The sequence below is a fragment of the Loxodonta africana genome, chromosome 12, assembly GCF_030014295.1.
Source record: "Loxodonta africana isolate mLoxAfr1 chromosome 12, mLoxAfr1.hap2, whole genome shotgun sequence".
In the NCBI taxonomy this organism is placed as follows: domain Eukaryota; kingdom Metazoa; phylum Chordata; class Mammalia; order Proboscidea; family Elephantidae; genus Loxodonta; species Loxodonta africana.
The window spans coordinates 56544477-56616565 of NC_087353.1; the positions used below are offsets into that span (position 1 = coordinate 56544477).

Here is a 72089-nt window from a genome sequence, read left to right on the forward strand (position 1 = left end):
TGGCATAAACAGTATACAAAACATTACTAAAAATGTACAAACACCAGAAGAGAAACTAGATAACTGGGAGCTCCTAAAAATCAAACACCTATGCTCATCCAAAGATGTCACCAAAAGGGTAAAAAGATTACCTACAGACTGGGGAAAAGTTTTTAGCTATGACATTTCCAATCAGTGTCTAATCTCTGAAATCTACATGATGCTGCAAAAACTCAATGACGAAAAGACAAATAACCCAATTAAAAAATGGGCAAAGGATATGAACAGGCACTTCCCTAAAGAACACATTCAGGTAGCCAACAGATACATGAGGAAATGCTCATGATCATTAGCCATCAGAGAAATGCAAATCAAAACTACAGTGAATTCCACCTCACTCCAACAAAAACAAGGCTGACATTAATCCAAAAAACACAAAATAATCAGTGTTGGAGAGGTTGTGGAGAGATTGGAACACTTATACACTGCTGGTGGGAATATAAAATGGTACAACCACTTTGGAAATCAATTTATCTCTTCTTAGAAAGCTAGAAATAGAACTGCCAAAAGATCCAGGAATCCCACTCCTTGGAATATATCCCAGAGAAATAAGAGCCTTTACACGAACACATATATGCACACCCATGTTCATTGCAGGACTGTTTACAATAGCAAAAAGATGGAAGCAACCAAGGTGGCCATTATTGCATGAATGGATAAATAAATTATGCTATATTAACACAATGGGATAATCCTCATCGTTAAAAAACAATGATGAATCTGTGAAACATTTCATAACATGGAGGAATCTGGAAGGCATTATGCTGAGTGTAATTAGTCAGTTGCAAAAGGACGAATATTGTATGAGACCACTATTATAAGAACTCAAGAATAGTTAAAATGGAGAAGAAAATATTCTTTGATAGATACAAGAGTGGGGAGGGGTATTCACTAATTAGATAGTAGACAAGAACTATTTTAGGTGAAGGGAAAGACAACACACAATACAGGAGGGATCAGCACAACTAGACTAAAACCAAAAGCAAAGAAGTTTCTTCAATAAACTGAACACTTCGAAGGCCAGTGTAGCAGGGGCGGGGGTTTGGGGACCATGGTTTCAGGGGACATCTAGGTCAACTGGCATAAAAAAATCTATTAAGAAAACATTCTGCATCCCACTTTGGAGAGTGGTGTCTGGGGTCTTAAATGCTAGCACGCGCCCATTTAAGATGCATCAATTGGTCTCAACCCACCTGGAGCAAAGGAGAATGAAGAACACCAAAAATACAAGGTAATTATGAGCCCAAGAGACAGAAAGGGCCACATAAACCAGAGACTACATCAGCCTGCGACCAGAAGAACTAAATGGTGCCCGGCTACAACCGATGACTGCCCTGACAGGGAACACAACAGAGAACCCCTGAGGGAGCAGGAGAGCAGTGGGATTCAGACCTCAAATTCTTGTAAATAGACCAGACTTAACGATCTGAGACTAGAAGGACCCCAGAGGTCATGGTCCCCAGACCTTCCGTTAGCCCAAGACAGGGACCATTCTCTTCAGACAGGGATTGGACTGGTCTATGGGATAGAAAATGATACTGTTGAGGAGTGAGCTTCTTGGATCAAGCAGACACATGAGACTCTGTGTGCAGCTCCTGTCTGGAGGGGAGATGAGAGGGCAGAGGGGGTCAGAGCCTGGCTGAATGGACATGAAAATAGAGAGTGGAGAGAAGAAGTGTACTGTCTCATTAAGCGGAGAACAACTAGGATTATATAGCAAGGTGTATATAAATTTTTGCATGAGAGACTGACTTGATTTGTAAACTTTCACTTAAAACATAATAAAAATAAAAACAAAAAATTTAGCCCAACAATGTTGGGGTTAATTGGAATTTGACTGGGATCTTACCTAAAGATAAGGCCATCAAATGCAGTGTTTCCTAAGGTCTATGAATTAGCTGTGTTAAATGTATTTTTACCCTTATTCACAATAAAAACTTTTGTATTTCAAAAATTGTGGAATTGGTGTATTTTTTTTTAAAGAGGTCTTTTGCAGTGTATTTGCCCAATGCAATACCTTTATTGATTTACCTTTTTTTTTTAATTGTGCTTCAAATGAAGGTTTACAGAGTAAATTAGTTTCTCATTAAACAATTAATACACCATTGTTTTGTGACTTTGGTTGCCAATAAGAGGAACTGTCAATACTCTCACCTTCTCGACCTTGGGTTCCTCATTTCCATTTGTTCAGTTTTCCTGTCTCCTCCTGCCTTTTCATCCTTGCTCCAGGGCTGATGTCCCATTTAGTTTCATATTATGGTTGAATTATGTGTTTTATTGTTTGTTTTATAGGCCTGTCTAATCTTGGGTGAAGGGTGAACCTCAGGAATTGGTGCATGTTTTGGTGTATATATTTTCAACAACAATAAAAATTGGAGATGAGAGGTTAAAAAAAAAAGTCATTAGCATACAATGAAATAATAAAAGCTTCCAACAACCAAAAATATAAAACAAAGAAAAATTAAAAAAAAAACCTTGTACATAAAAGTTCATAGTGACATTATTCATAACAGACAAAAATAAAAAATACTTGTACATGACACAGCCCAAGTGTCCTTCAGGCAGACACACACCACTGCCACATGCTCTTGCAATGTGTAGGTGGTGGTCTTGGGTCTAGGGACCCACCTTCATGGTCTTGCAAGTTCCGCTATATTCCAAACCAAGAAGGCCGAGTGAAAACCTCTCTGGACTTTTAGCTGAATGTAGCTCCATGTAAGGTGCCCGGTTACCCTTAAACTGTACATTGACCTCTACCTGGCTGCCTTCCCTCTCCTCACCTTCTTTCCCAACTCTGGACTTTCTCTTAGCCCCTTCCCTCTGTCAGAGATGGGGGAGGGGGTTGGGGGAAGCAGCTTCTTCCTGGCAGCTCAGATACAGGAGAGGCCGAAGTCAGTTACCAAGATTTTAAGAGAAGTGTCCTCACTCTTCATACGCCCCCTCAGGCCTCTGTCTTTCTTTCTCCTTCTCGCTGTCTCTCACACACAGTCACAAACACATAGCCACACATACTCACACAATCAGCTCTGCCCCCTGCTTTGAGGAGGCTCCACCCTCACCAGCCTCTCCCTCCACTATGCTTAAATCAGCTAGCCTCATTTTGGGAGCAGAAGCCTCAGCTGGGTTTTCTGCAGATTGGACAGGGAGGAGACACAGAAGGTGTCTGTCTGGTGGAGGAGAAGGTGACTGTTCCAGTGGAGGTCTGGACTCCTCCAGAGGCAAGATCCGGCTTGGTTGTGGGGACATCACAGGGAGGGAGCTGAGAGCACTGAGGCCAGAGGTACGCCCCAGCGGGAGCAGAAGAGGAAGAGTTGTCAATCACTTTTCCTCACGCCTGTCCCTCCTCACTAGGCATTGGCTTCTGGAACTCTGAGCCACCATGCAGTCTCCCCAGGTAAGTGAGCAAGTGATGGGACAATGGTTGGGTGCTAGAATCCCATTTCTCCAGATTGCACCCCTGACCAGCCCTGCTGATCCCTCCATATAGATCCCCCAGGGCCATGGCGGGTACCTGGGGAGTTGGGGTCGTAGGCAGGGCTGGTTTCTGCACAGGGCTAGCGCTCAGAAAGGTCCCATGTTTGGTTGATCTAATGCTCTGCTGTCACCATCTTAAATTTTGGGTAACTTTTGACAAGGCACTTGCATTTCATTTTGCTCTGGGTCCCGCAAACGTTGTGTGCAGCCCTGGTTATGGGGTCAGAACATTGGTCTTGGAGGTAAATTATGGGGGGCAGCTCCTTTTGTGTGTGTGTGTGTGTGTGTAGACATGTGGTTTGTTCATTTCGGGGGGGGGTGTGTGCAACGGCATGTGCTGTAGATATTTCCAGGTGTGTGTGTGTCATGGATAGTCATGGGAGCTGAGTAACAACGAGTGCTTATGGGATAAGGGAGTTATTTTAGAAATTAGGTCTACATGGTTGTGGGGGAGCTGGGGAATGGAAGGTCTAGAAGGGAGTTAGATTTTGGAAGAATCACCAATCCCAGAAGGCTCCTTAGACCTGGGCAAGCCCTGGGGGGTGAGTGTTAGCCATGCTTTGGAGTGCTTTCCTTGAAACTTTTTAAGCTCCCCTCCAGTGCTGGGGTCTGGCTGGGGTGGCCCAGGACTGACTCAGGAGCTGTGTGTCTATCTCTCCTGTTGGAGTGTCCTCTGATTCTCTATCTCCTCCCTGCCTTCTGCACACACATGGGATCAACCAGATGCTCCAGGGAGCTATGGGACTTGTGCCAATGTGGCCCTCCAGGGCCTAACGACTGCCCTGTTTCCAAGAAGGTGGCCTGGAAATTGCTGCCCCCTGGCCGGTGTGGTACTTCCTTTGTCTTATACCCTGGGCTAAAAGTATAGTGCTATTGCTTATTTGGGGTGACTTAAATTGTTTCTATAGTCAGGGCCAGGCAGATTCTGGGGGTGGCCTGACCACCCAGGCTATCCAGGAGCCAATTGCTTTTGGCCACCAGATAGGAGCCAAGGCATGGAATCTGTGGGGTACCTCCCACCTCTGAGGGTCAATTCGAGTGTTGGGGGTAAAGTTATGGCCCTGTGGGCCTGCAGGATCAGCAAAGTAGAACAGCAGCAGGATGCAGCATGGACTGCACTGGGCACCCCTACTTCTGTGTCACCACCACAGAGAGGAATGGCTACAGAAATGACGTCTGCCTCCCAGCCTCCACAAGTTCCTCTCTAAGCCAACTCTCACTGGGACCATAGAGGGTAGGGTATCTGGGAACCAGAGTTCTTGGTTTAACCAGCTGACCCAGCATGCCCACCAAGATGTGCATATGTCTGTGTGTGCACGGTGAGGGTCCACCTGTATTAAGTGAGTGTGCAGGTGTGCATATAACTCATCTCTGGGAAGGGGGAACATATAATGGCCTGAGTGTCATTGTTACTGCCACAGATAAACATTGTTGACGTGTCTCTGGGGACCAGAATGATAAGAAGGTCTTCCCCCTGTTTGTCAGCTCTGGGCTGTGAAGGGGGGTGTGGGGCCTGGGTTCTACTGCATGATGCTGAGGACATCTGGGACCACTTGGGACTGAAGGATCAGGTTGTCCCAACTTTTGCCTTTCTTCACAGGATGACAATTTAGATGGACGTCTTGGTACAATCGAAAGTGAACTCTCAGCACATGGACAGGTGAGTCACTGTGCCCTCTTTTCTGGCTCCAGGTCAGATGTCCCCACCCCCATGCTCCCCACAATTTGGGGGGAGTGGGTGGCTTCATGGTAATGGTGCTATCTGAGGTTTCTCATCCCTTACACTGGACACATCCTCACATACCCGCTACCTCCTCAAGACACACCTGTACAGAGATGAGTGCACCGGTGAGGGATACTGAGGCCCAGGGAGGCTGAGGGGTGTCCAATCCCACAGCATGTGGACACAGAAGAGGGGCTGCCAGGTGTCTGGTCCCAGGCACCTGGGTCTGGACCCCACTTGGGTGGGGAGGAGGGACAAGGAGCTGAGAATGGGCTGGGGCTTGATTATAAGGTTCAACAGCAGGGAGGCCGGGGTGAATTTTTTGTTATTGTTGTAGGTTGCCTGTCTTGTCCATTCCCCTCATGGCCACCCTCCACTTCCCCCTGCTTTACCATCACCCCAACTCCCTCTAGTTTAGGAGTGGGCTTGTGTGTGGCACAGTTACCCTGATGGAAAGGGGGATTTCCTGAGAGCTCAGAGGTGGGCACTCGAGGGGTTGCCACAGCCTCCTGCCCTCAACTCAAGATATCAGTGGAGTCCGAGTTTGCCTGGCGCCAGGCCCAGAAACCCTCCTGGAACAGTCAGATACAGCCATGGCGGGTGGGAGCCTCAGGGCCAGTTCCCTCCCATCTACAGAGCTGTTGGAGGGAAATGGAGGGCGTTCCCATGAGGTGCTTCTGCAAATGGGTCTTCTGTTTTCCCAGAGTCCCACAAGTCTGGGGAGCCTCAGCCAGATCAGGGCATGGGGTCACACCTACACAGCCCAAACCCTGACCCTGACCCTATCCTCAACCCCCACAGGACGCAGCTCACTCACCTACCAAACCGCAGCAGGCGTTACCTGAAAGTGAAACGTGGCAGGAGTTACCTGCAATGCTAAAGGAGTTACATGCAGTGCGGCAGGAGTTACACGAAATGTTGCAGGAGTTACGTTCCAGATCCCCAAGTGCTGCTGACCACTCTGAGTCCAAAAAAGTTTGTGGATGCTGCACCTCATAGAGAGCGTCCTTGCCAATTTGCATAGAATAATGCAGGAGGTGCTACAGCCACAGCCAAAGCAGTTGTACTACATGCCGACCATTTGTTGAAGGTCCTGCCCATAGTACTGAAGGAATTAACAGCAATGTGAACACTGCCTGCAGCTCTCCTGGCCCTGGGCAGCTAGGGCCAGTCAGGAGCCTGCAGCCACAGGCCTCTGATTCCCACAGCACTGGCCTTTACTCCCTGCTAACCCTCGCTGACCCACCCTGGACAGCCCTGCTCAGTCCCTCCCTGTGCTGCCCTTACTACCCGCTTGCAAAACCCTTTTGCCTGCCTGGCTTTCCTTCCCCAGGTCTCACGGGTTGCTCTGGTCCCAACACCCAACTCACAGTAGGTCTTAATAAAAGTTGGCTGAAGCCAAGGAATGGCTGCTGGATCCTTCTCTGGCAGAAGGAGAGGTGGGCAGGGCAGAGGGCTGGTGGGGCAGCAGAGTCCAGTTGTTACAGGCAGAGGCTACGGGTCAACTGGACCCACACTGGGATCTGGGCACTGTGTGAGAGGGCACCCCCACCTGACCCCCCTCTAGTCTGTAAATGGGGACACTAGTCACAGCATGTTGATGGGTTTGTGGTGAGCCATCAGGGCCATTGGGGCTGTGTGCTGCTTAGCAGGTGCCTGGAGCAGCGTGGTAACTGCCGCCGAGTCGTCTCTGACTCATGGGCCCTTATTTATAACAGAAGGAAACGTTGCCCCATCCTGTGTCACGCTTGGGCCAGGTGCCTGAAGTGTCACTTCGGCCCACTCAAACCACCCACTGCCGTCAAGTCGATTCTGACTCATAGCGACCTTATAGGACAAAGTAGAACTGCCCCCAAGAAACAGGGGTCGCCTAGTGGGCCACTTGGCCCACTAGGCGACCCCTATTTCTTCAAGGGCAGTGTTCTGGTATATCCCGACTCCCTCGACCCCATGGGGCTCAAGTGACTGGACTGCCTCACTCCCAGCCGTGGACACCCCCCACCCCCCACAAAAAGACTGGAGTCTGCAGTCGTCAGTGTGAGATCAATCAGGCCTCGGGGCCCACGCCCTGCCCCTCCTGCCCCTGCTGGTAGGGGGCGTCGCCTCTCGCTGAGGGGAAAACAACCTGAGCAGAGGAATCTCCCACCGCTGGACCTGGTCAGGGGTTGCAAGTCACTCGGTACTCCATCTTCTGTTTCCAGGGTTGGGGTACGGGTGGCTCCGCACGTCTGGAGCTGGGCCGACTCGCCGCGGAGGGGCGCCGCCAGGACTGTGCCCCCGCGCGGCCCCTGCCAGCACTCCAACGTGCGGCTTCCCCTGCTGCTGCCGCGCTGACTCCAGAGCCTCCGCCAGGGGGCGCCCCGGCTCAGCGAACGCGGGGCCTCAGGTGTCTGTCTGGTGGCGGTCGGGCACCCGGTGGCGCTGCGGCCCACGAGGAGGCCGGCCTCAAGCCCCTCCTCCCGAGCGGTCTGGGCAGAAGGCAGGACAGGGTTGGGGGTGGGGGCAAGGGTGGGAGTGGGGGTGGGGTGGGGTGGAGTGGGGTGTGGGTGGGGTGGGTGGCTCGCCTGGTAGTGCGGGTAGCCCTCTGGGGTCGGGGGCAGGACCAAGGGCTGGCCCTTTACTGGGAACGGGGACCTTGCCCTGGGCAGGGCAGACCCCAGCAGCACCTTCTTTTTCCTGGAACAGCTAGCCTTACCCCCAGCACAGCCGGCGCTCCTCTCCGCCCCCGCCCAGCCTGGCACCATTAGCTGGCTGCCATTTAGGTCAAGAGTGAGGACACGCAAGACAGGAAAATGCCCAACTCCATCACCTCTCCCCATCCGCTCCTCCGAGCTTCCAGAAGCTTCTCACTCTGTCCAGCTCCCAGTCCATTCGACCCCCATTAGTGGGACCCCTGAGACCAATGCCCCGTGTCCTAGGTGGTGACAAGGGCCACACGGAAGACCCTCTAAGCCCCGGCCCTGCTGACTTCCTCAATATCAGTGAAATTCTGGCCTTACCCCTCCCTATGAAGTCTGGACCACACCCAGGCCCAGAACTGTCCTTCCACCTCTGCCTTCAATTGGGCACCCCCTATTTCTAAAAACTTCCCACCACAATCCACAATGGCTTCTGCAACATCCCTCAACTACTACTCAGCTCCCAGCTGCTAAATACTGATTGAAAGTTGCAAACTGATTTAGAAGGTGATATTGGAGCCATTATTCCGTCCCTGAGTGTAAAGAATGTGACCCAGCTGGATTTGGACTCACAAGGACGCATCAACTGGGCCCTGAAGTATAAAGACAATAACTAGGACAAGCTTGGAAAACATCTTTAAGGGAGCCTTTCTCATAAACTTATTAGACAACATAAAAGACCCACATACTTTCCACCCTTATCTTTTTCTGTTAGCATTTAGTGAGTAAAAGATTTGTTGGACCAAGGAAGATCTTCTGTACTATCTTTGCTGAAACCTGTAGCAGTGATTATTAAGAAAGATAATTCAAAATGTAGAATCGCAGTTGTTTGGCATTATTTAGCCAATCTGTGGAAAGGTGAAGCTTTCAATGGTTTTACACATTTTGTAATATTAACTGATGAATCTGTAACAGTTTCTGGGACTTCGAGCAGACATGGCTCTGGCAGCATGCTTGTCCACTTGCTACTTTTGTCTCTAGGAACATATGCCAAGTAAAACCTTTCTTTTTGCTTTAGTATGTACCTTTGTGGTGATTTTACACTAAAACAAACTCAACCCCAGATCACTGCCTCCCCAGCGCTCTGGGTGGCCCTGATTCTCTGTGAGGGGTGGGTGGGACCTGGCTGTCCCAATTCTGTGCTCTCCTGGGCACCTCATTCATCCCTCACCCACCCCACACATCTCAGACTGAGCTCAGTTCTGATGATGGAATCCAGAACCTTAGTGCCTCTGGAACTCTGCTTCTGGAATATTCCTCTTCAGAATCACCTGCAGAATTAAAAATGCAGATCCCATAACCTCACCACAGACTGCTGGAATCCTCACTCTGGGGGCAGGACCAGGAATCTGCATTTCAACAAGCTGCAAGGGGGGCGATGGACATGATGGGCAAGGGAACTGACCCATGGAATTTCTTTATCTCAGCCATTCTCTCCTTCCCAGGGACCAATCCTCTTCATAAATTCTCTGCAGAGCTAGCTGATGGCCTTGAATGATAGGTGTCCACCCCTTTGGGTGCAGTCCACCATAATGGCCACTTCCAGGCTCAGTACAGCCCCATGCTGCTTCCTGGAGCTGAGGCTGTGGGTGGCAGTCCCAGTGAATAGGCGAAGTGCCCACAGCCATCACCACCACCAGACCAGGACAAGGACAAAAGCCAGGCACTTTCCACGAGGCCATGGCCTGAAAATTCTTAAACATCCAAAAAAGCACCTGTTCTCTGACAGGTTTCTTTCCAAGCATGAGGAGGATGAAACTTGTGTTTTACGTGTATTGAGGGGGCTGTAAAAATGAGTAGAGCAAAAGCCTTTCATTTCTTCTGAGTTTCTGTGGGGTTGGGCAGGGTTCAAGTTTGGTGGCAAAACTGGACAGAGCTGAATTGCTCTGCTCTGCAGAAGTTGGAACCCAGGGTCGATGGAGGACAGCAGGAGAGGGAGTACAGGAGAATGGATGGGATGAAAAAGCAGAAAGGAACCCAAAAGCTGGTTGGGGGGCTGTAGAGGAGGGTGTCCAATGTGAAAGTTGAGACTGTTTTTATTGCTGCATATAATCTTCTCCAGCCCTTAAGAATGTATTAAGTCTGCTCCATAAAAATGCTGTGTCAAATTAGTTATTTTATTTTAAAAATGGTACAGTCCCATCAGCAAAATTAAAAACATCTGTGCTTCAAAGGATACCATCAAGAAAGTGAAGACAAACCACACAATGTGAAAACATTTTTTTTGCAAATTATATATCTGATAGAGACTTGTATCCAGAATATATAAAGAGCTCCTTCAGCTCAATAATTAAAAATAACCCAACTTAAAAACTGGATCTGAATAGATGTTTCTCCAAAAAAGATATTTAAATGATTAATAAGCATATGAAAAATATTTGCAACATTATTAGCCAACCATCAAGGAAATGCAAATCAAGACCACAATGAGATACTACTTCATACCCACTAACCAGTTGCCCTAGAGTATACTCTGAGTCATGATGACCCACGTGTGCAGAGTAGAACTGTACTCCATAAAGATTTTAAAGCCGTGACCTTTCAGAAGCAGATCTCCAGGCCTTTCTTCTGAGATGCCCCTAGGTGGGTTCAAACTGCCAACTAGGATGACTCTTCAAAAAGAGGGACAATAACAACTATTGATGAGGATATGAAGAAATTGGAACCCTCATACACTGCTGGTGGGAATGTAAATTGATGCAGCCACTTTGGAAAACAGTCTGGCAGTTCCTCAAAAGGTTAAACATAGAGTTACTGTATGACTCAGAAATTTCACTCCTAGGCGCATATACAAGAGAAATGAAAACATCCACATAAAAACTTGTACATGAAAATGAAAAAGAAGAGTAGCTGCTGAGGCTTATGTGCAACCAAACACCTCATGGGATAAGGCTTCTTGATTTGTAGGTTTGGGGTGGTGGTTTCATGGATAGTCTCAGTGAATTGACCTAATATTGTTTTTAGTGCTTCTGTTCTACCACCTCCTAGTTCTTGGCGTAGTGCCTGGAGTCTCAAAACTTGCAAGTGGGCATCCAAGATACAACAACTGGTCTCTATTTGCCTGGAACAACAGAGGAAGAAGGAGAGTCAGGAATTGGAGGAGGAAATGGAATGTGAGGCTAATTGCCTCCATGAACAACTGCCTCTTCTGCCATGAAAGCAAAAGAACTGGATGGTGCCTGACTACCATTACTGAAGATTTTGATCAAAGATTCTATAGAAGAATCCTGATCAAAAAGGGAGGCGGGAGGAGTGAGATTCATAACATATATGCAAGGATGGTTCAACATTAGAAAATCAATCAACATAATCCACCACATAAACAGAACAAAGGAATCACATTATCATCTTAATTCAGGAAAGGCATTTGATAAAGTCTAAAACCCATTCCTGATTAAAAAAAAAACTCTCAATAAAATAGAAATAGAAGGAAAATTCCTCAAGGAAATTAAGGGTACCTATACAAAACCAAGAGGCAACATCATTCTCAATGGAGAGAGGCTGAAAGCATTCCCTCAAAGGACAAGACAAGGATGCCCTTTATCACCATTCCTATTGAATCCACTGTCATTCTCCAAGATTTATGTTTTTTTGCACAGGCCAAATAGGCGAGTTGAATGGGGATATGGCAGGAATCACCACCCTTGCATCCTTCAAGTCCTTCATGGTGGCTCTAATCTCTGCAGTCCCTCCAGGAATGGGGTATTGCTTTTGGTTTACTATTTTCCTAGGAGAGGCAGTTCTAATGGCTTCCACTTGGCTTTTCCTACCATAATAGTCCCTACTCTACTTGTCAAGAATCCTATATGGAGGTTCTGCCAGTTGCTGAGTATATTTTTTCCAATTATGCATTCCTGAATTGGGGAAAGCACCACAGGTTGGGTTCAGGGACCCACTGTACCTACTGTGAGATGGACATGAGCTAAGACTTCATTAATAACCTGACCGCCACATGCCCCCACTCTGACCGGTGGGCCACAGTGATGTTTTGGGTCTTCTGGAATTAGTGTCAGTTCAGAGCCAATATTCAGTAATCCCTGAAAATTCTCGTTATTTCCTTTTCCCTGTTGAATAGTCACTCTCATAAAGGCCATAGACTTCTTTGGGGAAGGCTGAGAGAAAGATTAACAGTATAAATTTTTGGCAGTATAGTGGGGTCCTTTCTCAAGGGCACTAGGCCTCCCCTTCATTCAAGGGGTTGTAGGTTTTTAAACTTGCTCAAGTCTGGGAATTGGTTGAGGGGCCATGACTCTCTATTCTGGAGATTCATGTTAGACTGCTGTTCACTTGACCTAGAATTCTTCTGCTTATACAGATTAAGTAAATATTTAATAGATTTTCTATTTCACTCCTAGGGTAACCATGAATAACTAGCAGAAGTCCATATGATTCAGTCTATTCTGATTACTGCTTTGACTCCGCTGTTCATTGTGGTAACCACTCCCACCTTGTCTTTGTCAATTGAGTGCCACCACTTGGCCCCTACAACCACAAGGTCTAATCAGCCCCATTGCAGTTAGTTGTCTTAATTCAGTTAGGACAGTTCTCACTGTCAAATCTGACTTACATAAAATAGCAACCACAGCAGTCTTCAAGGATGCTGGGGCTCTCTTCACAAATTTATTCCTTAGAGTTTTGGTAGAAGGTGTGTCCTCTGGGCAATCCATGTGTGGATCTTTGGGTCTAACCCGATAAATCCACTCTAGCATGTCAATTTCCCTAAGCTTTTGGATACCTTTTTTTACAGTATACCAAGGTAGGTGTATACTTTAACTTGATTTAGTGCAGGCAGCCGCTTCAGTGACCCAAACAAATAAATTATTAGATCCAGTCCTAACCTCTTGAGTTGAAATATTGAATGAAGAATCTGTGCCTTCTTCTGTTAGCCCAAGAAAGGAACCATTCCCAAACCCAACTCTTTCCACAGGGATTGGGCTGAACTATGGGATAGAAAATAATACTGGTGAGGAGTGAGCTTCTTGGCTCAAGTAGACAAATGAAACTATGTGGGAAGCTCCTGTCTGGATGGGAGATGAGAGGGTAGAGGGGGCCAGAAGCTGGCCCAATGGACATGAAAATAGAGAGTGGAAAGAAAGAGTGTGCTGTCTCATTAGGGGTAGAACAACTGGGAGTATATAGCAAGGTGTATATAAATTTTTGTATGAGAGATTGACTTGATTTGTAAGCTTTCACTTCAAGCACAATAAAAAAAAAAAAAGAATCTGTGCCTTAGTGGGCCCATATCAATAAACTCAGACTGGCCCATCTTTATGTTCCTTGCACCATTATCCCACACCTTACTAGCCATTCCCACACCGGTTCCCCAGTTTTCTGTTTGTATGTATTAGAAAAGTCAAGCAGTTCTTTTGAAGCATAGCATACCCCCTCCTGAGTCACATTTTGTACTTCCCCTTTTGGGGATTTCTGGGACTTACGTCTAGTTATAGGGCTAAAGAACCCAAAATTTGTGATAGGGATATGTTTTGAGAACTTTCAGCGCTGTCTTGTAAAGCATCTGTCTCAGGCAATGTCTCAGGCAATGACCCAAAGGCTCTTTAGGCACAACTGGTTAATTTCATCAAATGGTGGTAAAGGGGCTAATGGTTTTACTGGGGAGGGTGGCTTAGGAGACAAAGATAGAGTAATCTCTTCAGATGGGAGTGAAAGGGTTGGTTTTGTTGGCAGGAGTGATTCAACAGTTTTTTGGGGACTCAATGTCCCCAGCTTCCTGGTTACCTGCCATATGTCCCATCCCAAGTGTCAGGATCCCATTTCTTCTCAATCAATGCCCTCATTTTAACTTCACACACCATTTTAGATTGGGAATTCAGTTGATGTTGTAATTTAGCCATTCTTATGATAAGACTCTGGGTTTTGTTTTTGGCAATATCAGCTCTGTTACTATAAGAAATAAGGCTTTTGTCTTAGGCTGGGTTCTCTAGTGAATCAAAACCAGTAAAGCATATAAATATACACACAGAGAGGAATTTATATCAAGGAGATGGTTCACACGGTTGTAAAGGCTGGAAGCATCTCCCAACTCAAATAGCTGCAGGGGGCTGGCGAACCCAAAATCAGCAGGTCAAACAGCAGGACTCTGACTCATAGGCTGCAGAGACTGACAAATCCCAAGATTGGCAGGCAAGACAGTAGATAAGCTGCTAGCTTAAGTCCCATGAACCGGGGTTCAGATGAACAGGAGCTAGCTGCAGGAGCCAGAGCAAGCAAAAGCTCAGGATCCTTGCCAGAAAGTCCACCTATATTGGATGCAGATCCCATTATGGAGGTGATCATATCATTATAAGACTGCCAACCTACATCATAACTGCCAAACCATTGAGAATCCTGGCCCAGCCAAGTCAACACACAATTTTAAAGATCACAGTCCACCCTTTGTCAACTTGGCACCTGTACACATCTCCTTAAACCATATACATAAACTCTGAATAAAGACAATTACAAAGTCATACTTGCACCTAACGTAATACAAAGAACACACATATAACTGAAAATGCACTAGCCCTGTTTATGTCTCCAACAGGGATCACAATAGAGAGAGTTTCGACAGAGTGGGAGAAAATGTACAACAAAATTCAAATTCACAAAAAGAAAAGGCCAGACTTACTGGTCTGACAGAGACTGGAGGAACGCCTGAGACTACGGCCCCTGGATCTCTGCTAACTTAGAACTGAAGCCACTGCTGAAGTCCAATTTTCAGACAAAGATTATACAGCCCCATAAAATAGGACTTGGAAGAAGTACAACCAGAATGCTCCTTAAAAGCAAGAAAGGTGAGACAATGTCTTACATACTTTGGACATGTTGTCAGGTGGGATCAGTCCCCAGAGAAGGACATTATGCTTGGTAAAGTAAGGGGTCAGTGAAAAAGGAGGAGACCTTTAATGAGATGGATTGACACAGTGGCTGCAACAATGGGGTCAAACATAACAACGATTGTGGGCATGGAGCAGGACCGGGCGGTATTTCATTCTGTTGTACGTAGTGTCACGAGTCAGAACAGACTTGATGGCACCTAACAACAACAACATAAAATAAACAATGGTATTACCAATCTCCAATCTGACACAAAGGATCCTTGTCTTTTCCCAAGTAAGAATACACACGAAAGACAAACTTTATGTTCGGCAAGCTTTATTTTGCTTGAGTCAAGCAAAAGGAGTCAGCGAGGGACTAAGCCTCTTCAAAAGACTGACTCAAAAAGGGAAGCAAGGCTAGGGTTTATACTAGTTAGGTGGAGACAACAGAGTAACAGATATTTAGTGGGCTTAAAAAAAAATTTTTTTTTTCTTTCAAGGGGCGAGTACTTCTCAGAATGGCGATGCATACTAATTAGGTTCTGTGCGCATCTGGAATCCAAGAAGGAAACCACTGATCTTCAAGATTGAGTCTTCTCGGCAGCCCTTGGCATCACTTATTATGGGATATAGCACAAGTGCACTGATCTTCAGCACTACATCGCCATCTTCGGAGGGCTAAGGAAGGTTAAACAGTGGTCACACTTTGTTCTGAGAATGTGAAGCCTGTAAAGGGGGAAGGGACTAGAAAAACACTAAGAAGGAGATAGTAATTCACAGGTTGTTTCAACCTTATCTCATGTTGACAGGCTGTGGTTCTTGTTTACCGAACTTCTAGATGGTAATCTTTTAAGAGCTCTTTTGTTCCACCAGCACGGTTAACCCTAGCTGTCTCAATAACATATCTGAGGAGCATGCTTCTTAGCTCACTCAAGTATACAACACCAAATGGGCAACACCTGCCCAGAAGCAAAGATGACAAGACAGGAAGGGACAGGAAAACTGGCAAATGGACATGGGAAAATCCAGGGTGTAAAGGGAAAGTTTGCTAACACATTGCAGGGATTGCAACCAATGTCACAAAACAAATGTGTATAAATTTTTGAATGAGAAACTAATTTGCGCAATAAATTTTCACCTAATGCATTGTTTTAGTCATCTAGTGCTGCTGTCTTGGCGGTATGAGGTCCCCACTCTCTGCTAGCTTCTCTTTCCTTTTATCTCTTATAAAAGGTGGTGCAGGCCACACCCCAGGGAAACTCCCTTTACATTGGATCAGAGATGTGACCTGGCAAGGGTGTTACAATCTCACCCTAATCCTAATCCTTTTACCCTAATCCTCTTTAACATAAAATTACAATCACAAAATGGAGGACAACCACAGAATACTGGGAATCATTGCCTAACCAAGTTAATACACACATTTTTTAGGGAACATAATTCAATCCATGACATGCACAATAAAATAATAATAATAATAAAAAACTAGGGGGTGGATTTTGAACAGAGTTTCAAATTCAAACTGTTGACTTTGAGATAATCTTTAAGTCTTAAATCAAAACTATCCCCAGAAGGCTTCTTTAAACCAAACAGTAGTTTATCTTAATCAGTGAAGAACCCATTCCTTGAGCATTGTGCTCTTTTATGGAACCATCCACATGAGATCAAATTGACAGTTTAGGAGGTTAGATAGGCAGTTTGAGGGGCAGTGAGTTTATGTTAATAGAGGAGGAACAAATCAGAAAAGGAGGTTGAGAAAGGTTGCGCAACTTGCAGAATGTAATCAATGTTACTAAATCATACATGCAGAAATTGTTGAATTGGTTTGTGTTTTGCTGTGTATATTTTCAACAACAATAAAAATTAAAGGTGAGAAATTGGGAAAAAATCACAAGAATACAATGAAATAATGAAAGCTTCAAAGTACTCGCTGAAAAACAAAACAACTGAAAACCAAAAAACTTGTCCACAGATGTTTATAGCAGCCTTATTCATAACAGGCAAAAGGTGGAAACAACCTGTAATGGATTGAATCATGTCCCCCAAAATATGGGTCAACTTGGTGTGGGTGTCCTCTATTTTGTGATTTTCCTATGTGTAATAAATCATAATCTCTGCCTGTGGTTAAAGAGGATTAGGATGGGATGTAACACCCTTGCTCAGGCCACATCTCTGATCCAACATAAAGGGAGTTTCCCTGGGATTTGGCCTGGAACACTTACAAGAGATAAAAGGAAAGGGAAGCAAGCAGAGAGTTGTAAACCTCATACCACCAAGAAAGTATTGCTGGGAGCAGACCATGTCCTTTGGACCAAGGGTCTCTGTGTCTGAGAAGCTCCTCGACCAGGGGAAGATTGAGGACAAGGACTTTCCTCCAGAGCAGAGACAGAGAGAGAGGAAGGCTTCCCTTCTGGAGCTGACACCCTGAATTTGGACTTTTATCCCTACTTTACTGTGAAGAAGTAAATTTCTCTTTGTTAAAGCCATCCGCTTGTGGTATTTCTGTTATAGCAGCACTAGATGACTAAGACACAACCCAAGTGTCCACATCACTGCCAGCCACTTCTTCAGTGTGCAGGTGGTGGTCTTGGGTATGGAGGACCCACCTTCATGGTCTTGCAGGTCCTGCCACATCCCAAACCAAGAAGCTACAGTGGAAGCTTCTCTGGACATTGGAGCTTGGATGCAGCTCTGTGCAAGGGACCCAGTCAGCCTTAACCTGTATATTGATCTTCACCTGGCTGCCTTCCCTCCCCTCACCTCCTTTCCCAACTCTGGAATTTCCCTTTGCTCCCCCTCCCCAGACAGGGGAGGTTGGGGGAAGTAGCCCCTTCCTGGCAGCTCAGAGACTGGAGGGACCAAGGCCAGAGTCCAAGATTGTAAGAGAAGTGTCCTAACCCTTCAGACGCCCCTCAGACCTCTTTCTGTTTCTCCCTTTCTCTCTCTCTCTGTCTCTCTCTCTCTCTCTCTCACACACACACACACACACACACACACTCACCTCTGCCTCCTGCATAGAGGCTCCACCCTCACCAGCCCCTTGCTCCATTGCACTTAAATCAGCTAGCCTTTCTTTGGGAGCAGAAGACTCAGCTGTGTTTTCTGCAGACTGGACGGGGAGGTGACTCAGACAGTGTCTGTCTGGTGGAAGAGACCCTGACTGCCCCAGCAGAGGTCTGGACTCCTCCAGGGGCAAGATCAGGCTTGGTTGTGGGGACAACATAGGGAGGTAGCTGAGGGCACTGAGGCCAGAGGAACTCTCCAACAGGAGGGGAAGAGGAAGAGTTGTTGCTCACTTTTCCTCAGGCCTGTCCCTCCTCACCAGGCATTGGCTTCTGGAACTCTGATCTACCACGGAGTCCCCCCCAGGTGAAGAGCAAGTGATGAGGGAATGGTGGGGTTCTAGAATCCCTTTTTCCCAGATTTCACCCCTCACCAACGCTGCTAATTCCTCCCTATAGATCCCCCAAGGCCATGGGTGTCTCCTGGGGGACTGCGGTCAGAGGCAGGGCTGGCTGTTTTTGCACAGGGCCCCACAATCAGAAAGCCCTCCTCTTGGTTGGTCTAATGCTCTGCTGTCACCATCTTGAAATTCTGAATAACTTTCAATAAGTTATTTCATTTTGCTCCTACAAATGATGAAGTCAGTCTTGGTTATGGGGTCAGAATTTTGGTCTTGGAGGTAAATTATGAAAGGCAGCTCCTATTGTGTGTGTGTGCAAGGAGGCATGTCGTGTGTGTGTGTGTGTGCGCACGCATGCACAAAGGCATGTGCTTTAGGTGTTTCTGGGTGTGTGTGTGTCATGGATAGGCAGAGGAGCAGAGTAACAATGAGTGCTTATGGGATAAGGGAGTCAGTTTAGAAATCAGATCTGATATGGCTGTGGGGGAGAAGGGAACTCAGTTTTGGAAGAATCTCCACTCCCAGAAGCTCCCTTAGAACTGGGCGAGCCCAGGGGCTGGGGGTGGGCAATGTTTTTGTGACCCTAATACTCCACAAAATGTTTTCTCCTTTCGAAGGGGGCAGTTGAAAGCTTGATATAACTAATGCCATGTTGAACCTGTTTTTTTTTCTGCCTGCCTTCTCCTTTCCACATACTTTTGTTAATGACTTCGTTTTGTTCTCTTGCACTACCTGTGACTTAAGACCCCCCCACATAAAGATTAGAGCCCAGATGTCCAGTCTGTAAATCTTGAACCTGATAAGGAGATGTCCAGCATGTATCTCTTTATTCTGATAAGGAGGCTCTTGTAATTATCTTGTAATGTGTAACTTATCTGGCCATCTGTGGGCTAGGTGCCTAAAAGACACTATGTCCCCCTTATGACAAAGATATATATATAACCTGTAATGTAAAATTGCCTTTGGGGACTCCATAAAGACAGCCTTCATTGCTGTTGGACTCCACGTTTGTGCCACCTCCTAAACTTTCTCGCTTTCTGACTTGGGGTATGTTCCATTGGCTTGACTGCTCTAGGGCACGGACCCTAATTGGACAACACTTTGGAGTGCTTTCCTTGAAACATTTTAAGCTCCTCTCCAGTGCTTGGGTCTGGCTGAGGCAGCCTTGGACTGACCCAGGAGCTGCGTCTCTCTCTCTCCCTTTTGGAGTGCTCTCAGATCCTTTGTCTCCTCCCTGCCTTCTGCACACACATGGGATCAACCAGATGCCCCAGGGGGCTCTTGGAGTTGTGCCAATGTGGTTGTCCAGGGCCTAATGACTGCGCTGGTTCCAGGAGGCTGGCCTGAAGAGGAAATAGCTCTCACTGGCCTGTGTGGCACTTCCTTTGCCCTATACCCTGGGATGACAATATAGTGCTGTTGCAGATTTAGGGTGATTCAAATCGTGTAGGCAGAGCTGGGCATATTCTGGGGATGATCTTGACCAGGAGCCAAGTGCTTGCAGCCGCCCAATAGGGACCATGGCAGGGGATCCATGGGGAATCTGTGGGGTGCCTTTGCACCTGCAGGTCAATACCAGAGTGTTGGGGTGGAGCTGGGGCCCCACAGGCCTGCAGGATTGGCAGTAAGGTACGACAGCTGGATGCAGTGTGGACCCAGCCAGGCGCCCCTACTTCTCTGTCACCACCACAGAGAGGAGTGGCTGCAGAAATATCTTCTGCCTCCTAGTCCCCACATGGTTCTCTCTAGGCAAACTTTCACCAGGATCATTCACTGGCTAATTCTTTTCAGAAGTAGATTTCCAGGTCCTTCTTCCTAGTGTCTTAGTGTGGAAGCTCAGCTGAAACCTGTCCACCATGGGTGACCCTGCTGGTATTTGAATACTGGTGGCATAGCTTCCAGCATCACAGCAACATGCAAGCCCCCACAGTACGACAAACTGACAGATGGGCTGGTGCATCAGGATCCTAAAAACAAAAAACCAAACCCATTGCCATCAAGTCCATTTCAACTCATAGTGACCGTATAGGACAGAGCAAAACTGATCCCATAGGTTCCCAAGGAGCAGCTGGTAGATTTGAACTTCCGATCTTTGGTTAGCAGCTCGAGTTCTTAACAACTACACAACCAGGGTTTCAATAGAGGGTAGGGTATCTGGGAAGTCAAGTTCCCAGGTTAACCAGCTGCCCCGGCACACCCACCATGATGTGCATATGCATGTGTCAGTGTGTGCCCACCTGTGTGTAAGTGTGTAGGTGTGCATATAACTTGTCTCTGGGGAGGGGAACATATAAATGCCTGAGTGTCACTATTACCTCCACAGAGAAACCATGTCGGGATGCTGAAGACCAGAATGGTAAGAAGTTCTTCCCCATGTCTGTCGGCTCTGGGCTGTGAAGGGGGCAGGGGGCTGTGTTCTACTGTGTGACACTGAGGACACTCAGGGCCACCTGGGACCCAGGAGGAAGGATCAGGCTGTTGGTCCCAAATTCTGCCTCTCTTCACAGCATGAAGATTTAGACAGATTCTTTGATACAACTGAAAGTCAACCTTGGGGACATGGTACAGGTGGGTCATTTTGTCCCCACCCCTACGCTCCCCACAATTTAGGTGGAGTGGGTGGCTTCATGATGATGGTGCTGAGGTTTCTCATCCCTTACTCTGAACACATCCTCACATACCAATAACTCCTCAAGACATACCTGTGTGGTAAATGTGTGCACAGGTGAGGGATACTGAGGCCCAGGGAGGCTGGCTGAGGGGTGTCCAATCCCACAGCATGTGGATGTAGAGCAGGGGCTGCCAGGTGTCTGGTCCCAGGCACCTGGGTCTGGACCCCGATGGGGTGGGGAGGAGGGACAAGGAGCTGAGAATGGGCTGGAGCTTGATTTTAAGGTTCAACAGCAGGGAGGCCGGGGTGAATTTTTTGTTATATTGTAGATTGCCTCTCTAGTTCATTCCCCATGTGTGGGAGGTAGAACCACTCCATAGGATTTTCCACGGTTGATTTTTCAGAAGCAGATCACCAGGTTTGTCTTCTGAGGTGCCTCTGGGTGGGTTCGAACTGCCAAACTTTTGGCTGTTAGTCCAGCTTTTTTTGTTTGTTTTTTATTTTTATTGTGCTTTAAGTGAAAGTTTACAAATCAAGTCAGTCTCTCACACAAAAACCCATATACACCTTGCTACATACTCCCAATTGCTCTCCCCCAATGAGACAACTCGCTCCCTCCCTCCACTCTCTCTTTTCCTGTCCATTACGCCAGCTTCTAACCCCCTCTACCCTCTCATCTCCCCTCTAGGCAGGAGATTCCAACATAGTCTCAAGTGTGCACCTGATCCAAGAAGCTCACTCCTCACCAGCATCCCTATCCAACCCATTGTCCAGTCCAATCCCTGTCTGAAGAGTTAGCTTCGGGAATGGTTCCTGTCCTGGGGCAACAGAAGGTCTGGGTGCAATGACCACCGGGGTCCTTCCAGCCTCAGTCAGACCATTAAGTCTGGTCTTATGAGAATTTGGGATCTGCATCCCACTGCTCCCCTGCTCTCTCAGCGGTTCTCTGTTGTGTTCCCTGTCAGGGTAGTCATCGGTTGTAGCCAGGCACCATCTAGTTCTTCTGGTCTCAGGATGATGTAGTCTCTGGTTCATGTGGCCTTTTCTGTCTCTTGGGCTCGTAATCACCTTGTGTCCTTGGTGTTCTTCACTCTCCTTTGATCCAGGTGGGTTGAGACCAACTGATGCATCTTAGATGGCTGCTTGCTAGCGTTTAAGACCCCAGACGCCACTCTTCAAAGTGGGATGCAGAATGTCGCCTCTCGCTGAGTGGGGGAACATCCGGAGCAGATGATCTCCCACCACTGAATCTGGTGAGAGGTTGCAAGTCACTTTGCATCCCATCCTCTGTTTACAGGTTTTCGGTCTGGTGGACCCTGAGGGACCAAACTGGTCAGACTCCTCACCGAGGTGTGCCCTCCAGGACTGCACCCCCGCGCAGACCCTGCACACACCGATACCTCCAGCCCTCCAAAGTGCAGCTTCCCCTGCTGCAGCCACACCAAATCTGGCGACCCCGCTAGGGGGCCCCGCGGCTCTGCTAACATGGGTCCACAGGTATCCAGCCGAGGCCAGCCGACAAGGGGCACTGCGGTCCACACGGGGGCCCTGACTCCAGTCCCTCCCTCCGGAGCCATCTGGGGAGAAGGCAGGACGGGGTGGGGGGTCTCTCATAAGGTAGGGCGGGCTAGCCCTATGGGGGCGGGGTCAGGATGAAGGGCTGGTCCTTTGCTGGGAGGGGGGAACTCACCCTGGGCCGAGCTGACAGCATGAGCACTTTCCTTTTCCCGGAATAGCTAGCATTTCCTGCACAGCCGTGGGCGCTCCTTTCAGCCCAACCTAAAGGGCAGAGTACAACTGTTCCACAGGGTTTTGAAGGAGCATCTGGAAGATTCGAACTGCCAACTTTTTGGTTAGCAACTGAAGGCTTATCCACTGTGCCACAAAGGCATATATATATATATAACCCACTCGTCTGTTTGTTAGTAGTACTGTGGCGGTTAATGTGTTGCTGTGATACTGGAAGCTATGCCTCCAGGATTTCAAATATCACCAGGGTCACCCGTGGTGGACAGGTTTCAGCAGAGCTTCCAGACTAAGACAGACTAGGAAGAAGGGCCTGGGGGACTACTTTTTAAAAAATTAGCTGGTGAAATCCTGATGAATAACATCAGAAAATTCTTTGATGTAGTGCTGGAAAATGAGCCCCTCGGGTTGGAAGGCATTCAAAATATGACTGGGGAAGAGCTGCCTCCTCAAAGTAGAGTCGACCTTAAGGACTTGGATGCAGTTGAGCTTTGGCGAATTTCATTTGCTGATGTGGCACAACTCAAAATGAGAAGAAACACCTGCAAACATCCATTAATAATTTGGAATGTGGAATGTGCAAACTATGAATCTAGGAAAATTGGAACTCATCAGAAATGAAATGGAAGGCATAAACATCCATATCGACACATTAGTGAGCTGAAATAGACCGGCATTGGCTATTTTGAATCAGACAATCATATGGTTTACGGTGCCGGGAATAGCAAATTGAAGAGGAATGGCGTTGCATTCGTTGTCAAAAAGAACATTTCAAGATCTATCCTGAAATACAATGCTGTCAGTGATAGGAAAATGTCCATATGCCTACAAGGAAGACCAGTTATTACGACTATTATTCAAATTTACACACCAACCACTGAGGCCAAAAACGAAGAAATTGAAGATTTTTACCAACTTCTGCAGTCTGAAATTGATCAAACATGCAATCAAGATGCATTAATAGAAGGTAGAGTCAAGATGGCAGATACGCAGATGCTTCTGGAAAAAAACAGATGAAACAAGTATATTTGTGACAAGCTAGGAGCCCTGAGCATCAAAGGCAAGCTTAGAAAATGAACTGAGGGGCAGGGGGAGGAAGAGATGGTTCAGAAGCGTAGAGGAGTTACCGGACCTGAATTGCAGGGAGCCCTCAGGCACCAATCCTGGAGTGGCGGTGGCAGGCTTGCACTAGTGTTCAGCCACAGTTTCCTCAGGGAGAAGCAGCCAGCCACACAGCCTACTCATATCTCCAGACCCAGAGAAGAACAGTGCTCTTGGCAAAAGCTAACTTTTGTATATTTTACTGTGCCCTACCACCCCCAGCCAGCTTCAGCGGCTGAATTCCCTGGGCCTGAGATAAGCACTGTTGAGCACCTAGAGCCATCCTCCCAGCCTTGGAGAAGGAAAAAATTTGCAACCGGGGGAAAAGATAATTTGCCAGCTCCACTAACCGGGGTTGCTCAGGACAGAAGTGGCTCCTGTCCAGGCATAAATGGTCCGTGGAACTTGAGCACCTTTCCCCTCTGCATGGGCCTGTGTGGGCCTATTTCAGGAGAATAGGCACTTGTTGGCAGACTCCAACCGTGTCAGCTGTGCAGTGGAGAAGTAGGTGTTTGATGTTTGACATTGCTTTGCCTATTAAACAGGGTCCTCACCCACCCACATTAGGAGCCTAAGGACTGGTAGCTCTACTCAGGTAACCCAGGTACCCACAAGAGGGGTCCAAGGATAACTGGTACCTCCCAGTTTTTACAACCAAAATCATTGGATGCCCATGGTCCATCTGCAGAGCCCACCCACCTGCATGCTAGGGAAGAGGGATGCACTTTCCTCAGAGACACTTGGGAGTCGGTTGTCAGCCCTCTGCCTTGTTCAGAGCATGATGACTTGCTGCGATCAGATACTGGTACATACACCAATCACCCCTACCCCTCTAAGACTGTAGGACAAAGCCTGTACCACACACTTGCTGATCAGCTACCTGGACACCTGAGCTGAATTCATGCAAGAAAAGTGAATGGACTCCTAGACTGATATACCTGATAACAGCTCTAGCCATCTGGGGACAGGACATCAGAGCTCCAAAGCCAAAAATAATCAAGCTAGCAACTCAAGCAACCCATTTGGGCATATCAAAACAAAACAAAGCAAGAAGCTATGACACAGTAAGCAAGCATAAACTAATACAATAACTTATAGATGGCTTGGAGACAACAGTCAATATCAAGTCACATTAAGAAACAGACCATGATCATCTCAACAAGCTCTCAAAACAAAGAATCCAGGGGTCTTCTAGATGAAAGGGCATTCCTAGAATTACCAGAGGCAGAATACAAAAGATTAATATACAGAACCCTTCAAGACATCAGGAAGGAAATGAGGAAAGGAACAGAGAAATAAAGCAATAGAAGAAATTAGAAAGATTATTCAGGAACATAATTAAAAATTTAATAAGCTGGAAAAATCCACAGACGGACAGAAATCAGAAACTCAGAAGATTAACAATAAAATTACAGAAGTAAACAACTCAATAGAAAGTCAGAGGAGCAGAATTGAGCAGGTAGAAGCCAGAATTTCTGAACTTTAAGATAAATCACTTGGCACTAATATATTTGAAGAAAAATCAGAAAAAAGAATTTTAAAAAATGAAGAAAACTTAAGAATCATGTGGGACTCTATTAAGATAAATAACCTATGAGTGATTGGAGTACCAGAACAGGGAGGGATAACAGAAAATACAGAGAGAATTGTTAAAGATTTGTTGGCAGGAAACCTCCCTGATATTGTAAAAGATGAGAAGATATCTATCCAAGATGCTCATAAAACTCCACATAAGGTAGACATTAAAAGAAAGTCACCAAGACATATTATAATCAAACTTGCCAAAACCAAAGATAAAGAGAGAATTTTAAGAATAGCTAGGGATAAATGAAAAGCCACCTACAAAGGAGAGCCAACAAGAATAAGCTCGGACTACTCGGCAGAAACCATGCAGGCAAGAAGGCGATGGGATGACATATTTTAAAAATTGAAGGAAAAAAACTGCCAGCCAAGAATCATATATCCAGCAAAACTGTCTCTTAAATATGAAGGTGAAAATAGGACATTTCCAGATAAACAGAAGCTTAGGGGATTCATAAAAAACAAACCAAAACTACAAGAAATACTAAAGGGACTTCTTTGGTTAGAAAATCAATAATATCAGGTATCAACCCAAGACTAGAACACTGGGCAGAAAAATCAGAAATCAACCCAGACAGGGAAATAAAAAAAAAAAAAAAAAAAAAGCTTAAAAACAATGTAATCCATCACATAAATAAAACAAAAGACAAGAATTACACGATTTTATCAATTGATTCAGAAAAGGCATTTGACAAAGTTCAACACCCATTCATGAGAAAAACTCTCAGCAAAATAGGAATAGAAGGAAAATTCCTCAACATAATAAAGGGAATTATACAAAGCCAACAGCCAACATCATCCTAAATGGAGAGAGCCTGAAAGCATGTCCCTTGAGAACGGGAGCCAGACAAGCATGACCTTTATCACTGCTCTTATTCAACATTGTGCTGGAGATCCTTGCCAGACCAATTAGGCTAGATAAAAAAATAATGGGCATCCAGATTGGTAAGGAAGAAGTAAAATTGTCTGTATTTTTAGACGCCATCATCTTATACACAGAAAACCCTAAGGAATCCTCAAGAAAACTACTGAAACTAATAGAAGAGGTCAGCAGAGTATTGGGATACAAGATAAACATACAAAAATCAGTTGGATTCCTCTACACCAACAAAAAGAACATCGAAGAGGAAATCACCAAATCATTACCATTTACAGTAGCCCCAAGAAGATAAAATACTTAGGAATAAATCTTACCAGAGATGTAAAAGAATTATACAAAGAAAACTACAGTACACTTCTGCAAGAAACCAAGAGACCTACATAAGTGGAAAAACATACCTTGCTCATGGATAGGAAGTCTTAACATTAAAAAAATATCTTTTCTACCAAAAACAATCTATACATTTAAAGTAATTCTGATCCAGATTGCAATGACATTCTTTAATGAGATGGAGAAACAAATCACCAACTTCATATGGAAGGGAAAGAGGCCCTGAAGAAGTAAAGCATTACTGAAAAAGAAGAACAACGTGGAAGGCATTACTCTACCTGATTTTAGAACCTATTATACCACCACAGTAGTCAAAACAGCCTGGTACTGGTACAACAACAGATAGATAGACCAATGGAACAGAATTGAGAATCCAGACATAAATCCATCCACATATGAGCAGTTGATATTTGACAAAGGCCCCTAATCAGTTAAATGGGGCAAAGACAGTCTGTTTTACAAATGGTGCTGGCATAACTGGATATCCATCTGCAAAAAAATGAAACAAGACCCATACCTCACTCCATGCACAAAAACTAACTCAAAATGGATCAAAGACCTAAATAGAAAATCTAAAACGATAAAGATCATGGAAGAAAAAATAGGGACAACGTTAAGAGCCCTAATACATGGCATAAACAGTATACAAAACATTGTAAAGAATGTAGAAGAAAAACTAGATAACTGGGAGCTCCTAAAAAATCAAACACTTATGCTCATCCAAAGACTTCACTAAAAGAGTAAAAGACTACCTACAGACTGGGAAAAAGTTTTTAGCTATGACATTTCTGATCAGTGCCTGATCTCTAAAATCTACATGATGCTGCAAAAACTCAACAGCAAAAAGACAATTAAAAAATGGGCAAAAGATATGAATAGACACTTCACTAAAGAAGACATCCAGGTAGCTAACAGATATATGAGGAAATGTTCACGATCATTAGCCATTAAAGAAATGCAGATCAAAACTACAGTGAGATTTCATCTCACTCCAACAAGGCTGGCATTAATCCAAAAAACACAAAATAATCAATGTTGGAGAGGCTGTGGAGAGATTGGAACTCTTATACACTGCTGGTGGGAATGTCAGATGGTACAAGCACTTTGGAAATCGATTTGGCGCTTGCTTAAAAAGTAAGAAATAGAACTACCATACCATCCAGCAATCCCACTCCTTGGAACATATCCTAGAGAAATAAGAGCATTTACATGAACAGATATATGCACACCCACATTTAATCCAGCACTGTTTACAATAGTAAAAATATGGAAGCAACCAAGGTGTCCATCAACAGATGAATGGATAAATAAATTATGGTATATTCACACAATGGAATACTATGCATTGATAAAGAACAGTGATGAATCTGTGAAACATTTCATAACATGGAGGAACCTGGAAGGCATTATGCTGAGTGAAATTAGTCAGTTGCGAAACGCCAAGTATTTTATAAGACCACTATTATAAGAACTTGAGAAATAGTTTAAACTGAGAGGAAAACATTCTTTTGTGGTTACGACAAGGGGGAGGGAGGGAGGATGGGAAAGGGGTATTCACTAATTAGGTAGTTGATAAGAACTACTTTAGGTGAAGGGAAAGACAGCACACAATACAGGGGAGGTCAGCACAATTGGACTAAACCAAAAGCAAAGAAGTTTCCAGAATAAAATGAATGCTTCGAAGGCCAGTGTAGCAGAGGCACGGGTCTGGGGACCATGGTTTCAGGGGACATCTAAGTCAATTGGCATAATAAAATCTATTAACAAAACATTCTGCATCCCACTTTGTAGAGTGGTATCTGGGGTCTTAAACGCTAGCAAGCAGCCACCTAAGATGCATCAATTGGTCTCAACCCACCTGGATCAAAGGAGAATGAAGAACACCAAGGACACAAGGTGATTACGAGCCCAAGGGACAGAAAGGGCCACAAGAACCAGAGACTACATCATCCTGAGACCAGAAGAACTAGATGGTGCCCGGCTACAACTGATGACTGCCCTGACAGGGAACACAACAGAGAACCCCTGAGGGAGCAGGAGAGCAGTGGTATGCAGACCCCAAATTCTCATAAGACCAGACATAATCGTCTGACTGAGACTGGAAGGATCCCGGTGGTCATGGCTCCCAGACCTTCTGTTGCCCCAGGACAGGAACCATTCCTGAAGCCAACCCTTCAGACAGGGATTGGACTGGACAACGGGTTGGAGAGGGATGCTGGTGAGGAGTGAGCTTTTTGGATCAGGTGGACACTTGAGACTATGTTGGCATCTCCTGCCTGGAGGCAAAATGAGAGGGTGTAGGGTGTTAGAAGCTGGCGTAATGGACACGAAAAGAGAGAGTGGAGGGAGAGAGTAGGCTGTCTCATTAGGGGGAGAGTAATTGGGAGTGTGTAGCAAGGTGTATATGGGTTTTTGTGTGAGAGACTGACTTGATTTGTAAACTTTCACTTAAAGCACAATAAAAATTATTTAAAAAAAAAAAAAAAGAGGAGGCGGGCCCAAGATGGCTGACTAGGTAGAGGTTACCTCAGATCCCTCTTGCAACAAAGGCTCGGAAAAACAAGTGAATCGATCACATACATCACAATCTACGAACCCTGACCATCAAACACAAATCTAAAGAGTTGACCTGAGTGACAGAGACTGAGAGTGAACAGCCACAGGGAAGCAGCGACTGTTTTCGGAGCCTGGAGCCAGAGTCCCAGTCAGGAAACCTTGGCGCCGGGCTTTGGACTGGGCGCAGGGGAGCTGAGCATGACATCCTGTGACGGCGCAAACACAGGGTGCAACTGAACTGACCTCCGGGGAAGCCCAGCCAGTGCCTGCAGGCAGCGCATCCATGCGGCTGACAGGAGGAGAAGTCACCGGGAGGCAGCAACTGGTTTTGGAGCTGGGAGTGCGGCATCCCAGCCGGGGAACCTTGGCGCTGGGCTTTGGACTGGGAGCGGAGGAACTAACCGTGGCTTCTGAGACAGCGCATGCACGGGACGTGGGTCTGACCCTCAGGGGCAATCTCTACCCAGCCAGCGCACACAGCGGACGCGCCCCTCGGGAATCTCAGATAAAACAGTCATCCTAAGCAAGATAAGTAAATTTGTCTATATTCCAGGGTGCTACTCTCTCCTATTTATCTGAACCCTCCACTCCCCTTCCCAGGTGGCTTCATTAACATTGGAATTTCCTGAGCCAGAGAGTGAACGGCGCTGTGGTTTTTCTTTCTTTTCTTTTTTTTTTTTTTTTTGGTCTTTTCCTAACCCATTCTCCTGGCCTGAGAGAAGCAGCTACAAAAAACCCAGGGACCAAAAATCCTTCCCTAAATGGACGAAAAACACAGAACCAGCTCAAGCCAAGCATATGTGATTCACAGTCTTGGGCTTTCATCCCTACAGGGAACAAGGTGGCTATTATAATGCAAAGGCATTTCTGATAGGGATCTGACTGTAATTGTTTTAGCGGATTACTGGAAAGACAAGTTTCCCAGGTATGATATCTCTGCATATTCAATAGACCCCTCACTGACCCACAACAGGGAACTGAGGGCTGAAGCTCCCCCCAGACCACCTAGCCTCCTGCCTTAGGGGTCTAAGGAGGGTGACACTTACCAATCTGTACAGGTACTTGCATTGGGGGCCTAAGGTACAGCTGCAGAGCCCATCCACCAAAGTGCTTTAGGAATAGAGACACACCTACCTCACTGGCACTTGGGGGAAGCCTGTCACCATCCTGCCCCCCTAGAGTGTGAACCCCAGCTGCTACTAGAATCTGGTGCACACAACTATCACAACTACTTCTCTAGGTGGATAGGTGACAGTCTGCACCACACACTTGATGACCCAAAATCAGATTCTACTCAAGAATAGTGAATGGACTCTTAGGCTTATATATCTGGTAACAGCCCACACCAGCTGGTAATAGGACATAAGTGAGCCAAGGGCCACAACAATCAAGACAGCACAATCTAGGAGCCCATCTATGTATATTGAAAGAAAACAAAACAAGACTCAGTGAGCAAATATAGAATAAATCACTACAATATCTTAGTGATGGTTTGGAGACAGCAGTCGATACCAAACCACATAAAGAAGCAGACCATGATTGCTTCTACAACTTCCCAAACTAAAGAATCAAAATCTTTCCCAAATGAAGATACAATCCTGGAATTGCCAGATGCAAAATATAAAAAACTAATTTACAGAATGCTTCAAGACATCAGGGATGACCTCAGAAATGAATTAAGGCAAGCTACAGAAAAAGCTAAGGAACACACTGATAAAGCAGTTGAAGAACTCACAAAAGATTATTCAAGAACATAGTGGAAAAATTAATAAGTTGCAAGAATCCATAGAGAGACAGCATTCAGAAACCCAAAAGATTAACAATAAAATTACAGAATTAGACAACAAAATAGGAAGTCAGAGGCACAGACTCAAGCAATTGGAATGCAGAGTGGGAGATCTGGAGGACCAGGGAATTAACACCAATAGAGCTGGAAAAAAATCAGATAAAAGATTTAAAAAAAATGAAGAAACCCTAAGAATCATGTGGGACTCTATCAAGAAGAATAACTTCCGTGTAATTGGAGTCCCAGAACAAGGAGGGATAACAGAAAACACAGAGAGAATAGTTGAAGATCTGTTGGCAGAAAACATCCCTGACATCATGAAAGATGAAAGGATATCTATCCAAGATGCTCATCGAACCCCATTTAAGATTGATCCAAAGGGAAAATCACCAAAACATTATTATCATCAAACTTGCCAAAACCAAAGATAAAAAGAAAATTTTAAAAGCAGCCAGGAATAAAAGAAAGGTCTCCTACAAAGGAGAATCAATAAGTTCAGACTACTCAGCAGAAACCATGCAGTCAAGAAGGCAATGGGATGACATATATAGAGCACTGAAGGAGAAAAACTGCCAGCCAAGGGTCATATATCCAGCAAAACTCTCTCTAAAACATGAAGGCAAAATTAAAGCATTTACAGATAAACACAAACTTAGAGAATTTGCAAAAACCAAAACTATGAGAAATACTAAAGGAAATTGTTTGGTCAGAAAACCAATAATATCAGATACCAGCACAACGAAAGGTCACAGAACAGAACATCCTAATATCAACTCAAATAGGGAAATCACAAAAACAAATTAAGATTAATTTTAAAAAGAAAAAAAACGCTCAAAACAGGGAATCATTGAAGTCAATATGTAAAAGATCACAATAATCAAAAAGAGGGACTAAATACAGGTGGCATAGAACTGCCATATGGAGAGGATACAAGGTAATATAGGACAATACAAGTTAGGTTTTTACTTAGAAAAATAGAGGTAAATATTAAGGTAACCACAAAAAGGTATAACAACTCCATAACTCAAAATAAAAACCAAGAAAAACATAACGACTCAGCAAACATAAAGTCAAATACTATGAAAATGAGGAACACACAATTTACAAAGAAAAATGTCTCAGCACAAAAAAGTAAGTGGAAAAACGAAATTGTCAACAACACACATAAAAAGGCATCAAAATGACAGCACTAAAAAAAAAAACAAAAAAAAACCACATACTTACCTATAATTACCCTGAATGTAAATGGACTAAACGCACCAATAAAGAGCCAGAGAGTCTCAGACTGGATAAAGAAACACGATCCGTCTATATGCTGCCTACAAGAGACACACCTTAGAGACAAAAACAAACTAAAACTCAAAGGATGGGAAAAAATATATCAAGCAAACAATAAGCAAAAAAGAGCAGGAGTAGCAATATTAATTTCTGACAAAATAGACTTTAAAGTTAAATCCACCACAAAGGATAAAGAAGGACACTACAAAATGATTAAAGGGACAATTGACCAGGAAGATATAACCATATTAACTATTTATGCACCCAATGACAGGGCTGCAAGATACATAAAACAAACTTTAACAGAACTGAAAAGTGAGATAGACACCTCCACAATTATAGTAGGAGACTTCAACACACCACTTTCGGAGAAGGACAGGACATCCAGTAAGAAGCTCAATAGAGACACGGAAGACCTAATTACAACAATCAACGAACTTGACCTCATTGACTTATACAGAACACTCCACCCAACTGCTGCAAAGTATACTTTTTTTTTCCAGCACACATGGAACATTCTCCAGAATAGACCACATATTAGGTCATAAAACAAACCTTTGCAGAATCTAAAACATTGAAATATTACAAAGCATCTTCTCAGATCCCAAGGCCATAAAAGTGGAAATCAATAACAGAAAAATTAGGGAAAAGAAATCAAATACTTGGAAACTGAACAATACCTTTCTGAAAAAAGACTAGGTTATAGAAGACATTAAGGAGGGAATAAAGAAATTCGTAGAATGCAACGAGAATGAAAACACTTCCTATCAAAAACTCCGGGACACAGCAAAAGCAGTGCTCAGAGGTTAATTTATATCGATAAATGCACACATACAAAAAGAAGAAAGAGCCAAAAGCAGAGAACTGTCCCTACAACTTGAACAAATAGAAAGTGAGCAACAAAAGAATCCATCAGGCACCAGAAGAAAACAAATAAAAATTAGAGCTGAACTAAATGAATTAGAGAACAGAAAAACAATTGAAAGAATTAACAAAGCCAAAAGCTGGTTCTTTGAAAAAATTGACAAAATTGATAAACCATTGGCCAGACTGACTAAAGAAATACAGGAAAGGAAACAAATAACACAAATAAGAAAAGAGATGGGCCACATCACAAAAGACCCAACTGAAACTAAAAGAATCATGTCAGATTATTATGAAAAATTGTACTCTAACAAATTTGCAAACCTTGAAGAAATGGATGAATTCCTAGAAAAACACTACCCACCTAAACTAACACAATCAGAAGTAGAACAACTAAGTAGATCCATAACAAAAAAAGAGATTGAAACGGTAATCCAAAAACTCCCAACAAAAAAAAGCCCTGGCTCTACGGCTTTACTGCAGAGTTCTACCAAACATTCAGAAAAGAGTTAACATCATTACTACTAAAGGTATTTCAAAGCATAGAAAATGAAGGAATACTACCTAACTCATTCTATGAAGCCACCATATCCCTGATACCAAAACCAGGTAAAGACATCACAAAAAAAGAAAATTACAGACCTATATCCCTCATGAACTTAGATGCAAAAATCCTCAATAAAATTCTAGCCAATAGATTTCAACAACATATCAAAAAAATAATCCACCACAACCAAGTGGGATTTCTACCAGGTATGCAAGGCTGGTTTAATAGTAGAAAAACCATTAATGTAATCCACCATATAAATAAGACAAAAACCACATGATCTTATCAATTGGTGCAGAAAAGGCATTTGACAAAGTCCAACACCCATTTATGATAAAAACTCTCAGCAAAATAAGAACTGAAGGAAAATTCCTCAACATAATAAAGGGCATCTATACAAAGACAACAGCCAACATCACTCTAAATGGAGATAGCCTGAAAGCATTTCCCTTGAGAACGGGAACCAGACAAGGATGCCCTTTATCACCACTCTTATTCAACATTGTGCTAGAGGTCCTAGTCAGAGCAATTAGGCTAGACAAAGAAATAAAGGGCATCCGGATTGGCAAGGAGGAAGTAAAATTATCTCTATTTGCAGATGACATGATCTTATATACAGAAAACCCTAAGGAATCCTCCAGAAAACTATTGAAACTAATAGAAGAGTTTGGCAGAGTTTCAGGTTATAAGATAAACCTACAAAAATCACTTGGATTCCTCTACATCAACAAAAAGAACATCGAAGAGGAAATCACCAAATCAATACCATTCACAGTAGCCCCCAAGAAGATAAAATACTTAGGAATAAATCTTACCAAAGATGTAAAAGACCTATACAAAGAAAACTACAAAGTACTACTGCAAGAAACTAAAAAGGACCTACTTAAATGGAAAAACATACCTTGCTCATGGATAGGAAGACTTAACATAGTAAAAATGTCTATTCTACCAAAAGCCATCTATACATACAATGCACTTCCGATCCAAATTCCAATGACATTTTTAAATGTGATGGAGAAACAAATCACCAACTTCATATGGAAGGGAAAGAACCCTCGGATAAGTAAAGCATTACTGAAAAAGAAGAAGAAAGTGGGAGGCCTCACTCTACCTGATTTTAGAACCTATTACACAGCCACAGTAGTCAAAACAGCCTGGTACTGGTACAACAACAGGCACATAGACCAATGGAACAGAATTGAGAACCCAGATATAAATCCATCCACATATGAACAGCTGATATTTGACAAAGGCCCAGTGTCAGTTAATTGGGGAAAAGATAGTCTTTTTAACACATGGTGCTGGCATAACTGGATATCCATTTGCAAAAGAATGAAACAGGACCCATACCTCACAGCATGCACCAAAACTAACTCCAAGTGGATCAAAGACCTAAACATAAAGACTAAAAAGATAAAGATCATAGAAGAAAAAATAGGGACAACCCTAGGAGCCCTAATACAGGGCATAAACAGAATACAAAATATTACCAAAAATGATGAAGAGAAACCAGATAACTGGGAGCTCCTAAAAATCAAACACCTATGCTCATCTAAAGACTTCACCAAAAGAGTAAAAAGACCACTTACAGATCGGGAAAGAATTTTCAGCTATGATATCTCCAGCCAGCGCCTGATCTCTAAAATCTACATGATTGTGTTAAAACTCAACCACAAAAAGACAAACAACCCAATCAAGAAGTGGGCAAAGCATATGAACACGCGCTTCACTAAAGAAGATATTCAGGCAGCTAACAGATACATGAGAAAATCCTCTCGATCATTAGCCACTAGAGAAATGCAAATTAAAACTACGATGAGATTCCATCTCACTCCAACAAGGCTGGCATTAATCCCAAAAACACAAAATATTAAATGTTGGAGAGGCTGCGGAGAGATTGGAACTCTTATACACTGCTGGTGGGAATGTAAAATGGTACAACCACTTTAGAAATCTATCTGGCATCTTCTTAAAAAGTTAGAAATAGAACTACCATACAACCCAGAAATCCCACTCCTCGGAATATACCCTAGAGAAATAAGAGCCTTCACACGAACAGATATATGCACACCCATGTTTATTGCAGCCCTGTTTACAATAGCAAAAAGCTGGAAGCAACCAAGGTGTCCATCAACGGATGAATGGTTAAATAAATTGTGGTATATTCACACAATGTAATACTACGCATCGATAAAGAACAGTGACGAATCTGTGAAACATTTCATAACATGGAGGAACCTGGAAGGCATTATGCTGAGTGAAATTAGTCAGAGGCAAAAGGACAAATATTGTATAAGACCACTATTATAAGATCTTGAGAAATAGTATAAACTGAGAAGAACACATACTTTTGTGGTTACTAAGAGGGGAGGGAGGGAGGGTGGGAGAGGGTTATTTACTGATTAGTTAGTAGATAAGAACTACTTTAGGTGAAGGGAAGGACAATACTCAATACACGGAAGGTCAGCTCAAACGGACTGGACCAAAAGCAAAGAAGTTTCCGGGATAAACTGAATGCTTCAAAGGTCAGCGGAGCAAGGGCGGGGTTTGGGGACTATGGTTTAAGGGGACTTCTAAGTCAATTGGCAAAATAAATTCTATTATGAAAACATTCTGCATCCCACTTTGAAAAGTGGCGTCTGGGGTCTTAAATGTTAACAAGCGGCCATCTAAGATGCATCCATTGGTCTCAACCCACCTGGATCAAAGGAGAATGAAGAACACCAAGGTCACATGATAACTCTGAGCCCAAGAGACAGAAAGGACCACATGAACCAGAGACTTACATCATCCTGAGACCAGAAGAACTAGATGGTGCCAGGCCACAACCGATGACTGCCCTGACAGGGAGCACAACAGAGAACCCCTGAGGGAGCAGGAGATCAGTGGGATGCAGACCCCAAATTCTCATAAAAAGACCAGACTTAATGGTCTGTCTGAGACTAGACGAATCCCAGCGGTCATGGTCCCCAAACCTTCTGTTGGCCCAGGACAGGAACCATTCCTGAAGACAACTCATCAGACATGGAAGGGACTGGACAATGGGTTGGAGAGAGATGCTGATGAAGAGTGAGCTACTTGTATCAGGTGGACACTTGAGACTGTGTTGGCATCTCCTGTCTGGAGGGGAGATAGGAGGGTAGAGAGGGTTAGAGGCTGGCAAAATTGTCACAAAAGGAGAGACTGGAAGGGCTGACTCATTAGGGGGAGAGTAAGTTGGAGTATCGAGTAAGGTGTATATAAGCTTGTATGTGACAGACTGATTTGATTTGTAAATCTTCACTTAAAGCTCGATAAAAATTATTTTTAAAAATAAATAAATAAATAAATAAATGTAAAAAAAAAAAAAGGAAGACTCATACCTCACTCCATGCACAAAAACGGGCCTAAAATGGATCAAAGACCTAAATATAAAATCTGAAACGATAAAGATCATGGAAGAAAAAATAGGGACGTTAGGAGCCTTAATACATGGTATAAACAGTATACAAAAGATTACTAACAATACAGAAGAAAAACTAGACAACTGGGAGCTCCTAAAAATGAAACACCTGTGCTCATGAAAAGACTGCACCAAAAGAGTAAAAAGACTACCTATGGACTAGGAAAAAGTTTTTAGCTACAACATTTCCGATCAGCCTCTAATCTCTAAAATCTACATGATACTGCAAAAACTCAATTACAAAAAGACTAATAACCCAATTAAAAAATGGGCAAAGGATATGAACAGACACTTCACTAAACAAGACATTCAGGTAGCCAACAGATACATGAGGAAATGCTCATGATCATTAGCCATTTGAGAAATGCAAATCAAAACTACCGTGAGTTCCATCTCACTCAAACAAGGCTGGCTTTAATCCAAAAAACACTAAATAATCCATGTTGGAGAGGTTGTGGAGAGACTGGAACACTTACACAGTGCTGGTGGGAATATAAAATGGAACAACCACTTTGGAAATCAATTTGTCTCTTCCTTAAAAAGCTAGAACTAGAACTACCAAAAGATCAAGCAATCCCACTCCTTGGAATATATCCTAGAGAAATAAGAGCCTTTACATGAACACATATATGCACACCCATGTAGGACTGTTTATAATAGCAAAAAGGTGGAAGCAACCAAGGTGCCCATCAAAGGATGAATGGATAAATAAATTATGGTATATTCACACAATGTAATACTACACATTGATAAAAAACAATGATCAATCTGTGAAACATTTCATAACATGGAGGAATCTGGAAAACATTATTCTGAGTGAAATTAGACAGTTGCAAAAGGACAAATATTGTATAAGACCACTATTATAAGAACTCAAGAAATAGTTTAAACACAGAAGAAAATATTCTTTGATGGTTACGAGAGGGGTGAGGTAGGGAGGGTGGGAAAGGGGCATTCACTAATTAGATAGCAGAAAGTACTACTTTAGGTGACGGGAAAGACAACACACAATATAGGTGAGGTCAGCACAAATGGACTAAACCAGAAGCAAAAAAGTTTCCAGAATAAACTGAATGCGTCAAAGGCCAGCATAGCTGGGGGGGGGGGGGGCGGCGGTTTGGAGAGCATGGGTTTAGGGGACATCTAAGTCAATTGCATAATAAAATCTATGAAGAAAACATTCTGCATCCCACCTTGGAGAAAGGCATCTGGAGTCTTAAACACTAGCAAGCAGCCTTCTAAGATGCATCAATTGGTCTCAACCCACCTGGATCAAAGGAGAATTAAGAACACCAAGGACACAAGGTAAATCCACCAAAGACAGAAAGGGCCACATAAACCAGAGACCACATCCGTCTGAGACCAGAAGAGCTAGATGGTGCTCAGCTACAATCCATAACTGCCCTGACAGGGAACGCAACAGAGAACCCCTGGGGGAGCAGGAGAGCAGTTGGATGCACACCCCAATGTCTTGTAAAAAGACCAGTCTTAACAGTCTGACTGAGACTAGAAGGATCCCGGTGGTCATGGTCCCCAGAGTTTCTTTTGGCCCTGGACAGGAACCATTCCCAAAGCCAACCCTTCAGACAGGGATTGGACTGGACGGTGGGTTGGAGAGGGATGCTGCCGGTCAAGAGTGAGCTTCTTGGATCAGGTGGACACTTGAGACTATGTTGGCATCTCCTGCCTGAAAGGGAGATGTGAAGGTAGAAGGGGTCAGAAGCTGGCAAAATGGACAGGAAAAGAGAGAGTGGAGGGAGAGAAAGGGCTGACTCATTGGGGGAGAGCAATTGGGAGCATGTAGCAAGGTATATATAAGTTTTTGTGTGAGAGACTGACTTGATTTGTAAACTTTCGCTTAAAGCACAATAAAAATTCTAAAAAAAGAAGCATTAATAATTACTGGTGACTGGAACTTGAAAGTTGGAAACAAAGAAGGATTGGTATCTGGAAAACATGGCCTTGGTAAAAAAAAACGATGGCAGAGATACCACGATAGAATTTTGCAAGACCAACGACTTCTTCATTGCAAATACCTTTTTTCAACAACATAAAGGACTACTATACATGTGGACCTCGCCAGGTGGAATACACAGGAATAAAATCGACTACATCTGTGGAAAGAGACTATGGAAAAGCTCACTATATTCAGTCAAAACAAGGCCAGAGGCCAACTTCAGAACAGACCGTCAGTTGCTCATATGCAAGTTCAGTTGAAGCTGAAGAAAATAAGAACAAGTCCACGAGAGCCAAAGTATGACCATGAGTATACCTCACCTGAATTTAGAGACCATCTCAAGAAAAGATTTTATGCATTGAACACTAATGACCCAAGACCAGACAAGATGTGTAAGGACATCATACACTAAGAAACCAAGAGGTCATTAAAAAGACAGGAAAGAAAGAAAAGTCCAAAATGAATGTCAGAAGGCTCTGAAACTTGCTCTGGAACATACGGTAGTTAAAATGAATAGAAAAAATGATGAAGTAAAAGAACTGAACAAAGATTTCAAAGGGTGGCTAGAGAAGACAAAGTAAAGTATTATAATGACATGTGCAAAGACCTGGAGATGGAAAAATCAAAAGGGAAGAACACACTTGGCATTTCTCAAGCTAAAAGAACTGAAGAAAAAATTCAAGCCTTCAGTTGCAATATTGAAGGTTTCTATGGGCAAAATGTTGGATGATGCAGGAAGCTTCAAAAGAAGATGGAAAGAATACACAAAGTTACTGTACCAAGAAGAATTGGCTGACCTTCAACCATTTCAGGAGGTAGCACATGATCAAGGACCAGTGGTGTTGAAGGAAGAAGTCCAAGCTGCACTGAAGACATTGGTGAAAAACACGGCTCCGGGAATTGACAGAAAAGTAATTGAGATGTTTCAGCAAATGGATGTCTCTGCCAAGAAATTTGGAAGACAGCTACTTGGCCAACTGACTGGAAAAGATTCATATTTGTACCTATTCCAAGAAAGGTGATCCAACAGAATGAGGAAATTATTGAACAATATCATTAGTATCACACACAAGTAAAATTTTTCAGTCCATTGACAGGGAACTGCCAGAAATTAACGCTGGATTCAGTGGAGGATGTGGATCCAGGGATATCACTGCTGATGTCAGGTGGACCCTGGCTGAAAGCATAGAGTATCAGAAAGAGGTTTACCTGTGTTTTATCGACTACGTAAAGGCATTCAACTGTGTGGAGCATAACAAATTATGGATAACATTGCAAAGAATGGGAATTCCAGAACATTTAATTGTGTTCATGAGGAACCTGTACATAGACCATGACGCAGTCTTTCAAACAGAACAAGGGAGTACTGTGTGATTTGAAGTCAGCAAAAGTATGCATCAGGGTTGTATCTGCATGCTGAAGGAATAATCCCAGGAGCTGTACTATATGAAGAAGAATGAGCATCAGGATTGGAGGAGGACTCATTAACAACCTGCCATATGCAAATGACACAACTTTGCTTGCTGAAAGTGAAGTGGAATTGAAACACTTATTGATGAAGATGAGAAAGTATAGCCTTCAGTATGGATGAATTACACCTCAACATAAAGAAAACAAAAATCCTCACAACTGGATCAATAAACAACTTCACGATAAACAAAGAAAATACTGTAGTCATCAAGGATTTTGTTTTACTTGGATCCACAATCAATGCCCATTGAAGCAGCAGTCAGGAACTCAAAGGACGTATTGCATTGGGCACATCTACTGCAAAAGACCTCCTTCAAGTTTTAAAAAGGAAAGATGTCATTTTGAAGAATAATGGTGTTTTCAATTACCTTATATGCTGCACAATGAATAAGGAACACCAAAGAAGAATTGACAACTTCGAATTATAATGTTGGTGAAGAATATTGAATATACCAATGACTGCCAGAAGAAAGAATAAATCTGTCTTTGAATAAGTACAGCAGAATGCTCCTTAGAAGCAAGGATGGTGAAACTTAGTCTCATATATTTTGGATGTGTTGTCAGGAGGGAGAAGGACGTCATGCTTGGTAAAGTGGAGGTCAGCAAAAAAGGAGGAAGACCCTCATCGAGATGGATTGACACAGTGGATGGAACAATGGGCTCAAGCATAACAAGGATTATGAGGATGGTGCAGGGCTGAGCAGTATCTTGTTCTATTGTACATAGGGTGGCTATGAGTCAGAACTGACCCAACGGCACCAAAAAAATATATCATTATATAGAGAGACGGATTTATCTCAAGGAATTGGCTCACGAGATTGTAGCATCTGGCAAGTCCCATATCCATGAGTGAGGCATAAGGCATCAGGCTGGAGTTTTCTCCTGAGTCTCGTAGCTGCAGGGGCTGATGAACCCAAGATCCAAGGCCAGATGGCAGGCTGCTGGCTCATGGCTGTGAAGGCTGATGAATCCAAGATCAGCAGTTACGACGGCAAGTTGCTTGCTGCCCCAAGTTCCAAGAACTGCCTGGTGGTCAGATGCTGACAAGCCAAATGCAGGATCCAGAGCAGAACAAAAGCCATCGAGCTTTGACAGAAAGCCTACGTATATTGGATACAGGCCACATCTCCAAGGAAAGTCCATTTCAACTGATTGCTACTCACAGCAAATACCATCATAGAGGTGAGCACATTATATCAGATGTTATGCTGGATGTGGTTATATAATTATATGACTGCCAAACTACATCATAACTCTCAAACCCTGAGAATCATGGTCCAGCCAGTTGACACACAACCTTATCCGTCACAGTTATCATCAAAATTAAAACTTTTGTGTTTCAAATGACACCATCAAGAAAGTGAAATCAAGCCACACAACAGAAGAAAATTTTTGCAAATTATATATCTGATAGAGACTTGTATCCAGAATATATAAAGAGGTCTTACAACTTAATAATAAAATATAAGCCCATTTAAAAATTGGATGTGAATATACATTTCTCCAAGAAGATATGTAAATACCTAATAAGCACATGAAAAAATTCACTACATTATTAGCCAACCCTCAGGGAAATGCAGATCAAGACCACAATGAATTACTACTTCATATCCACTAGCCAGTTGCCCTGGAGCCTGACTTATGATGACCCTGTGTCTGCAGAGTAGAACTGAACTCCATATGGTTTTTAATGCTGTGACCTTTCAGAAGCAGGTCACAAAGCCTTCTTCCAAGTTGCCTCTAGGTGGGTTCAAATTGCCAACTAGGATGACTCTTCAGAAAGAACAATAACATATGTTGGTGAGAATGAGGAGAAATTGGAACCCTCATACACTGCTTGTGGGAATGTAAACTTGTGAAGCCACTTTGGAAAACAGTCTGGCAGTTCCTCAAAAGGTTAAACATAGGGGGCCAAGATGGCAGAGTAGTCAGATGCTTCCTGTGGTCTCTCTTACAACAAAGACCAGAAAAAACAAGTCAATTGATTATATATGACAAGCTAGGAGCCCTGAACATCAAAGGCAAAGTTGAGAAATCAGACTGAACTGCAGGGAGAGGGAGAAAATGTTCAGAAGCAGCAAGATGTTGCCAGACCTGACCCGACAGGATCCAGCACCCTGCAGGCCAATTCTGGCCCTGCTGCAAGTGCAGTGAGGCAAGCAGAGGGGTTCCAGACTCATTTTCCACATCGGGGGAGACCAAACAGTGGAAAGCCTACTTAGCACTCCAGGATAAGTGAGAAGCCACCCACAATCAGTGGCAAATGATAAGTACCTGCATTTAACCTATCATGATCCAAAAATACCCCTTCAGAAAAAAAATCTCACCCACTTACCTGCTCCCTTCCCACTCTGCACTGGGTCCCAGCCAGCTGCATTCTCTGGGCTGGTACAAGGACTGCCCATTTGCATTAAGCCATTCTCCCTGCTTTGGAGAGGGAACAAATTAACAAACAGGGAAAAAATAATCCTCTAAGCCAGGAAATCAGAGCAGAAACAGCTCTTTTGCCTGTGCACAGGCATAATGGGTCCATGGACTTTGAATGCCTTTTACCCCTGCATAAACCTGTGTGGACTCATTTCAACAGCGTAAGCCCTCATCAGCACAGTACAACAGCGTAAGCCCTCATTAGCTGAAACCTGAAGTCTAACTTCAACTGTTTCAGTTACATGAGGGTGAGGCAAGTTCTTGTCATTTGTCACTACTCTGCCTATTAAGCAGGGTCCTTACCTACCCATGTCAGGGGCCTAAGGATTGGTGGCTCCACCTATGACACCTAGCCACCAACAATAGGCGTCCAAGAACAAGTGGTGCCTCCCAGTCCTTAGTGCCAACAGCATTGTGTGCCCATAGTCAGGATGCAAAATCCAACCACCTAGGTGCTCTAGGGAACAGGGACACACTTTCATCACAGACAGTCAGGGGTTGTTGTCAGCCCTCTGCCTTGCTCAGTGTGTGACCTCCCACTGCACCCAGATACCTGTGCCTACACCAATCACCCCTGCTCATCTAGGACTGTAGGTGAGAGCCTACACCACACACTTTGTGACTGATTATCTGGACACCTGAGCTGAATCCATGCAAGAAAAGTGAAGAGACTCCTGGGCTCATATAGTTATCAGCTCTAACCACCTTGTGACAGGATGTTAGAGCTTCAAAGGTGACAATAATCAAACTAGCTCACTCAAGCAGCCTATTTGGGCATATTAAAACAAAACAAAACAAGAACACAGTAAGCAAATAAAATAAATGAATGCAATAACTTATTGATGGCTTGGAGACAAGCGTCAATATCAGATCACATAAAGAGGCAGGCCACAATGGCTTCAGGACCTCCCAAAACAAATAATCAAGAAAACTTCTGGATGAAGAGAATTTCCTGGAATTCCCAGAGGTAGAATACAAAAGGTTATACAGAACTCTTCAAGAGATCAGGAAGATCAGGCAAAACACAGAACAAGCTAAGCAGCACACAGACAAAGCTTTAGAGGAACTTAAGCAGATTAGACAAGAGCATGATGACACATTTAATAGGCTGCAAGAATCCACAGATATACAGCACACAGAAATTCAGAAGATTAACAATAAGATTTCAGGATTAGACAATTGAATAGAAAGTCATAAGAGCAGAATTGAGGCAATGGAAGTCAAAATTAGTGAGATAGAAGATGAAGCACTTGGCACCAACATATCTGAGGAAAAATCAGATAAAAGAATTCTTAAAAATGAAGAAACCCTAAGAATTATGTGGAACTCTATCAAGGGGAATAACCTATGAGTGATTGGAGTACAAGAACCGGCGGGGGGGGGGGGAGGGACGGATAACAGAAAATACAGAAATAATTGTTGAAGATTTGTTGAGAGAAAGCTTCCCTGATATCGTGAAAAATGAGAAGATATCTATCAAGATGCTCATCAAACCCCACACAAGGTAGATCCCAAAAGAAAGTCACCAAGACATACTATTATCGAACTTGCCAAAACCAAAGATAAAGAGAGAATTTTAAGAGCAGCTAGGGATAAACAAGAAGTCATCTACAAAGGAGAGTCAATAAGATTAAGCTCGAATTACTCAGCAGAAACGAATGCAGGCAAGAAGGCAATGGGAGGACATACATAAAGGCTTGAAGGATAAAAATTGCCAGCCAAGAATTATATATCCAGCAAAACTGTCTCTCAAATGTGGTTGTGAAATTTGGACATTTCCAGACAAACAGAAGTTTAGGGAATTTGCAAAAACCAAACCAAAATTACAGGAAATACTAAAGAGAGTCCTCTGGTTAGAAAGTCAATGACATCAGATAACAACCCAAAACTAGAACACAGGACAGAGCAACCAGATATCAACCCAGATAGGGAAATCACAAAAATAAATCTAAGCTAAAATGCTCAAAACAGGGAAACAGAGACGTCATTACATAAAAGACAACAGCATTAAAATAAAAAAGAGGGACTAAAAAATGTAGCCACAGATTTTTCATATGGAGAGGAAGTCATATGGAAAGGATATAAAGGAAAAAAGATTTATTTAAACTTAGAAAATAGGGATAAATCTTAAGAGAACCACAAAGGAAGCTAGCAATCCTACACATCAAAATAAAAAACAGGAAAAACATAAAGACTAAGCAAATACAAAACCAACCACAATGAAAAAGAGGAAAATATATAAAGAAAAACAAGTCAGCACAGAAAATTAAGTGGAACAAAGAAACTACCAACAACACACACAAAAAGGCACCAAAATGACAGCAGTAAATTCATACCTATCAATAACTATGCTGAATGTAAATGGACTAAATGCACCAATAAAGAGACAGAGAGTGGCAGAATGAATAAAAAAAACACGATCCATCTATATGCTCCCTACAAGAGATACACCTTAGACTTAAAGACACGAACAAACTAAAACTCAAAGGATGGAAAAAAATATATCAAGAAAACAACAATCTTTTTGAGCAGGAATGGCAATATTAGTTTCAGACAAAATAGACTTTAAAGTAAAATCCACCACAAAGGATAAGAAAGGACACGATATAATGATTAAAAGGTCAATACACCAGAAAGACATAGCCATAATAAATATTTATGCACCCAACAACAGGGCTCTAAAGTACATAAAACAAACTCTAACAGCACTGAAAAGAGAGATAGACAGCTCCACAATAACAATAGAAGACCTCAACACACCACATTCAGTGAAGGACAGAACATCCAGAAAGAAGCTCAATAAAGACACTGAGGATCTAAATGCCACAATCAACCAACTTGACCTCATAGACATATACAGAACGCTCCACCCAACAGCAGCCAAGTATGCTTTCTTTTCTAGCACACACGGAACGTTCTCTAGAATAGACCACATATTAGGCCATAAAGCAAGCCTTAATAGAATCCAACATCAAAATATTACAAAGCATCTTTTCTGACCATAAAGCCATAAAAGTAGAAATCAATAACAGAAAAAGCAAGGGAAAATAATCAAACATGTGGAAACTGAACAACACCTTTCTCACAAACCTTTGGGTTATAGAAGAAATTAAGGATAGAATAAAGAAATTCATAGCATGAAATGAGAATGAAAACATATGCTACCAGAACCTTTGGGACACAGCAAAAGCAGTTCTCAGAGGTCAATTTATAGCAATAAATGCACACTTCCAAGAAGGAGAAAGGGCCCAAATCAAAGAATTAACCCAAGAACTCAAACAAATAGAAAGAGAACAGGAAAAGAAACCCTCAGGCACCATAAGAAAGCAAATAATAAAAATTAGAGCAGAATTAAATGAAATAGAGAATAGAAAAACAATCAAAAGAGTAGTTAACAAGACCAAAAGCTGCTTATGTGAAAATATCGATAAAGTTGATAAACCATTGGCCAAACTGACAAAAAAAAAAAACAGGAGAGGAAGCAAATAACCCAAATAAGAAATGAGATGGGCTATATTACAACAGACCCAAAGGAAATTAAAACAATCATAACAGAATACTGTGAAAATTTGAACTCTAACAAATTTGAAAACCTAGAGGAAATGGACAAATTTCTAGAAGCACACTACACTAAACTAACACAAACAGAGCTAACACAAACAGAGCTAGAACAACTAAATAAAACTATAACAAAAGAAGAGATTGAAAAGGAAATTTTAAAAAACTCCCAACAAAAAAAAAGCCCTGGCCCTGACAGTTTCACTGGAGAATTCTACCAAACCTTCACAGAAGAGTTAACACCACTACTACTAAAGGTATTTCAGAGCATAGAAAAGGATGGAATACTCCCAAACTCATTCTATGAAGCTAGCATATCCCTGATACCAAAACCAGGTAAAGACTCCACAAAAACAGAAAATCACAGACCTATACACCTCATGAACTTAGATGCAAAAATCCTCATCAAAATTCTAGCCAATAGAATTCAATAGTATATCAAAAAAAAATTCACCATGACCAAGTGGGATTCATACCAGATATGTAGGGATGGTTCAACATTAGAAAAACAATCAATGTAATCCACCACACAAATAAAACCAATGACAAGAAACACATGATCCTACCAATTTATGCAGAAAAGGCATTTGACAAAGTTCAACACCCATTCATGATAAAAACTTTCAGCAAAATAGTAGTAGAAGGGAAATTCCTCAACATAATAAAGGGCATTTATATAAAGCCAACAGCCAACATCACCCTAAATGGAGAGACTCTGAAAGCATTCCCCTTGAGATCTGGAACCAGACAAAGATGCCCTTTATCACCACTCTTACTCAACATTGTGTTGGAGGTTCTACCCTGAGCAATTTGGCTAGAAAAAGAAATAAACAGCATCCAAATAGGTAAGGAAGAAGTAGAAGTATCTCTATTTGCAGATGATATGATCTTATATACAGAAAACCCTAAAGAATCCTCATGAAAACTACTGGAACTAATAGATTTCAGCAAATTATCAGGATACAAGATAAACATGCAAACATCAGTTGGATTCCTCTACAGCAACAAAAGAACATCAAAGAGGAAATTCACCAAATCAATACCATTTACAGTAGCCCTCAAGAAGATAAAATTCTTAGGAATAAACCTAACCAGAGGTGTCAAAGACCTATACAAAGAAAACTACAAGACACTACTGCAAGAAACCAAGAGAGACCTACATATGTGGAAAACATACCTTGCTTATGGATAGGAAGACTCAACATTGTGAAAATGTGTATTCTACCTAAAGCAATCTATAGATACAATGCAATCCCGATCCAAATTCCAACATCATTTTTTAATGAGATAGAGAAACAAATCACCAACTTCATATGGAAAAGGGAGAGACACCAGATAAGTAAAAACCAAAAAATCCACTGCTGTCGAGTCGATTCCGACTCATAGCAGCCCTATAGGACAGAGCGGAACTGCCCCCACAGAGTTTCCAAAGAGCACCTGGTGGATTTGAACTGCCGACCTCTTGGTTAGCAGCCGTAGCACTTAACCACTACGCCACCAGGGTTTCCAGATAAGTAAAGTATTACTGAAAAAGAAGAACAAAATGGGAGGCCTCTCACTACCTGATTTTAGAACCTATTATACCACCACAGTAGTCAAAACAGCCTGGTACTGGTACAACGACAGATACATAGACCAATGGAACATAATTGAGAATCCAGACATAAAAATCCACCCACATATAAGCAGTTGATATTTGACAAAAGCCCCAAAACAGTTAAATGGGGAAAAGACAGTCTTTTTAACAAATGGTGCTGGCATAACTGGATATCCATCTGCAAAAAAATGAAACAAGACCCATACCTCACACCATGCACAAAAACTAATTCAAAATGGATCAAGAACCTAAATACAAAATCTAAAACAATTAAGATCATGGAAGAAAATATAGGGACAATGCTAGGAGCCCTAATACATGGCATAAACAGTATACAAAACATTACTAACAAAGCACAAACACCAGAAGAGAAACTAGATAACTGGGAGCTCCTAAAAATCAAACACCTATGCTCATCCAAAGACTTTGCCAAAAGAGTAAAAAGGCAACCTACAGACTGGGAAAAAAAAAATTGGCTACGACAAATCCAATCAGTGTCTAATCTCTAAATCTACAAGATACTGAAAAACTTCAACAATAAAAGGATAAATAACCCAATTGAAAAACAGACAAAGGATATGAACAGGCACTTCACCAAAGAAGACATTCAGGCAGCTAACAGATACATGAGGAAATGCTCACAATCATTAGCCATTAGAGAAATGCAAATCAAAACTACAATGAGATACCATCTCGCCCAAACAAGGCTGACATTAATCCAAAAAACACAAAATAATAAATGTTGGAGAGGTTGTGGAGGGACTGGAACACTTATACACTGCTGGTGGGACTGTAAAATGCTACAGCCACTTTGGAAATCGATTTGGCGCTTCCTTAGAAGCTAGAAATAGAACTACCATATGATCCAGCAATCCCACTCCTTGAAATATACCCTAGAGACGTAAGAGCCTTCACATGAATAGATACAAGCATAACCATGTTCATCGCAGAACTGTTTACAATAGCAAAAAGATGGAAACAACCTAGGTGCCCATCGATGGATGACTAGATAAACAAATTATGTACGAAAAACTGACTTGAATTGTAAACTTTCACTTAAAGCACAATTAAGAAAGAAAAAAAAAGGTTAAACGTAAAGTTACTGTAAGACCCAGCAATCCCACTCCTAGAAAAAAAAAAAAAAGGTACATACCCAAGAGAAAGTAAAGCGCGCCTTCTCACTCTCTCTGTGCTGATATCCCCAGTGGTTTGTGCAGCTTCGCCCGCCTCCCCCCTCCAGTTGCCACCTTCATCAGGGTCCTGGAAGACTGTTATGTCCTCCTAGCTGGTCTCTCTGGTCTTGCCTCTTTCAATCAGTTCTTCATCCAGGAACTAAAGCCTAAATAATTTTATTTTAAAAAATGAAACAACTTCTTGCCTACATCCTCACCACGTCTTCCCATTGTAATTGGACCCTTGCCTTGGCCCTTAAGGCCCAGATCATTCTTCTCTGCATATCTCTCCTCCTGGACAAATATCTTCCAGCAGCCTGCCAGCCACCTCTCCTCTCAGGGCCTTTGAACATTGTCTTAGTTATCTCCTGCTGCTATAACAGAAATACCCCAAGTGGATGGCTTTAACAGACAAATTAATTTTCTCACAGTTTAGGAGGCCAGAAGTTCAAATTCAGGGTGCCAGCTGTAGAGGAAGGATTTCTGTCTCTGTCGGCTCTGGAGGAAGGTTCTTGTTCTTCTAAGCTTCTGCTTCTGGGCAGTCTTCATGTGGCTTGGCATTTGTCTTCCCCATCTCTGCTTGCTAACTTGCGTTTAATCTCTTTTATATCTCATATATATACCCTACACTAATCCTGCCTTGTTAAGATAACAAAGACAACCCACTCTCAAATGAGAATATAACCACAGGCATAGAGGTTAGAAATTATAACACATATTTTGGGGGGATACAATTCAATCCATGACACATGCCGTTCCTTCTGCCTGGGACACCATTCCCTCACATCTTCCCAGGCTGCTCCTTCTTCTCATTCAGGCCTTCCCCCCACAATATCCCAGCACTGCAAAGAGCCCTGGTGGTGCAATGGTTAAGTGCTCAGTTGCTAACTGAAAAGTTGGTAGTTGGAACCACTACAGAACTGTATGGAACAGTTCTATCCTGTCACATGGGGTCGCTGTGTTGACTCACCGCACCCAACAACACCAACACAGGTCATCGGTGTATAGTAAAAACTCCTGCACCCTGGAGTCCGTTCAAACTCATGGCGGCCCCATGTGTTAGGGTAAAACCACTTCCAAAGGTTTTCTTGGCTGTAATCTTCATGGAAATAGATTGCCAGGCCTTTCTTTCATACAGCTGTTTGGTGGGTTAGAAACGCCAAGTAGGATGATTATAAGCAAAAAGGATAATAAACGGTGTTGATGAGGATGTGGAGAAATTGGAACCCTCAGACATTGCTAATGGGAATGTAAACTGGTGCAGCCACTTTGGAAAACAGTCTGGCGGTTCCTCAAAAGGTTAAACATAGAGTTTCTGCATTACTCAGCAATTTCACTCCTAGATACAAACGCAAGAGAAATGAAAACACACATCCACACAAGAACTTGCACACAAAAACAAAAACGAAGAGTAGTTGCTGAGGCTACTTATGTGCAACCAAACTCTTCATGGGACATGACTTCTTGGTTGGAGGTTTAGGTTCCTGGTTTCACGGGTCATCTCAGTTAGTTGACCTAATATTGTTTTTAGTGCTTCTCTTGTACCACCTCCTAGTTCTTGGCATAGCGCCTGGGGTCTTAAGCTTGCAAGTGGGCATCTAAGGTACAACAGTTGGTCTCAATTCACCTGGAGCAACAGAGGAAGAAGGAGAGTCAGGAATAGGAAGAGGAAATATGTGGCTAATTGCCTCCATAAACAGCTTTCTCTTCTGCCAGGAAACAAACAAAAAAAACTGGGTGGATTTTACCTAATGACAAGGTCATGAAATGCAGTGCTTCCTAATCTGTGCATTAGCCATGTTAAACGTATTTTTACCCTAATTCACAATAAAAACTATTTTACATTTATAAAAGTGCTGAATTGGTGTATGTTTTACTGAGTCGGAATTGACTCGACGGCAGTGGTTTTTTTTTTTGGGGGGGGGTTACTGAGTATATTTTCAACAACAATAAAAATTGGAGATGAGAAACTGGAAAAAAAAGTCATTAGAATACAATGAAATAATAAAAGCTTTCAAGTACCGACTAAAAAATATCTAAACAAAGAAAAACCAAAAAACTTGTTACACGAATGGTCATAGCGGCATTATTCATAACAGGCAAAAAGGAGGAACTTGTACAGGACATGGCCCAAGTGTCCTTCAGGCAGACACACACCACTGCCAGCTGCTCATGCAGAGTGTAGGTGGTGGTCTCGGGTCTGGGGACCTGCTTTCACGGTCTTGCAGGTCCCACCACATCCCAAACCAAGAAGGTAAGAATGGAACCTTCTCTGGACTCTTAGCTGGATACAGCTCCATGCAAGGGACCTGTACGTTGACCTCCACCTGGCTGCCTTCCCTCTCCTCACCTCCTTTCCCAACCCTAGAGTTTCCCTCTGCCCCTCCCCTCTCTCAGACAGAGGGGTTTGGAGGAATCAGCTTCTTCCTGGCAGTTCAGACTGGACAGGCCAAGGTCAGGGAAAGATTATAAGAGAATTGTCCTCACCTTTTGCATATGCCCCGCAGACCTCTGTCTTGCTTTCTCTTGCATATGCCCCTCAGACCTCTGTCTCTTTCTCTCACTCTCACTCACACACACACACACACACACACACACACACACACACACACAGTGCTCTGCCACCTGCTTTGAGGAGGCTCCACCCTCACCAGCCCCTCCCTCCACTGCACTTAAAACAGCTAGCATCACTTTGGGAGAAGAAACCTCAGCTGGGTTTTGTGCAGATTGGACAGGGAGGAGACACAGAAGGTGTCTGTCTGGTGGAGGAGAAGGTGACTGTCCCAGTGGAGGTCTGGACTCCTCCAGGGGCAAGATCAGGCTTGGTTGTGGGGACATCACAGGGAGGGAGCTGAGGGCACTGAGGCCTGAGGAACTCCCCAGCAGGAGGGGAAGAGAAAGAGTCCTCACTCACTTTTCCTCACACCTGTCCCACCTCACCAGGCATTGGCTTCTGCAACTCTGAGCAACCATGGGCTACCCTGAGGTGGGTGAGAGTAAGTGATGAGGGGATGGTAAGGACCTGGAATTCCATTGTCCCAGACTGCACCCCCCACCAACCCTGCTGATCCCTCCATATAGATCCCCCAGGGACACGGGGCAGGGGGGAAATACTTAGGGGACTGGGGTCATATGCAGGGCTGGCTTCTTCACAGGGCCCTGTGCTCAGAAGGCTCTGTGCTTGGTTGATCTAATGATCTGCTGTCAGCATATTAAAATTCTGAGAATTTTGACAAAAGGCCCTGCATTTCATTTTGTTCTGGATTCCACCAATGATGGAGCCAGTCCCGGTTATGGGGTCAGAACTTTGGTCTTGGGGGTAAAATATGCTTTAGTTGTTTCCAGGTGTGTGTGTGTCATGGATAGTCAGGGGAGCTGAGGAACATTGAGTGCTTATGGGATAAGGGAGTTAGTTTAGAAATCAGATCTGATATGGTTGTGGGGGAGAAGGGGAGTTAGTTTTGGAAGAATCACCATTCCCAAAAGCCCCTTTCGATCTGGGCAAGCCTGGGGGGTGAGGGTGAGCAATGCTTTGGAGTGCTTTCCTTGAAACTTTTTAAGCTCCCCTCCAGTGCCTGGGTCTGGCTGGGGTGACCCAGGGCTGACCCAGGAGCTGTGTGTCTCTCTCTTCCTGTTGGAGCACCTCCGACCCTCTACCTCCTCCCTGCCTCCTGTGCACACATGGGGTCAACCAGATGCCCCAGGGAGCTCTGAGATTTGTGGCTATATGGTCATCCAGGGCCTAATGACTGCCCTGGTTTCAGGAGTGTGGCCTGGAGAGCAAATTGTCCTCCCTGGTCTGTGTGGTGCTTCCTTTGCCCTACACCCTGGGACAACAATATAGTGCTGTTGCTTATTTGGGGTGGCTCAAATTGTTTGTATAGGCTGAGCTGGGCAGATTCTGGGGGTGGCCCTGACCACCCAGGCTATCCAGGAGCCAAGTGCTTGCAGTTGCTCAATTGGGACCATGGCACAGGAGCTCATGGGGAATCTGTGGGGTGCCTCCAACCTCTGTGGGTCGATTTTATGTTGTGATGGAGCTGGGGTCCCATGGGCCTACAGGATTGGCAGCCAGGAACAGCAGCTGAATGCAGACTGGACCCCACCAGGCACCCCTGCTTCTCTGAACCACCACAGGGAAGAATGGCTACAGAAGTGCCATCCGCCTCCCAGCCTCTACAAAGTCCTCTCTAGGCCGACTCTTACCAGGACCATAGCAGAAAATCAAAACCAAAAGTGTTGCCGTGGAGTTGATTGTGACTCATAGCAACCCTATACCAAACCCATTGCTGTCAAGTTGATTCCAACTCATAGATACCCTACAGGACAGAGTAGAGTTGGCCCTTAGGGTTTTCAAGGAGCGCCTGGTGGATTTGAACTGCCAACCTTTTGGTTAGCAGCCATAGCTCTTAACCAGTACCCCACCAGGGTTTTCAAGAGACCCTATAGAGGGTAGGACATTTGGGAAGTCAAATTCCTGGCTTAAACAGCTGACCCAGCATACCCACCACAATGTTCATATGTCTGTGTGTGCACAGTGAGGGCCCACCTGTATGTAAATGTGTGTGTGTGTAGGTGTGCATATAACTTATCTCTGGGAAGGGGGAACATATAATGGCTTGAGTGTCATGTTACCTCCACAGGGTGACCCTGTTGAAGAGTTAAGGACTCAAATGGTAAGAAGTTCTTCCCCATGTTTGTTGGCTCTGGGCTGTAAAAGGGGTGGGGGAGGGTTCTACTGTGTGACACTGAGGACATTCAGGGCTACTTGGGACCCAAGATGGAGAAGGATCAGGCTGTTGGTCCCAACTTCTGCCTCTCTTCACAGCATGAGGTTACAGACATGATTATTAATACACTCCAAAGTGAACCTTGGGGACACGAACAGGTGAGTCATTGTGTCCCTCATATGTGGCCCCAAGTCAGATAGCCCCACCCCAATACTTCTGCCAATTTGGGTGGAGTGGGTGGTTTCATGGTGATGGTGCTACCTATGCACAGGTGGAGGATACAGGGGCCCAGGGATGCTGAGGGGTGTCCAATTCCACAGCAGATGGACACAGAAGAGGGGCTGCCAGGTGTCTGGTCCCAGGCACCTGGGTCTGGACCCCACTTGGGTGGGGAGGAGGGACAAGGAGCTGAGAATGGGCTGGAGCTTGATTATAAGGTTCAACAGCAGGGAGGCCGGGGTGAATTTTTTGTTATTGTTGTTGGTTGCCTGTCTAGACCATTCCCACTCATGCTGACCCCATGTACGCAGAGTAGAACCGCTCCATAGGGTTTTCCATGGTTGCTTTTCAGAAGCAGATCACCAGGTCTGTGTTCTGAGGTGCCTCTGGGTGGGTTTGAGCTGCCAACCTTTTGGCTTGTACTCCAGTTCTTAACCGTTTCAACTACCCAGAAACTCCAGGGGTGAAATTAAAGCAAATCATTTTTTTTTTCCCCCCAGCAGGTCCAGGCAGGCCTAGAACAATTTGAGGTAAGCTTTCACCTTGCCCTTCCCCCTCAACTGGCCCAGGTACATTCTGGCCCAGGCAAGCGTGCCTGGGCTTCTGGCTCCCATGTGACTCCCCCAGACCCAAGACTTGCCCCATGGGATGGCCACAGTGGGGAGAGCAGGCAGGAGCAAGCCCGCAGCTGTCCCCTGCCCCCCCCCCCAGGAGAACTTGCTGGAATCTGTGGATGCTAATTACCAGGGCGATAATCTGGTGAGTTCGAAGCACCGGCTCAGCCCTCCCTCCTCCCTGCTTTACCATCATCCCATCTCCTCCTGGCTTAGGCGTGGGTCTCCGTGTTGCTCATCGATCCTGCTGGTGTGGAGGGACTGCCTGAGAGCTCGGGAAGTGAGCACTCGGGCTGGTACCGCTTCCTGCCCTCAACTCAAGACATCCATGGAACCTGAGTGTGCCTGGTGCCAGGCCCAGAATCCACTCTGAAACAGCCAGATACCACCAAGGTGGGTGAGAGTCTCAAGGCCAGCTACCTCCTGTCTGCAGTGCTGTTGGGGAGAAATGGAGGGCGTTCCCATGAAGAGCTTCTGCAAATGGGTCTTCTGTTTTCCCATAGTCCCACAAGCCTGGGGGTCTCAGTTGGACTTAGGGCCTGGGGTCACACCTATGCAGCCCAACTCTGATCAGTCCCCACCCTCACAGGACTTGACTCCCTTAACTCCTGAAATGAGGCGGAAGTTGGGTGAAAGGCAAAAGGAATTACTTGGATTTGAAAGGCAGTGTGAATTACCTGAAACACAGGAGGAGTTACTTTCCAGATCACAGAGCCCTGCTGGCCCCTCTGGGGACCATGAGAGCTCTGGGAGCCAGGATCACAAGAAGAGCCTTTGCGCCTGGGTACGGAGAAAGATAAAGGAGATCCTAAGGAGAACGCTAAGAGTGTGGCTAAAAATAGTGGCCTGGTTAAAGGAGGTGACTGTGGTGATCCAGACCTTGAAGAGAGCAGTGAAGGCTGTCTACAGCTTTCTAGCCGATATGGTACTCTGGCTCCCAGGAATCTAGTGCCAGCCAGGAGCCTCCAGCTATACCCAGGAGCCCTTGCATTCCCACAGCGCTGGCCTTTGCCCCCTGCTAACTATTGATGACCCACCCTGGACAGCCCCGCTCAGTCCCTCCCTGCGCTGCCCAAGCCCTCCCGCCTGCCTGGCTTTCCTTCTCCAAGTCTCACTGGTCGCTCTGGTCCCAGGACCCAGCTCACAGCAGGTCTTAATAAAAATTGGTTGAAGCTGAGGAGTGGCTGTCAGATTCTTCTCTGACAAAAGGGGTGGAAGGTGGGGCGGGGGGCCAGTGGGGCAGCAGGGCCCAGTTTTCACAGGCAGAGGCTGCGGGTCAGATGGACCCAGGCTGAGGCCTGAGCTCTGCATGAGAGAGGACCCCTCTTGTCTGTAAATGGGGACATAAGTCACCGCGTGCTTATGGTTTCTTGGCAAGGCATTAGGGCTATGACCCTGTGTGCTGCTTAGCAGGTGCCTGGAGCAGAGTGATAGCTGCGGCGGAGTCGGCTCTGACTCATGGGCCCTTATTTACAACAGAAGGAAACATTGCCCCATCCTGCACCATCTCCAGCACTGTATCAGACATGTTCTGTTGTGATCCAGAAGGTTTTCATTGGCTGAATTAGATCACCAGGCCTTTCTTCCTTGTCGGTTTTAGGCTGGGACACCAAGATGGGAGGCCCTGGAGTGGGGTGCTGGGGCAGAGAGGAACTCAGGTGCACCCCACCTGGGTAGAAAGAGTAGGGGGTGGTAGTCAGACCTCTGGACTGGAGGCCTACCCCCACCTGTAGAAATTGGGGGAGCCTGGGGGTTTCCATGGAGTCAATGGTAGGAGTGAAACAGGCTGCTCAGCCATATTGAAAACCCCAATCAACACTCCTTCCCCCTTCTCTTTGTCTTGCTAACCACAAGCTTGTTTTGAGCAACATTTTTCAGGAAGTCGCAGCAGGTAATGGCTCCTCCACTGAACTAGCCCGAGTTACGCCCTGAAACATGCACAGATTGAAGGAATCACATCCTTCAACTGACCCACCCCACCCCCAAATATGGACATGAGAGGGCTAAGGACAGAAAGTTCCGGGTACCAAACCCAACCCCCGAAACCACTGGAAACAAAAAGCTCCTCAGCCCCCTTAGTCAGGGAGCAGATGGCCTTACGGTTACTAGACCCCATGCACTCCTTGTATGCGCAGACAATAAACTTGCCACTTTCGGTTTCCCTTGCAATCAGTGTCCGTCTTATTTCAATCGGCTAATAAGACTGGACAAGAACCTCAGTGGCGTTTGGTTACAGGAGGGGTCTTCTTTCCAGCACCTCTCACCATTTGTGGGGCCAAGGTCACCTTCTGGCTGGGAGGGGCTCTGCTCCCCTCCCACTTCCTGCTCTGCAAGGTGTACACACGGACCAGCTTGACGGACCAGCTTGACATCCGGTGTTTGTTTCCTGACACCAGCAGCTGCTGAGACAAGGGTGAAGGGGTGCTAACAAGGGCAGAGCATGAAGGAAGCGGTGAGATAGGCCTTGGTCACAGGTGCTCCCCATGGAGAGAAAAAGCACTAGCAAGGGTAGGGCTCCCTGCCTGCTCCCCCTCCCCCAGGGCCAGAGCTAAATGTCTGGGGGAGGAGCCTGCCTGTGTGCTTGAGGACATGGGCACAAGGACTGGGGACATTTCTGTTAGCCAGTCTCCCACTCCCTTATCTGCCAGCTTCTTCAGCCCCTGATGGGTCATAGGAATCAACCCTTGAGTCTTAGAAAGACCATCCCTCTCTAGCCAGCTGTGAGCCCAGAAGGAGGAAATAGGGAACAATGACCCTGACTTTGGTCTCCTGATGGCGCTGTTAACCTGGAGGGGCCCTGCTTGCTTCCAACCCCTGCCCCAGCAGCTCCTGTTGTGAGTGACTAGGGAAGGATCTTCCTAAATCCTCTTGATCCTGCCCACCTTCCTCCTTGGAGGTTAGATCTGGGAGCCGCCAAGAGAACCATACCATTCATCTTCACTCCCTGGACTTCCCTTTTCATTTGTTTATTTATTTTTTAAAAATTTACTTTTGAAAAAAATGCATAACAAAAATTTGCCATTTTAGGTGTACAATTGGTGACATTAAATGCATTCACCCTGTTGTGCAACCATCATCACCCTCCATTTCCACAATTTTCACCCTCCCCCTCCAAGCAGAAACTCTACACTTTTAAACTCTAACTCCCCATCTCTCCGTCCACCCAGCCCTGTATCCAATCATAAACTTTGGTCTCTATGCATTTGCCTATTCTAGATATTTCATTTAATGGGATCATACAGTACTTGTCCTTTTGCCTCTGTCTTATTTCACTTACCATAATATTTTCAAGGGTCATCCATGTTGTAGCAGGTATTCTCTCTAAGGCTGAATACTATTCCATTGTATGGATTGACAACATCTGTTGACGGGCACTTAGGTTATTTCCACCTTTCAGATATTTTGTTCATTGAAATGCTGCAATGAACATTGGTGGACAATGTGTCTGAGTCCCTGCTTTCAAGCCTTTTGGGTACACACCTAAGTGTGGAATAGATAGGTAATGTCCACTTTTGGCTAGTCACTCTCTCTGGCCTGAGGCACCCGACCCCAGGGGCTGCCTTCTGCCTCCACTGACCCTCATCCATATCCTTAGCCCAGTGCCCAGCACCCAACAAGTTCTTTCATATGCTTTCCCTGCTTTTTTCCTGTGACCCTGTGCCAACCTCCACTGAACCCTCCTTACGTCCCCCACTTGGCTTCATATGAGAAAACTCTATGTGCTGACATAACCAGTAGTGTGTGGGTCCCACTACCCTTTTGTCACCATCATTATGGGCAGGGATGACTGTTGTGCCCTCTTAGCCACTCTCCGTGGCCTTGTGACTTTCAAGCCATTCTCCATCTCCAAAATCTAAATGATTTTATTTTAAAAAATAAAAAAAAACTCCCTGCCCTAAATCCTCATCATGTCTTCCTGTTGTAAATGAGCCCTTGCCTTGGCCCATAAAGCCCAGATCATTCAGTCTCTGCATATCTCTCCTCCTGGACAAACATGTTCCAGCCACCTGTCAACTGCCTCCCCTCTCAAGCCTTTGCACATGCTGCTCCCTCTGACGGGGACACTGTTCCCTGTTCCTGGAACACCTTTCCCCCACATCTTACCAGGCTGCCTCCCCTCTTCTCATTCAGGCCTTGCCCCCATCAGTATCCCAGCACCTACAGGTCACTGGAGGGAGCCCTGGTGGTGCAAGGGTTAAGTGCTTGGCTGTTAACTGAAAAGTTGGTGATTTGAACCCAACCCCTAGAAAATCCTATGGGGCAGTTCTACTCTGTCACATGGGGTCGCTGTGTCAACGAGGCACCAAACAACAACAACAAAGGTCCCTGGTGCCCAGTAAAAAAAAAAAAGAAAAACCACTACTGTTGAGTACATTCAGACTCACGGCAACATATGTGGCCAGGGCACAGGGGATGTGCCAGGGGTTCCTGGAGCCAGGGAGATAGGGGATTTGGGGAACACTGGGAAAGAAGAACAGGAGGGGTGCAGGGGGAACGCCTGCGCCACACCCCTGAAGTGTCTCCTTGGCCCCACAGGTGACATTTACTTCTTTAAGGGCGCCTACTCCTGGCTCTTTGCCAAGGGCAACGTCGTGGCCTGCCTGAACACCCCCTACCCCATGGGGTTCAAGTGGCTGGACTGTCTTGCCCCAGCGGTGCCCTCCCCAAAGCGCCCCCCACCCCCAAGCCTGGAGGCTGCAACTATCAGTGCGAGACCAATCAGGCCACGGGGCACCCGCCCTGCCCCTCTTGCTGTCCCTCCTGTCCCTGCTGGTGCGGGGCGTCTCCTCCAGCTGGGGGCGGGGGGGCGGGATAACAGGAGCAGAGAATCTCCCACTGCTGGAGCTGGTGGGGGGTTGCAAGTAGCTTGGCACCTCATCGTCTGTTTTCAGGGTTGGCGTACTGGGGGCTCCGCCCGCTCAGAGCTGGTCAGATTCCCCCGCGGAGGGGCGCCCCTCAGGACTGCGCCCCCGCGCGGGCCCCTGCACGCACGGATACCTCCAGCCCTCCAAGGTGCGGCTTCCCCTGCTGGGGCCGCGCCGAATCCGGAGCCACCGCCAGGGTCATCCAGGCTCAGCGAAAGCTGGGTCGCAGATGTCTGGCGGAGGCAGGCCGCGAGGGGTACTGCGGGCAACAGAAGTTCGGCCTCCAGCCCCTCCCTCCGGAGCCATCCGGGAGAAGGCAGGACTGGGGGGGCTGGCTCGTAAGGTGGGGTGGGCTAGCCCTGTTGGAGGGGTGGCAGGGCAAAGGGCTGGCCCTTTGCTGGGAGGGGGGAACTCGCCCGGGGCCGCGCTGACCCCAGTAGCATTTCCCTTTTCCCGGAATAGCTAGCCTTTCCCGTAGCGCTGGAGGTGCTTCTCTCCGACCACGCCTCGTCTGGCCGGCGACTCTTTGGGTCAAGAGTAAGGACAGGCGAGACAGGGAAGAGCCCAACCCCATCCCCTCTCCCCAGCCGCTGCTCCTAGTTTCAAGAAGATTCTCCTCCCGTCCCGTCCCTACGACATCCCAGTGCAGTCGCCCCACATTGGTGGGACCTCTGAGTACAGTACCCGACTTCCTAGGTGATGACAGCTGCCACACGGACGACGCTCTGAGAACTAGCCCAGCTGACTTCCTCAGTGTCAGTGAAATTTCCAACCCCCTGACCCAGACTGCCCTGCCATCCCTGCCTTCAGTAAGGGGATTTCTAAAATCCTTGCACCACTCTCCCCCTTGGCTTCTGCAGCATCCCTCAAGAACTACTCAGCTCCCTTCAGCTAAATACAGATTGAAAGTTCCAACCCTACCCAAGGTCACTGCTCCCCAGCTCACTCTGGCTGAGCACAGTGCCTGGTACCCAGCAGGTAATAGTCCCTACCTGATGATGGAATTCAGGATCTTAGTCAGTGCCTCTGGAACTCTGCTTGTAGAATATTCCACTTCAGAATCACCAGTAGGATTAAAAATGTAGATCCTGTAACCTCACCACAGACTCCTGGAATCCTCACTCCAGGGGAAGAACCAGGAATCTGCGTTTCAATAAGCTGCAAATTGGGTGGTGGCTGTGATGGGCGGGCAAGAGAACTGACCCATGGCATTTCTTTATCTTGGCCATTTTCTCCCTCCCAGGGGCCAATTCTCTTCATAAATTCTCTGGAGAGCCAGCTGATGGCCTTGGTTGATCGGTGTCCACCCCTATGGGTACAGTCCATCAGAGTGGCCATTTCCAGCCTCAACAGCCCCATGCTGCTTCCTGGAGCTGAGGTTGTGGGTTGCAATCCCAGCGACCAGAAGAAGTACCCACAGTCGATCACAACTACCAGACCAGGTCTGGACAAAAGCCAGGCATCATCCACCAGGCCATGGCCTGAAAATTCTAGGCATCCAGAAAACCGTCTGACCTCTGACAGTTTTCTTTCCAAGTATGAGGAGGATAACGCTTGTATTTTGCAAGTGCATCAGCCTATTGAGGGGGCAGTAAAAATGAGTAGAGTGAAAGCCCTTCATTTCTTCTGAGCATCATTGAGGCTGGGCTGGCAGGTCAAGTTTAGTGGTGGAACTGGACAGAACGGAATCGCTCTGCTCTGCAGAAGTTGGAACCCAGGGTTGATGGGGGACAGTAGGGAAGGAAGTACAGCAGAATGGTGGGATGAAAAAGCAAAGAGAAGCACCCAAAAACTGGTTGGGGCACCATAGAGGAGGGTGTCCAATATGAAAGTTGCAATTGTTTTTATTGCTACATGTAACCTCTGCAGCCTTTAAGAATTTACAAGGTCAGCTACACAAAAATGCCATGTCAAATTAATTTTATTTTAAAAATGGTACTGTCCCATCATCAAAATTAGAAACTTTTGTGCCACAAATGACACCATCAAGTAATTGAAGACAAACCACACAATGGAAGAAAATTTTTGAAAATTATATATCTGATAAGAGACTTGTATACAGAATATGTATATATACAGAATATACAGAGAGTTCTTACAACTCAATAATAAAAAATAACCAAATTTAAAAATTAGATCTGAATAGACATTTCTGCAAAGAAGATATATAAATGGCTAACAAGCACGTGAAAAATTCAAAATCGTAGCCAGCCATTGAGGAAATGCAAATCAAAACCACAAGGAGATACTACTTTCCGCCCACTAACCATCTGCTGTGGAGTCTATTCTGACTCATGATGAGTAGAACGGCACTCCATGGGGTTTTTAAGGGGATGACCTTTCGGAAGCAAATCACCAGGTATTTATTTTAAGATGCCTCTACCTGGGTTCAAACTGCCAGCTAGGATGATTGTTCATAAAGAAGGTCATTAACAAGTGTTGGAGCCCTCATACACTGTCAATGGGAATGTAAACTGGTGCAGTCCTCAAAAGGTTAAACACAGAATTCCTGTATGACCCACCAATTCCACTACCTAGGTATATATTCAAGAGAAATGAAAACGTACCTCCACACAAAAACTTGTACATGACAACAAAAAAGAATAGCTGCTGAGGCTGCTTATGTGCAACCAAACACATGATGGGATATGACTTCTTGGTTTGGAAGTTTAGGGTTGTGGACTCATGGGTCACCCCAGTTAATTGATCTAATATTGCTTTTAGTGCTTCTCTTCTACCACCTCTAGTCTTTATCGTGGTGCCTGGGGTCTCAAAAGCTTGCAAGTGGGCATCCAAGTTACAAAAATTGGTCTCTATTTGCCTGAAGCAACAGAGGAAGAGGTAGAGAGGGAAGAGGGAATGCAATGTGAGGCTAATTACCTCCATGAATAACTGCCTTCTCTGCCATGAAAGCAACAACAACAAAAAAACTGGATGGTGCCTGGCTACCATTTCCAAACATTTGATCAAAGATTCTATAGAAGAGTCCTAACTAAAAAAAAGGTGGGGGTGGGGGGGTGGGGAGGAGGATTGAATCAGAGTTTCAAACTCAAACTGTTAAACCTTAAATCAAAAATATCCCTTGAAGGCTTCTTTAAACCTTTTTATTTAAAATTGTAAATTCTACATGTACAATTCTTTAAATTGTACATATAAAACTTGTTTGATTGGATTAGGGTTCATAGTGGCCCAGGAGTGTGAGAACCTGATAAGAGAGTGGATGGAGAGTGACCTTAATCAGCTGCTCAAGAAGGGAACAGACTGGCATCCAACCAGGGCCTCAATAATATTTCAAGACATCATTTTAAGAAGAAGGAGGTAAAACTTCAAACAAGGCATTCGTTTTGTGAGCCCCGGTTATATTGTATAACTGCTCAACCTATGAGCAACACAGAATGAGACCTTATTTGTATCCTGTCTTTCCCATTTTAAAGACTGATTCAAAATAAAAACATACAAAATATAAGTGATCAAATGTGGAAGTAAATGACATAATGCTTGAAACACCTCTGTACTATTTAGCACTTGTGAAATTTTCATTTCAATACATATATTGTTTTGTGCCATTGGTGGCCATCCCCACCACATGTCAACACTCTTGCCTTCTCGAACTTGGGTTCCCCATTTCCATTTGTCCAGCTTTCCTGCCCACTCCTGCCTTGGATTTCATTTTACTTCCATCCAAAATCAACACCCAAGGTAGCAGCAGTGAAGAAATCAAAAGACACTGGGCTGAGGGCTCCGGGGACCATAGTACTGGGGAACATCTAGCTCAATTGGCATAACATAGTTTGTAAAGAAACTTTTCTACGTTCTACTTTAGTGGGTATTGTCTGGGGTCTTAAAAGCCTGTGAGCAGCCATCTAAGATACTCCCTCCACTGGTATCACCCCTTTGGGCGCAAGGGATGATGAAGAAAACTAAAGATACAAGGTAAAGATTAGTACAAAGAACTAATGGACCACATCTACCACAGCCTCCACCAGACTGAGTCCAGTACAACTAGATGGTGCCTGGCTATCATCACTGACTAACAAGGATCACAATAGAGGGTTCCAGACAGAGCTGGAGAAAAATGTAGAACAAAATTCTAACTCAAAAAGAAAGACCAGACTTGCTGGCCTGACAGACACTGGAGAAACCCTGAGAGTATGGCCCCCGGACACTCTTTCAGCTCAGTAATGAAGTCACTCTTGAGGTTCATTCTTCAGCCAAAGATTGGACGAGCCCTTAAAACAAAACAAGGCTAAAGTGGCACACTAGCCCAGGGTCAAGGACTAGGAGGCAGGAGGGAACAGGAAAGCTGGTAATAGGGAACCCAAGGTTGAGAAGGGAGAGTGTTGACACGTCATGGGTTTGTTAACCAATGCCATAAAACTGTACATGTACCGTTTAATGAGAAACTAGTTTGTTCTGTAAACCTTCATCTAAAGTACAATAAAAAAATTTTGTAAAAAAGGAAATCAAAAGATGCATTGCATTGGGCAAATCTGCTGCAAAAGACCTCTTTAAAGTGTTGAAAAGCAAAGATGTCACCTGGAAGACTAAGGTGCTCCTGACCCAAGCAATGGTGTTTTCAATCACCTCATATACATGCAAAAGCTGAATGATGCATAAAGAAGACTGAAGAAGAATTGATACCTTTGAATTGTGGTGTTGGCAAAGAATATTGAATATACCATGGACTGCCAAAAGAATGAACATATCTGTCTTGGAAGAAGTACAACCAGAATACTCCTAAGAAACAAGATGGCAAGATGATGTCTCTCATACTTTGGACATGCTATCAGGAGGGTAAGTCCCTGGAGAAGGACATCAGGCTTGGTAAAGTAGAGGGTCAGCGAAAAAGAGGAAGACCATCAACCAGATGGATTGACGCAGTGGCTGCAACAATGGGCTCAAGCATAATGACGATTGTGAGCATGGCGCAGGACCAGGCGGTGTTTCGTTCTGTGTACTTTGGGTAGCTATGAGTCAGAATAGACTCGATGGTACCTAACAACAGCAACGTGTTTTCTCGTCCTTGCACCTGGACTAGTATTTGCATTTGGTTTTGTGTACATGGTTGAGTTACATGTATTACTACTTTTTTTTATTGTGCATTAGGTGAAAGCTCATGTAGCAAATTAGTTTCCCATTCAATAGTTTGTATACAAAGTGTTCTACGACATTGGTTCCATTCCCTACAACGTGCGTGCCCTCCCCCATTTCTGTCCTAGGTTTCCTGTTTTCTTTCATCCTGAATTGCTACCCCTTCCTGCCTTCCCATCTTTGCTTTTAGGCAAATGTTGCCCTTTTGATCTCATATAATAGATTTTTTTTAATTGTACTTTAGATGAACTTTACAGAGCAAATTAGTTTCTCATTAAACAATTAATACACATACTGTTTTGTGACATGAGTTGCCAACCCCATGACATGTCAACACTCTCCCCTTCTCAGCCTCGAGTTTCCTATGATCAGCTTTCCTGTCCCCTCCTACCTTCTAGTTCTTGCCCCTTTAGTCTCATTTTGTTTTATGAGCCTGCCCAATCTTTGGCTGAAGGGTGAACCCCAGGAGTGACCTCATTACTGAGCTGAAAGGGTGCCCAAGGTCATACTTTCAGGGTGTCTCCAGTGTCTGTCAGGCCAGCAAGTCTTGTCTTTCTTTTTGAGTTAGAATTTTGTTCTCTGTTTTTCTTCAGCTCTGTCCGGGACCCTTTACTGTGATCCCTGTCAGAGCAGTCAGTGGTGGTAGCCCGGCACCATCTAGTTGTGCTGGACGCAGTCTGGTAGAGGCTGTGATAGATATGGTCCATTAGTCCTTTCCCTTTTATCTTTAATTTTCTTCGTTCTTCCTTACTGTCAAAGGGGCGAGACCAGTGGAGTATCCTAGATGGCTGCTCAAAGGCTTTTAAGACCCCAGACACTACTCACCAAAGTAGAATGTGGAACATTTTCCTTATAAACTGTGATGTGCCAGTTGATATAGCTGTCCCACAAGACCATTGTCTCTAGCCGTCAGCCCAGTAATTCGGTCCCTCAGGGAGATCTCATAAAATAGATCCTTCTAAGGAATACTTTCCTCTTGGGTATTTTTATTTTATAGGTCTGTCTATGGTTTGGGTGATGGGTAGTCTCCAGTATTGGCTTCAGTTCCAGCTCACAATGGTGTCTTAGGGCCATAGTCTCTGGGATTCCTCCAGTCTCTATCAGGTCAGTAAGTCTGGTCTTTTTTGTGAAACTTGGTTTGTTTTTTTTTTTCTTTTTTCTTTTTCGATCTGCATTTTTTCTCCTTCTTTGTCTTAGACTCTTTGTTGTGATCCCAGTTAGAGTGGCCGGGTAGAGGTAGTCAGGCACCATCTAATTCTTCTGGTCTCGGGGTTGTGTAGGCTGTGGTTCATGTGGTCCATTAGTCCTTTGGACTAATTGCTCCTTTGAGTCTTTTGTTTTATTAATTCTCTTTTGCTCCTATGGTAGGAGATCTATCATTTTATCTTAGATGGCCGCACGTGAGCATTTAAGATCCCAGACGCTACTCAGCAAAGTAGGATGTAGAATTGGTCTTTATGAGCTATGTTGTGCCATTTCACGTAGATGTCGCCCAAGTCTATGGTTCTTTGCCTTCGAGCCTAGGAACTTCGTCCCACGAGGTATTTGGTTACATCTAAGAAGTTGCCCTGACTGTTGCCCTTGTGCAGACCTATATCTGTAGATGGGTGTGTTCCCTTATACCTTCCCATACCTCTTATCCTATCTAGCTAGCTATGTAGCTATTCATAAATTAGTATTTGCTAATACTATTGTTGCCGGATTGTTTATGATACAGTAATTACCATTGTTGCCCTTTGTCCTTGCATTCCATTCAGTGTCCTCCCATGCTTTGGTCATGTTTTGCTGACTTTCCCCATATTGTGTATTGGCTTTCCCTTCACCAAAATTAAGACAAATCTTCTATCTATTTGACAATTAACCCCTACCCCATCCCTGTTAACCATCAATGAAAGTTTTTTGTTTTTGTTTCTTTATGACAGTGATCTCATACAGCATTTGTACTTTTGTGATTGACTTATATTTCATTCTGCATAATACCCTCCAAATTCATCCGTATTGTGAGATGTTTCACGGATTTGTCATTATTCTCTATTGTTGTACCGTATTCCATGTGTGCATGTACCACAGTTTGTTAATCCATTCATCTGTTGATGGGCATTTAGGTTGTCTCCATCTTGCTACCGTGAATAATGCTGCAGTAAACATGGGTATGCATATTCATGTCCTGGCTTTTATTTCTTTAGGGTATATACCTGAGAGTGGGATAGTCGGTCATATGATATTTCTAGCTTTTTGAGGAAGCACCATACCATTTTCCAAAGTGATTGTACCATTTTACATTCCAACCAGCAGTGTATAAGAGTTCCAATCTCTCCACAACTTCTCCAGCATTTATTATTTTTCGTTTTTTGATTGGTGCCAGTAATGTTGGCGTAAGTCAATATCTCATTGTAGTTTTTTTTTCCATCAATTTTTATTGTGCTTTAAGTGAAAGTTTACAAATCAAGTCAGTCTCTCATACAAAAGTTTATACATACTTTGCTATACATTCCTAATTGGTCTCCCCCTAATGAGACAGCACTCTCCTTTCCTCCACTCTCCTCATGTCCATTTGGGCACCTTCTGGCCCCCTCTGCCCTCTCATCTCCCCTCCAGACGGGAGATGCCAACACAGTCTCATGTGTCTACTTGATCCAAGAAGCCTGTTCTTCACCAGTATCATTTTCCGTCCCATATTACAGTCCAATCCCTGTCTGAAGATTTGGCCCCTGGAATGGTTCCTGTCTTAGGCTAACAGAAGCTCTGGGGACCATGACTTCCAGGGTCCTTCTAGTCCCAGTCTGACCATTAAGTCCAGTCTTTTTACAAGAACTTGGGGTCTGCATCCCACTGCTCTCCTGCTCCCTCCAGGGTTCTCTGTTGTGTTCCCTGTCAGGGCAGTCATCGGTTGTAGCCAGGCACCATCTAGTTCTGCTCTCAGGCTGATGTAGTCTCTGATTTATATGGCCATTTCTGTCTCTTGGGCTCATAATTACCTTGTGTCTTTGGTGTTCTTCATTCGCCTTTGCTCCAGGTGGATTAGGACCCATTGACGTATCTTAGATGGCCACTTGCTAGCGTTTAAAGCCCCAGACACCACTCTCCAAAGTGGGATGCAGAATGTTTTTGTAATAAATTTAATTATGCCAATTGACTTAGATGTCACCTGAAACCATGGTCCCCAAACCCCCGCCCCTGCTATGCTGGCCTTCGAAGCATTCAGTTTAATCAGGAAACTTCTTTGCTTTTAGTTTAGTCCAGTTGTGCTGACCTTGCCTGTATTGTGTGTTGTCTTTCCCTTCACCTAAAATAATTCTTACCTAGTATCTAATTGGAAACCCTGGTGGCGTAGTGGTTAAATGCTACAGCTGCCAATCAAAGGGTTGGCAGTTTGAATCCTCCAGGCACTCCTTGGAAACTCTACGGGCAGTTCTACTCTGTCCTATAGGGTCACTATGAGTCAGAATCGACTCGATGGCACTGGGTTTGGTTTGGTTTGGGTATTATCCACTTAGTGAAAACTCCTCTCCCTCCTTCCCTCCCTCCCCCTCCTTGTAACCATCAAAGAATATTTTATTTTCTGTTTAAACTAATTCTGCAGTTATTGTAATAGTGGTCTTATACAATATCTGTCCTTTTGCAACTAATTTCACTCAGCATGTCTTCCAAATTTCTCCATGTTATAAAATGTTTCATGAATTCATTATTGTTCTTTATCGATGCGTAGTATTCCGTTGTGTGAATATACCATAATTTATTTATTCATTCATCCGTTGATGGGCACACTGGTTGCTTCCAACTTTTTGCTGTTGTAAACACTGCTGCAATGAACATGGGTTTGCATATATGTGTTCGTGTAAAGGCTCTTATTTCTCTGGGATATATTCCAAGGAGTGGGATTGCTGGTTGTATGGTAGTTCTATTTCTAGTCTTTTAAGGGAGTGCCAAATCAATTTCCAAAGTGGTTGTACCATTTTACATTCCCACCAGTAGTGTATAAGTGTTCCAGCCTCTCTACAACCTCCTCCAACATTTATTATTTTGTGTTTTTTGGATTAATGCCAGCCTTGTTGGAGTGAGATGAAATCTCATTGTAGTTTTGATCTGCATTTCTCTAATGGCTAATGATCGTGATCATTTCCTCATGTATCTGTTAGCTGCCTAAATGTCTTCTTTAAAGAAGTGTCTGTTCATATCCTTTGCCCATTTTTTAACTGGGTTATTTGTCTTTTTATAGTTGAGTTTTTGCAGCATCATGTAGATTTTAGAGATCAGGCGCTGATCAGAAATGTCATAGCTAAAAACTTTTTCCTGGTCTGTAGGTAGCCTTTTTACTGTTTTGGTGAAGTCTTTAGATGAGCATAGGTGTTTGATTTTTAGGAGCTCCCAGTTATCTGGTTTCTGTTCTGCATTTTTAGTAATGTTTTGCATACTGTTTATGCCATGCATTAGGGCTCCTAGCATTGTCCCTATTTTTTCTTCCATGATCTTTATCATTTTAGATTTTATATTTAGGTCTTTGATCCACTTGGAGTTAGTTTTTGTGCATGGAGTGAGGTATGGGTCTTGTTTCACTTTTTTGCAGATGGCTATCCAGTTATGCCAGCACCATTTGTTAAAAAGACTGTCTTTGCCCCAATTAATTGACTTTGGGCCTTTGTCAAATATCAGCTGCTTGTATGTGGATGGATTTATATCTGGATTCTCGATTCTGTTCCATTGGTCTATGTATCTGTTGTTGTACCAGTACCAGGCTGTTTTGACTGCTGTGGGGGTACAATAGGTTCTAAAATCAGGTAAATTACAGCCTCCCACTTCGTTCTTCTCTTTCAGTAACGCTTTACATATCCGGGGTCTCTTGCCCTCTCATATGAAGTTGGTGATTTGTTTCTCTATCTCATTAAAAAATGTCATTGGAATTTGGATCGGAATTGCATTGTATCTATAGATGCCTTTTGGTAGAATAGACATTTTGACAGTGTTAAGTCTTCCTATCCATGAGCAAGGTATGTTTTTCCACTTATGTATGTTTCTTTCGGTTTCTTGCAGTAATGTCTTATAGTTTTCTTTGTATAGATCTTTTACATTCCTGGTAAGATTGATTCCTAAGTATTTTATCTTCTTGGTGACTACTGTAAATGGTATTGATTTGGTGATTTCCTCCTCAATGTTCTTTTTGTTGGTGTAGAGGAATTCAGCTGATTTTTGTACGTTTATGTTGTATCCTGATACTCTGCTGAACTCTTCTCTTAGTTTCAGTAGCTTCCTTGAGGACTCTTTAGGGTTTTCTGTGTGTAAGATCATGTCATCTGCAAATAAAGGTACTTTGACTTCTTCCTTACCAATCTGGATGCCCATTATTTTTTTATCTAGCCTAATTTTTTTTAATTGGTCTGGCAAGGATCTCCAGCACAATGTTGAATAAGAGTGACGATAAAGGGCATCCTTGTCTGGTTGCCGATCTCAAGGAGAATGCTTTCAGAATCTCTCCATTTAGGATGATGTTGGCTGTTGGCTATTGGCTTTGTATAAATGACCTTTATTCTGCTGAGGAATTTTCCTTCTATTCCTATTTTGCTGTTTATCATGAATGGGTGTTGAACTTTGTCAAATGCCTTTTCTGCATCAATCGATAAAATTGTGTGGTTCTTGTCTTTTATTTATAAGGTGAATTACATTAATTGTTTTTCTAATGTTGAACCACCCCTGCATACCTGGCATATTATTACTTTTTTTTTTTTTATATAGGCCTGTGTAATCTTTGGCTGAAGAGTGAACATCAGGACTAACTTCAGTACTGAGCTAAAAGCGTGTCCGGGGGCCGTAATCACAGAGTTTCTCCAGTCTTTGTCAGACTGGTAAGTCTGGTCTTTTTTTCGTGTTTGAGTTTTGTTCTACATTTTTCTCAAACTCTGTCTGGGACCCTCTATTGTGATCTCTGTCACAGCAGTCGGTGGTGGTAGCCAGGCACCACCTACTAGTGCTGGACTTTGGTGGAGGCTGTGGTAGTTGTGTTCCATTAGTGATAAAGAGCATCCTGATTTTGTTCCTGTTCTCAAGGGGAATGTTTTCAGCCTCTCTCCACTGAGAATGATGTTGGCTGTTGATATTGATGACCTTTATTATGTTGAGGAATTTTCCTTCTATTCCTATTTTATTGAGAGTTTTTATAAGGAACAGGTGTTGGAGTGTATCAAATGCCTTTTCTCTGTCAATTGAGATGATCATATGATTCTTTTGTTTTGTTTGTGTGGTGGATTACACTGATTGATTTTCTAATGCTGAACCATCCTTGCATACCTGGTATGAATCCCACTTGGTTGTGGTTTTTTTTTTTTTTTTTATGTGATGCTGAATTCTATTGGCTAAAATTTTATTGAGAATGTTTGCATCTATATTCATGAGACCTACTGGTCTGTAATTTTCTGTCTTTCTTTTTTTGTGGTGTCTGCCTCGTTTTGGTATCAGGGTTACGCTGGCTTCATAGAATGAATTTGGAAGTAATCCTTCATTTTCTATGTTCTGAAGTAGTTTGAGTAGTACTGGTGTGACCTCTTCCCTAAATGTCTGGTAAAATTCTCCAGTGAAGTCAGGACTTTTTTTGTTGTTGTTGGAAGTTTTTTAAATTATCTTTCCAATCTCTTCTCTTGTTATAGGTCTGTTCAGATTTTCTACCTCAGATTGTGTTAGTTTAGGTGTAGGTAATGTGTTTCCAGAAATTTGTCCATTTCCTCTAGGTTTTCAAATATGTTTCAGTACATTTTTTCATAGCACTTTGTTATGATCCATTTTATTTCAATTGGGTCTGTTGTAATGTCCCCCATTTCATTTCTTCTTTGGGTTATTTGCTTCTCCTGTTTTTCTTTTGGCAATTTGACCAATGGCTTGTCAATTTTGTTGATCCTTTCAAAGAAATAACTTTTGGTTTTCTTGATACTTTCTAATGTTTTTCTATTCTCTATTTCATTTATTTCTGCTCTGGTCTTTATTATTTCCTTTTTCTGGTGGCTCTGGGCTTCTTTTATTGTTCTCTTTCTATTGGTTCAAGATGTAAAGCTAATACTTTTATTTTATTCCTTTCTTCTTTTTTGGTGCCCACATCTATTGCTATAAACTGACCTCTGTACACTGCCTTTGCTGTGTCCCAAAGGTTTTGGCAAGAAGTGTTTTCATCTCATATTATTCTAGGAATTCTTTGATTTCATCTTTGATTTCTCTTACTACCCCATGGTTTTTAAGCAAGTTGTTATTCAATTTCCATGTTTTTAATTTTTTTCCTTGTTCTTCCTGTTATTAATTTCTACTTACATGCAATTGTGATCAGAGAAGATGATTTGTATTATCTCAATGTTTTTTGCATTTTGTTGAGGGTTACTCTGTGGTCCAACACGTGGTCTATTCTGGAGAACATTCCATGTACATTGGATAAGAGTGTACACTTTGGTGCTGTTGGGTGGTGTGTTCTATATTTGTCTGTGAGGTCAAGTTGTTTGATTGTGGCCTTTAGATCTTGTGTATCTGCCTTGAGTTTCTTTCTAGATATTCTGTCCTTT

General features: G+C 44.1%; 2 long non-coding RNA genes across 4 annotated transcripts; one reads left to right on the top strand and one right to left on the bottom strand.

The window, feature by feature from the left end:
- Nucleotides 1–20436: 20436 nt before the first annotated feature.
- On the bottom strand, nt 20437–51691 carry LOC135232957 (uncharacterized). Its single transcript, XR_010323602.1, has 4 exons — nt 51523–51691; nt 49017–50662; nt 22434–22522; nt 20437–22059 (listed from the first exon to the last, which is right to left on the bottom strand). It is a non-coding gene; the product is annotated as an uncharacterized LOC135232957 (long non-coding RNA).
- On the top strand, nt 51629–55814 carry LOC135232956 (uncharacterized). Of its 3 annotated transcripts, none has more exons than XR_010323599.1 (6): nt 51629–52021; nt 53679–53711; nt 53864–53923; nt 54485–54514; nt 54815–54991; nt 55188–55814. It is a non-coding gene; the product is annotated as an uncharacterized LOC135232956 (long non-coding RNA). The 3 variants fall into 3 exon arrangements; XR_010323600.1 differs by having other exon boundaries at nt 54488–54514; XR_010323601.1 differs by lacking the exon at nt 53679–53711.
- Nucleotides 55815–72089: the final 16275 nt, after the last annotated feature.